The sequence below is a fragment of the Pinus tabuliformis genome, chromosome 1_1 (genome assembly GCF_031772625.1).
Source record: "Pinus tabuliformis cultivar Carrire ecotype Pingquan chromosome 1_1, CPIR1, whole genome shotgun sequence".
Classification (NCBI taxonomy): Eukaryota; Viridiplantae; Streptophyta; class Pinopsida; order Pinales; family Pinaceae; genus Pinus; species Pinus tabuliformis.
The window spans coordinates 384,084,974-384,157,062 of NC_142297.1; the positions used below are offsets into that span (position 1 = coordinate 384,084,974).

At 39.2% G+C, this 72,089-nt stretch overlaps 1 pseudogene; it reads left to right on the forward strand.

Moving 5' to 3' along the window:
• The first annotated feature begins 1,662 nt into the window (after positions 1 to 1,662).
• LOC149213246 (pentatricopeptide repeat-containing protein At1g73710-like) lies at positions 1,663 to 57,624 on the forward strand (annotated as a pseudogene).
• Positions 57,625 to 72,089: the final 14,465 nt, after the last annotated feature.

Genomic DNA, 72,089 nt, shown 5'->3' on the forward strand with positions numbered 1-72,089 from the left:
TTGTGTGGCCATCCCTTGCCTTTCTCCACCATTTTTTCCACCTCATTGTGCTTCTCATTGTGCTTCTACAGGAACTTCCTATAGAAATTGTGGGAAACTAGACATGGATTTCAAAAAGTGGTTTGGCGAACATGGTAGCTTCCTCAAGGGTTCAGAAGTCCTCATGCAATCTTCCAACTCCTCCTCCATCATCTCCATACCTGCATCACAGCCCAAGCTCAGTTTTTCCTTCCATGCAAACATTTGCAAAAAGCCTTGAGGCAAAAATCCATAGAACAAAATTTGTTTTTGCCATAACTTGAAAACCATGCATCCATTTGACAAACCGTTTTATGGGGAATTGTACAAGGGTGATGGCAACATGCTTGAGCAGTTTCAGCCAATTCCAGTGCACGGTTTCCAAGAAATCAGCCTCCATCACCATCAGCCATTTTTGCATTTTCTCCATAACCGTGCATCCGTTTCAAAACTTGTTTCATGGGGATATGCATATGAGTGATGGTAACCTACCCAAGAAGTTTCAGCTGATTCCTATGCACGATTTCCAAGAAATCGATCTCTGAAATCTTCAGTCATTTTCCATTTTTCTCGAAATCCGTGCATCCATTGATCACGATTTTGCTAAGGGAGACGCATCATGATGATAGAAACATGCTCAACAAGTTTCAGATCGATCCGCTTTGCCGTTTGGGAGAAATGGCGAAAACAAGTTCTGGTTCTGTGACAATGCAGCAGCAGCAGCTTGAACGTGCAGATTTGAACGTGGAAACAATTGTCTGAAGCTTGGATCCGTCCAGAGGACACCTGCACAGAAAAAAACAGCCATGAATCATCAATCAAGCCACCATGCAACTACATCAACACATGCATGCAGCAAATGAAGATCAACACATGCATGCAGCAAAGCAACCACGCACGACTTGCAGGTACGTGACTAAACTTGTTCCTCTGTTTGCATGAATCTAATCTAAGCATTGCATGAATGAATGAGATGGTCGGATTAAAAAAATCGGTGGCCAGCTAACTGGCCACCCTCGTCCAGTTCAAACAGCGCTCGGTGGGTGCAATCGACACGCGTGCTTAGCCATCTCAGGAAGGAAATTGAAAACAGGTAGTGATGGACAGTTAAACTTCAGCGTGCTTGATGGATGAGATTACAAGCAGAGAACAAATAGTTAAACACTGCAGTGGAGACCAACAGTTTGCATGGGCCAGCACACGTCTCTGCCACCTCGCCACAAATCACGCCTCAATTAAAGTTGCTCGGATGACTCTCACCATCCGTTGATTAATTTTTCCACGTTCTTGACAACAACCAATGCAATACATACAACCCTGAGACGCTGCAACTCTGATCTTTTTGTTTTGGCTACTTTCTGTGGTGCAGTCATAAACAAGCCTTCCATCATCCAGTCTACTGTCATCATCATATGGAACTGAATATTTGCAAGCTTTGGGATAAGAATTGGTTTTAGTAACAATCTCTTCCACTGTAAACCACCATCTAAAAGGTAATTCAGCTTCTAAAGGTGTCTCTTGTTATCCCAAAAAGACCACCAATTCTCAACTGCTTCAATCCGTGCATGCTGCATTCTCTGTGTGCTTTGACATTTTTTTTTTTACAAGTACCTGTGCAACAAAGTGAAAAATGAACAAGTACTCATGGAACATCCTTTAAGTGATGGCATTTTAAAGCTTGCTGCAAGGTATCAAGGTCATTTGCAAAATTTGAGATCAGTGGTGCCTGAAAATTACAGATGGACTAAAGTAAGTTGTAGACTTCAGTCCAAATTTGCAATGTTGGTACCTATCATTGGCATGTGTTGTGATTGGCATTAGGAAATGTTCAAGATTGCAAGGTGAAGTATGGAGGAGTCATTTTTCATTTTTTTTATCTGAGCCTGTAAGATCTTTTCTCAGTTGAAAATGTTTGCAAGGTCCTGTGCGCTGCAGTGAAAAATGAACAGATGGACTCAAACAAGGTGTAGCTGTCAGTCGAAAAGTATGAAGATTGGTACCTGTCTTTGGTGGCAGATGGCTTGGTCTATCATATTCTAAGGGGACATTATCAAAGAGCTGCCTTACTGATTGAAAGTTAATACGGTTGTCTGTGGTCATGCTATTCAGCCCCAAGCATCAAGTTTTGGTGCCAGGGTAAGGGAAAACAGGAGCTACAATGAGAATGCTTATAAGGGTTGGCTCGAAAATTGGTGGAGAGTCATTTCTGAGGTGGAAGCAACAATAGGGACTGTTGCCATTGCTCCAGTTTCAAGCAAGGGTTTGAACTTTGTTCATCATCTAATTAGCACGAATAACTGGAAAGAGGTTAGGGCTGTCTTTATTCTATTGGCAGTATGTGTCCTTGGTCAGGTCAGCAAGTAAACTGGGAAGAGGTTAGGGCCGTCTTTGTTATTTTGGCAGTTGCAAAGGAGAGGTAGGTGGGCGATATGTGATTCTTTGAGGACTCAAAGCCGTTGATGGAATGGATGAGGGGAGGATATACAATAATCAGAACCTACTGCTTCCGGATGCAATAAGGATGGCTAATGACAGCAGTTCCTCACATATCTACAGAGAAGAAAACACTGAAGCTGACAGTCTTGCAAATAGGGCCGAGGAGTTACAGTATGGGCTGTTGATGGTCTGAAATTGCAGCAGATGAGGTTTTATCGTTCCCCGCTTAACAGATTCTTGAGTAGTTTTGATCGTGTCTGTGTGCTCTCTCCCGAAATGGTTTGTGCTTTACCCCGGGATGGGATGTTACAGGCTTGAGTCTAGGATAGCCACGGCCAAGATGAAAGGAGAAGGCACCCCCAGCCAAGCAAGCAAAATCAGAGAAAATTGGTTCTACAGGAAGTTAGCAGACTGTTTCTACAGGAAGACAAAGGACTGTTTCTACAGGAAGCCAACGAACTGTTTCTACAGGAAGTTTGAAAAGAGGGAAGCCAAAGGAGAAATCGGCTGAGATTTTAGCCAAGGAGGCCACCAGGGCCATCAAAGATGAGGAGAGAGATTGGTTGCTCAGAGGATGAGCAACACTTTCAGTAGGGGGGTGATGATGAGCCCCAAAAATGGACAATTTTTTGGGCTCATTCAACCTCCTACTTTGACTTAATCCACCATTCTCATTAGTTTATTGCATGTTTTGATTATATTTATGTTAATAGAGTGAATTTGGTTGGTCATTATGCCAAAAAGTCTAATGGGTGCTTTGTGTAGCCTTTTTGGTCAATTTGGAGACAAAATTGAAGGTCTTAATGAGCACTTGGCAGCCAAATTCGTGGGAGAACAAGCTAGAGGATTTGTAGGGAGGTGTCCCCTTCATTTATGGGCCCTTACCTCGAATTCTCCACCATCAGCTCGGAGTTCAAGGGCCACCAAATCAATGAGCATAAGGGCAGCCAAGCAAGTCAAGTAGGACTGCTGTTAACTACAAGTCTTGGGCAGCCGAGTCCCTAAAGTTTCGGAGGACTGTTGGGTCCTCAATTTGTATAAATAAGAAGGCTTAGGGCCTCATTTTGGTTAGCCAGTGGATGTTAGCTAGTTAGCCAGTAGATAGTAGCTAGTCATTTCATAGCCTTGTTGTAGTCATTTTGTAATTCGAATTGTAGGCAATAGATTAGTTTTGCTGTCAGCTCATTCTCAAGCTCTCCTTGTGGACAGTTTTGATGTAACTATTCATTCTTGATTAATAAAGATGAATTCAGCATTGCACCAGCTCTAAATCTCTCTTGGGAGGCTGTAGCTCTTGGGGTTGGGCCCATCTCAAGCGCCCAGTACCTCCCCTGTCTATCTTTATGTGTGTTTGCTGCGTTCTTAAAATAAAATCTGCTCTTTAGATCTTGCTTTGTTATTTTGGTTGTTTTTGTTGGTTAAAGTAGCTTTTTATGTTTTGGAATCGATTGGTAGGAGTTTGTCATGCATTTAGATCTTTCAGAATGTTCTTGCTCACGTGATGTACATGGTTCTCTTTCCAAACGAGGCTGCTGTTTATTCATTTCATTGACAGTTAGATTAAGTTAGCTAGGACTTAGTTTGTTTGCAAGAATTCATTGATTCGGTTGAATGTGCATTGTGCAGGGCATCTCTATCACTCACTCACATGGTCAAGCTTCATCAGAGCCATCTGATTCATCCCATATCTAGGCTTCTCGCTTCACACCCATCCTCTTGCCCACGTAACCCTACCTTCTTCTCCATTGTTGTCTCAACTACCTTAAAGCCAAATCAGCCTTCCACATATCATCTCACCACTCCATCCATCAGTTCCTGGGTCACTTCAAACCCCCATCCTACCTCCATAACCATCCATGCATCTTCCATCAATCACCCATCCTCAAAAATCCCATTTCGAAACATCCTGTAGAAGAATTACAGAACATCCTGTAGAAACCCCTGCAGACTTCCTGTAGAAGTTCATAAACACGGTTGCATGGCATCATGACTTTGTGAAACTCTCTGAAAGAATGATAGGGATCCCTTAGACCCTCTCCGAGTCTTCCCAACCTTTTCCAAGCATTTCTCCTCCTTGATCCACCCCTGCACAGTGAAAAGCCAGTTAAAAGCACATGCATGATAATTCTAATAACTAAAACAAAAATACAAAAAGATGTTTTCTTCAGATAGTGATAACTTAGACACATGCATTTTACCTTCTTAGAAGTAATGGCATCTCTTTCGGTAGTTTGCATACTCTCCTTTGCATCAGTAGGACTAGCTGGTAGAATTAGGGTTTGCTAGGGTTTGCGTTCCTTTTTGGCTTTCATTTTCTTTTCGCAATTAGATTAGATTCCTTCGAGTTAGCTTTCATCCATCAATTAAAAAGCTTCTTCTAAGAGCTCATAGAATTTGGCTTAAGCTCCTAGTGGACTTGTGCCAGCTGACCAAGTGATAGCTGCGGCAAGAGCTAGTACTTGTGCATACAGCACCGTCGCTTCCAAGTTTGTTACGAACTACCGGGTTGATAAAATTAAAGAAGGGAGTTCCAGGAGTTGTAGCATTATTGCTACAATACTGGAGCCCACCATCTTTTTATGGTGGGCTCCAGTATTGTAGCAATAATGCTACAACTCCTGGAGCTTCCTTCTCTAATTTTATCAACCCGGTAGTTCGTAACAAACTTGGAAGCGACGGTGCTGTATGCACAAGTACTAGCTCTTGTCGCAGCTGTCACTTGGTCAGCTGGCACAAGTCCGCTAGGGCTCAAGCCAACTTCTATATGTTCTCAGAAGAAGCTTTCTAAATGATGAACGAAGGCTATCTCAAAAGAAATTAACCTACTTTGCAAGAATGAACTGAAAGCCAACCAAACATGGAAACCCTAGTAAACCCTAATCTGACTAGTTTAATCTCTATGATGCAATGGTGGGAGTGCAAACTTCTAGAAATGATGCCATTACTTCTAGTGAGATGAGATGCATGAATTTAAACTACTTTCATGGAAGAGAACACGTTTTTGTATTTTTGCTGAAGTGGGTGGTGTTATTGTGATTGTGCTTCTCACTGGGTCTTGACTGTGCAGGGGTAGTTTGAAGGGAAGAAAGGCTTGGGAACGGTTAGGAGGGCTCTGAGAGGTTCCAGGGGATCCCTCACATCAGTGCACAAAAGTCCACAATGTTCAGGTGCTTGGCAACCGTGTTTGCAGGCTTCTACAGGATGTCTGCAGGGGATCCTACAGGAAACTCGGGATTTCTACAGGATGTCTGCTAACTTCTATAGGATGTCCTATAGTCGGAGTTTTGGGTGATGGAGAAGTGAAGGAGCTGTATGGATGGATGGGTAAGATGAAAGAGGAGCTTGTGATGACCTATGGACAGAGGGATGAGATGGAGAGAGAGTGGATAGAGCTGGTTGGTCGATAGAAGGGCAGAGGCAATGGAAGGTCAAAAAGATTGAGCAACGTGGACAGTAGAAGGGTTGGAAGGCAAATGAACTAAACAGAGGATGAGTAGGTGGCTTAGGCACGGTTCAGAAGGATAAGAACGCGACGAAGTGGTGCTACGCAGTGTAAATGAAACAAATCACATGTATCTTGCATGTAAACGAAAGTTCACCAACCTATTCTAACTGTTTTATTAGGAATCAAAGAACAACAATGTAAGTTGAAGGGAATTCATGCATGATGCTGAACCAAAGAGTCATTACTCAAGATCAAATCACATGGACAATTCTTCAATTGAAAACATTACATCAATACTTGCATGCATATGTTAAAACAGTGTTTTTGCAGTTGGCACGGTCTACACTTCCGGTCCCCAAATAGAGGTGAAAGTGAGCATGCATTCAACCTTTTTGAACTCAACGTAACTTCAATCTCCCTATGCTAATTCTGAACTACTGAAACAACTGCATTCATGAAACTAACCTACATAACCAAACCGAAACAATCAACTCAGCAAACTGTACTTTTCAAGTGCATGTAAAGGAAAGAAATGCAATGATAAAAGAAAGACAAGTAACAATACAAAAAGAAGGAGGTCTATTGCTCTCAGGTTGGGCCCTAACCTGAGAGCTATAGCTCCCCTAAGAACTTAGAATCAAATCCAAATCTGCCTGCCTTTTATTAAAAGATCATAATCATGAGTCTAACAACATGCCAAAATTGGCTTACAAAGAGAAAAAACAGAGCTACAGCTCGTAATCCAAAATCTATAACAAAAGTTCAAGAGCCTCATCGAAGGCTACAGCCTTAATATTTATACATGATGAGGGCCAAGTTGGCCTCCTCAATTAGTGGAGCTTGGCTGCCCAACTGAAAGTAAACTGCTGTTCCTGTAGAATCCGTTGGCTGCCTTCTAGTTCAGTGGTGATAGTTGTTGGAGCTCGGAGTTGGGGTGGAGATCACGAGGAAGGTCATTCAAGGCTGTGGACAACCTCCCTATAAACCTGCAATGCCACCTTGGTTGTCTCCTTGTCTCCATTTGCGTGGTCTTTGCTCCATTTAATGTCAAAAAACCTGAAATCATCATGTATTAGCTACGTAGGCATAATGACTGCCCTTCTTCCTACAAATAACACGAATATACTAAGAAATGATGCATAAGTGATAAAAATGAAGGGTTGAGCGAGGTAAGTAGGCCAAATGAGCCCAAATTGTTACTAAAATTTGGGGCTCATCATCACCCCCCAGCTAAAATATTTGCTCATCCTTGAGCAATTTTTCTCCAACTCCTTGTCCTTGGCCGAGAATTAGGCTCCGGAATACGCTTTTTCTTTCCTACTCTTGGTGGCTCTGCCTATTCTGCCCTTGGTGGTGATGAGGGTGTCGCTCCTTCCCTCTTCTCTGTTTCCTTGACCTTGAGCCGGGCTTTTGAAGCCGATTGGTCTAACCTTCCCTTCCAAGCAGTTGTTTTTGGGCTCCCGCTCTCGTAGGTGACCGATATCTTCGAGGGGGACTTCTCACTGGGTGAAGTAGGGGCATCCCCTGTAGTGATTTGGTTGCTGGACAGAGGCTGTGGCTTGCCCGTCTTTATTCTCACACTTCTTCGAGCTTTAAAGTATAGAGGGGCCTCCCTCTTTCTCTTCTCCTTTGGCTTAGGAGGTGTGCTGAGGCCGGCCAACACAACTGCTGCCTCCCTTTCACGAATGTTAGCTTTCTTCTCCTTGGGTTTCACTTTTTCAGGGCTTCCTGTAGAAGACCCTGTTTTAGTCAATTTCGGGCTTCCTGTAGAAGACCCTTTTTCAATAATTTTCGGGCTTCCTGTAGAAGTCGGTTTCGGCTTTCCTATAGAAGCCGGTTTCGGCTTTCCTGTAGAAACAGGTGTCGCCGCCTTGGTTTGCTTTGCTGCATGGGTTTTGCTTTTTGACTTAGTTGCGGTCGCTGTCGAGGCACTCTTGCTGATGTGGACCTTCTCAGCCTTGTCTACTCTACCTTGCAACCTTTTCTCTCTTTCTGTCAAGATGGGTATGTCATCTTTCTCCTTGTCATCCTTTTTCTCTTGTTTCTTCTCTTGATTTTTCTTCTGCCCTGTGGTTGGGGTCTTTTGGCCTTTTTCTCTCTTTACTGCGGGCACGGACTCTTTCTCCTCACTGCTAGAAGAACCGAGTTCTTCGGTTAGCATCTTTATGTCCCCGTCCTTTGTCAAATTTCTGAAGGCTTCCCATGAGAGAGGAACCTTGTATGTGTGGAGCGCATCCTCCACGAGGAGTTTGATCAGTCCATGGTGGGCTACCTGGTCTGGTATGCCTTCTTTCAGCTTGGTTGTACACTCAATTAGAGACTGTAGTAGAATGTAAGGGAGACTGAGTTTGTTTTCTACAGGTAGATCCATCTGGTGCCGTAATTCAGTGAGTAACCGAAAGTGGTACCCGTACACAATGCTAAAACGGCCTTCGCAGGTGATGTACTTCATAATTTGCAGGCTCACTTCATTCCATGGTGGCAGTAAACTGGTTCTATGAACCCCATTTTTTTCTTCTGAGAATTCCTCCTCTGGTGGAAAGAACTCTTTCTTAGCTTGCTGGCTCAATTTCCTTTCTTCTTTATCCCATGGTAATCCCATTGGGAGCTCCGTAACTTGGCTGATGAATTGTGGGGTGAGTTTGAGGCTCAGACCCCTGAAGGTAACGGTGGCCAACGTTTTAGATTTTGGCCTCAGAGCTTGCGAAAACTCTTCTGCCACCTCGTCGTCATAACCCTGCAATTTGTCACAGAAGGATATCCATTGTGCTCGTGTGAAGAGCTCCACCACCTCAGGATTTTCTCTTAGCTTCGCTGAATTAGCGGGCTCCCTTCTGATGAACCCACCCGGCATGGTGAAAAACTGTTGTGTTAGCTGGAGGAGGAAATTGGGAAAGAAATTCGGTCTACTGGGACAGAGCGTAGGATTACGCCTCTGTCATGCACATAATTCACAAAGCTTACCCCCTGCAAACCTTTAACACAGCTAATTACACTGACATCCTGTAGGACGACAGTTCATGCACGGCAGACAACAATTGCAACAATTTTTCTTCGACCAGACTGTAGACGACGATTCTGCCACCTTCAAAAACCAATTGCATGGAGAGTTCAGGCTTACCTTTTTAATCCGCCACCTTTTGACGTGAGGAACCCGACTTCCTGTAGAAACAACTTTCCTGTAGGAGCAGCGCGCGATTTCCGGGGGAGACTGCAGTGGGTCTGCGCTCTTGCTGTTGCTTCACAGGCGTTCTGATGGCCAAAGACTCGGAGTATCGAACTGCAGAGGGATCCGGATGATCACTCGAGTCGCAAACGGTGAATGATAAATGCATGAGGTTGATAATCTAGCCGATTAGATTTGAATCGGCGGAATCCGTGGCGCGGGGGTGAGCTGTCCCTGCCGGACCGTTGGGCGACGTCACACCATCATTCTTCTGCAAGTTTACTTACTGCCGCATCATTCCCGCAGATCCGCCGCCGCCATTCTCGTTAGAACTCGTTTCTCCCCGAGTGGACGGTTCTCACGTGTCCACTGCCCGTTTTTTCCACGGCCACCATTCACACATCCAGCTCGACCAGCTGACTGGTCGACGTGGCCAATCGATTGACCATACAACCGCTCAACCCATCCATTTCACACTTTGCAAACATTTTCAAAGTAAAATTCATGCAATTCGTCGGAAGAAAGGGTCGAGACACTTACCTGTGCGGCCGCAACACGATTGTTCAGGCTCTTGGACGACGATGAGTGGATTTGGTTGCTGCTGCTTGATCTGCACAGGCCCGGAGGTTCACATTCATAGGCCGCTGACGCTGGATTGGATGCTTCAGCTGCATGCGCCCACGTTTTCATTGTATATGGTGTGCACTCTAGCGGGCTTAACTGTTACGGGACTCCTGCAGGATGTCCTGTAACAGTTTCTTCCTCCTCGGGTGCATGCTGCACGACGAAGGCAATGGCCCCACAATCACGCTCACAGAGCTCATGGACGGCTGGGATGGATATGGTATGACATCTCAGCGTTTTTTTCATCTCAAAAATTGCTTTTCTCTTGATAACTCAATGATCTACTTTGATGGTGCAGGTAACTTCATTGCATGTCGACAGGGATGGTAGAAGGAGGTGACAACAATGTATAAGGGCGACAACAGTAGCTTGCATGCGTCCAAACCGATCCTCAGTCATTAGATCTCCTCATAAAATGAATTCTGGGCCGTCCCGAACTTCTATAGGAAGTTTCTTGTAGAAATACAGAACTTCCTGTAGAAAGGTTGCGTTTCCTGTAGAAAGTCTGCACCTTCCTGTAGAAAGTCTGCATCTTCCTATAGAAAGTCTGCATCTTCCTGTAGAAGACTCAAGCCATGATGAAATTGTGCACATACCTTGGAGGAGATAAGTATTCTTGGAGGAGGTGCTGGTGAGGTCTCCTGACAGCATGATAAGGCTCTTTGGCTTTGCATTAAGAGTCCTCCTCACCTTCATAGAACACCTGCAACTTGCATGCATTTTCACATTATGAACTTGTTGTCCCTATATTTTTGCTTATTGTTTTTCCTTTTTTTTTCTCTTTTTTTTTTTTTTTGAAAGATAACAGGGGCGCCTCAATGAGGTTTTCACCCTTTCCATCTGCCTTAAGCACCTCAGAGAGGTTTTCACTCAAGGATCTTTTTCAAATCTCTTTTTTTTCTTTTTTTTGAAAGACAATAGGGGCGCCTCAATGAGGTTTTCACCCCTACCACCTGCCTTGGGAGCCTCAGAAAGGTTTTCACCCAAGGATCTTTATTATTATTATTATTGTTTTTTTAGATCTTTCAGGGTATGCCCAAAGCAGAGGCAGAACCCTTCTCTATGACCAATACCGATTTCTCCATAGTTTTGATGAACTCTTGTCTTGAGAGAGGCTTCCTGTAGATCTTCAAACGATGCCCATTGACAAGCATGGGGATGGCTTCCTCATCAATGGTTCGAATAAGAACAGATCCATTGTCATGGCATTTTTCCACTGCATATGGCCCTAGCCATCTGGTTCTCAGCTTCCCCTTGAAATCTTTGTATCTGGAGTCATACAACAAGACCCAATCTCCTGGCTGGAATTGCTTGTCATAGAGGTGTTGGTCATGCTACACCTTTCTCTGAAGTTGAACCACTTCTGAGTGAAGGAGGGCCTGCATCCGGTGCTCGTCCAGTCCATTCAGCTGCAATAACCTTTCTTGTTGTGCATGGCTGAGAGCTAGATCCAGCTGAGCTGCCATCCTCAAAGTGTTGTATTCAAACTCAATGGACAGCAAAGCTTTCTTCCGATAGACCAGATCATAAGGTGTGAAGCCGGTGGTGGTCTTCCAGGTGGTGTTGTAAGCCCATGTGGCCTCAACCACGCGATCTGCCCAATCTTTCCTACTGCTGCTCACCACCTTAGTCAAAATCCCTTCCAATGCTCTGTTGGTGACTTCCACTTGCCCATTTGCCTGTGGATGATAGGGGGTGGAAGTCCTATGCTTGATCTTGTGGTGAGCTAGTAGGTCTTCAATCAAGTTGGATGTGAACTGGCTCCCTTGATTGGTGACCAGTTCTCTTGGGTAGCCAAATTTGTAGAAGATGTTTTCTCTTAAGAACTCGGCCACCTTCTCTTCTGTTGCTGCCTTGATTGCTTTAGTCTCTGCCCACTTTGTCAGGTAGTCAGTGCACACAATGATGTAAGACCTTTGCCTCGAAGGAGGGTTGATTGGACCCACAAAATCCATACCCCACTTCTCAAATGGCTCAAGAGTCACTTCAGGTTGGAGAGGCATCTCATCCCTTGGAGTCGGTTTCCCCATTCTTTGGCATCGGTCACATTGGCTGATATATCTTCTGACATCTTGATGAAGTGTGGGCCAATAGTAGCCTGCCTGCAGGATTTTGAAGGCAGTCCTCTTTGCTGCAAAATGTCCTCCACAAGGCCCATCATGATAGGTGAGGAGGATATCAAAGACTTCCTCCTCCCTTACACAACGCCTTAAGATCTGATCAGGGCCAAGCTTGAACAAATTGCCCCCGATCCAAGTAAATGAGGCACTTTTTCTGATGATTCTGCTCTTCTCTCTTGAAGATAGGTGCGGAGGGAACTGTGCTGAAACAAGGTAGTTTGCTATATCAACAAACCATGGAGAGAGTACTGAGATAGCAAACAGATGTTCATCGGGCATCTGGTCATCCACTGTTCCATCCTCATCTGCAGACAAATCCAATCTAGATAGAAAGTCAGCAACAACATTTTCTTTACCTGGTTTGTCAACAATGGTCAAATCAAACTGCTGCAACAAAAGTAACCATCTAATAATACAAGCATTCACATCTGGTTTATTCATTAAATATCTAATTGTAGCATGATCCATATGTACAAAGGTTTGATAGCCGGTAATATAATGTCAGAACTTGTTCAGTGCATGGAACACAGCGAAGAATTCTTTCTCGGTTACAGTGTAACTCAACTCGGCTTTGGACAAGTTTTTGCTAACAAAGTAAATGGCATATGGAAGTTTCTGTTCAACTTGTCCTAAGGCTGCCCCTATGGCTTTGTTTGAGGCATCAGTGTGGATGTGGAAAGGTAGGGCCCAGTTTGGGCCTCTCAAGATTGGGGCTGACACCAACTTGTCCTGTAATTCATTCAAAGCCCTCTGACAATCGTCAGTCCATTTAAACTCCACATCTTTTGCCGACAGACCAAAAAATGGCAAGGCTAACTTGCTGAAGTGTTTAATGAATCTCTGGTAATACCCTGCTAATCCTAAGAAACTCCGGACATCCCTTACCTTTTGGGGAGGTGGAACCTTCTTGATGAGAGCAATTTTGTTAGGATCCACTTGTAACCCTTGGCAAGAAATGGTATGGCCTAGCACAGTCCCTTCAGTCATCAGGAATTCACATTTTTCAGGACTAAGGGACAGGTTCATCTCAATGCATTTGGTTAGGACCTTTCCCAGATTGGACAATGCTTCCTGGAAGTTGGACCCATAAGGAGTGAAGTCATCCATATATATTTCCACCGCATCATGGACCAACTCCGAGAAGATGCTCAAGACAGCTCTCTGGAAGGTAGGAGGAGCATTGCATAACCCAAAGGGAAGAACTCGGTAGGCAAAGGTACCCCAAGGACAAGTGAAGGTGGTCTTATCTTGGTCTTTCAGGCTGATTTGGATTTGGTTGTACCCGCTAAACCCATCCAGGAAAGAGAAGAACTTCTTTCCTGCCAGTCCATCCAACACTTGATCTATGAAAGGTAGAGAGAAATGGCCTTTCTTGGTAGCTTTGTTCAGTTCTCGGTAGTCCACATAGATTCTCCACTTCCCATTTTTCTTGGGAACCAACACCAAAGGGAACACCCATTCACTATCTGAGATGGGGTAAATGAATTCGACATCCAACAGTTTTTGAAATTCTTCCTTGACAATGTCCTTAAGGGCTGGATTCATTCTCCTCTGAGGTTGCTTAACCGGTTTACAACCTTCTTTGATGTATGTGTGATGGGTACAGACCAAGGGATGGACTCCTTTCATCTCCTTATAGCTCCAAGCAAAAGCATCTAGGTGACTGGCCAACAGGCTACACAGCTCCTTTTCCTGGGAAGGAGATAGGGAGGAGCTGATCTTTAACATTCTCTCAGGGCCGAACTCCACATTCTTGACTTTGGGAGTGATAGGGTTGGTGGCACAAAGGTCCACTAAGGTGCTGGCTTGGGCGTCCTCCACCAATTTCTCTAAGGATAGTGCACTGGAATGTGGATTCTGGATCAAAGTCTCAATCAAGTCATCCTCGGTTGGGGGGTCTCTTCTAGTGGTATCTAGGGTGCACAAAGGTGCTGAGTACACCTCATCTTCTTCTCCTTCCTCCAACCACAGTGGTAAGTCATGCTCTAAGGAGGGTTGGGCAGGAGGATATAGGACTAGCTGCTTGGACATAGGACCGTTTTTGATGGTCATGTTTCCTGCACGGCAACTGATGTAAGCATCTGTAGTGGCTAACCAAGGCCTTCCCAAAATGAGAGGATATCCAGTAAGCTTTGCCTTGGGTTACAGAACCAAGAAATCTGCAGGGTATTCCCAAGAGTCGACAGAGACCAAGACATCCTCCACAATCCCTTCGGGAGTCACAGTGGAGTGATCTGCTAGCTGCAGTACTGTCGAGGTCTTCCTCAAGGAACCCTGAAGATTGAGTTTGAGCATGGTATCCCTGGTCATCACATTAATGGCAGCCCCCAGATCAATCAAGGTGTGAGGTATGATGGTGCCATTGATGTGGACATCTACTACAGGACTCCCAGGATCTAGGTACTTTGGGCAGATGACTTGTCCTAACATAAGGTCAGACAGTTGTCCTAAGGCATTGATGGTTGAAGCATCTCTCTTTCGCCTGCCTGGGTGTTTGAAACACTTTTCCTTAACCAGTTTGTTGTATATTGGCACATCCTTGATGGCTTGGAGAAGTGGTATTTTCACACACAACTGCTTGAGCTCTCCCAGAAGCTCATCCTCCTCTGGGTTGGGTTGTGTGGTGGCTGTTAGTCTCTCAGGAAAGGGTGGAATAGCCTTTGGTTCACTTTCCTGTTGGTCCTCCTCGTCCTCTGGGGGAGGAGGTTGGCGATCCGGAAGAGTCTTTCAAGATCGAAGATTGATCTCCTGGATCTCCACAGCATAGGTAGGACATGATGTTTCCCCAGTGTATACCTGCTGGGCCTGTCTATTGTTGGGGTTCGGGTTCGATTGAGCAAGAATTTGAGGTTGCCTTGGAGGAGCAGGAGGTAATGGTTGAGGTTGAACTGGTGGTGGAGGCAAAATGGCGGGAGGAGTGTTGTACTGGGGCCTCCACCCTGACTGAGGTGCTTTCCACTGAGGTTGTGGCTGGACAGGTGAATGATATGAATGAGTAGTGGGCTGAGTAGGGTACTGAGGTGGATAAGACCATGGAGGAGGCATAGACCAGGAAGGATGATCAAGGGGACCCCAGGAAGGCATAGGAGTCGATTGGTTGGGGCTGTAATAAGCTTGGGGTGCCCCTTGCATCCCCTGCTGGTAAGGTCTAGGTCCTTGTGGCCTCCTTTGGTTGAGGAAATAGAGAGGTTCAGTGGGAGCTTCTGTCCCTTGGTACATAGCTTTAAACCCAGGTAAGGTTGGGCATTGATTTGTGGGATGGTCCTCCTCACAAACGAAGCACACTTCAACCGAATGCAATGGGCATTCGTTCTTAGGGTGTCTCCTTGTACATCTAGGGCAGAAGACAGCCAAGGCCCTCTCAGCTTCTTCCTTCTTCTGCTGGATCCTGAATGTGTCCAGTTGCATGGAAATGGTCTGTCTCACCTCACTCTTAAGATCTTCTAATTGATTTGCAAACTCATGTTTGGAGAAAGGAATACCAGCTGAGAGAGGGTTTCCTCTACCTCGTTTCCGGGCTGCCCTAGAGTGGTTTCTAAACACAGCCTTGATGTCCTCATAAGGCAGCTGGTAAATATCTCCCCCAGCTAACATGTGAAGGGTATCTAAAAGGTCTTCCGGGACTCCTCGGAGCAGGACCAACTTGAGGGATTCAGGGTCAAGTGTGCACCTGGCCCGCTTATAGCTAAGTTGGAACCTCTCCTCATAATCCTCTAAGGACTCATCATTTCGCATGGTCATCCGAAAGATTTCTCCCTTGGTTTCCTTGGACCTACAGTAGTCCCGGTACTTGGTATTGAAAGCTTGCTACATCTGAGCCCAAGTGGTGATACTATTCCCAGGTAAGCCCATGAACTAGCGTAATGTTGCATCCTTAAGAGTGGAAGGGAAGAGTTTCAGCTTCTGCTCATCTTCAGTATAGTCATAGGTTCTACAAAGGACAAAAAACTCAAACAGGAAGGTATCAGGATCTTCAGTAGTCAGTCCATGGAAGTGAGGCAGAGCGGAGGGACTAATGTTTTTCATTTTCGTGTCTCCATTGGTTTCTCGGATGGGGAAGGCACCTTCTATTCTCTCATCTTCTCTTCTATTGTCAGCCATAGCTTCAGATGGGATGGTCTCTAATTCTTCTTCTGCTATAGGATCTTCGTATATCTCAGGAGGTTCACCTATAGGTTCTTCTGGATCACTGTCACCGAAGAAGAGAGAAGGGTGACTCAGTGATGTGGTGGGGGTGTTGGGTAGGAATTTGCCTGTTTTATCTCGGTTCCTACGAGGCATGAAATGGAAAGACTTTTTGATTGCTTTTGTTTTTTTCTTTGGTACCTGCAAAACTGAAATAGATTGATCTACAACTAACTATCTTGCTGAAATAGAAATGCAGAATTGAAATGAAAGCAGGAAAGGACTAATCTATTTTGCTCAAATGAAATTGCAGGAATGGAAATGCTAGTCTACGCTTGCAGAATTGAAAGGCTAATCTATGCTTGCAAAATTGAAATTGCGGAATTGAAATGCTAATCTATGAAAGCAGGAAATGTCTATGCTACTTTTGCAGAATGGAAATGAAATAAACTACTTGGCAGAAGGCAAGAGTAAGAAGATAGAAGAAAAGAAACAATTACTAATACTCTGACGCTTCCCCGGCAACGGCGCCAAAAAGATGGTGGGCTCCAGTATTGTAGCAATAATTCTACAACTCCTGGAGCTTCCTTCTCTAATTTTATCAACCCGGTAGTTCGTAACAAACTTGGAAGCGACGGTGCTGTATGCACAAGTACTAGCTCTTGTCGCAGCTGTCACTTGGTCAGCTGGCACAAGTCCGCTAGGGCTCAAGCCAACTTCTATATGTTCTCAGAAGAAGCTTTCTAAATGATGAACGAAGGCTATCTCAAAGGAAATTAACCTACTTTGCAAGAATGAACTAAAAGCCAACCAAACATGGAAACCCTAGTAAACCCTAATCTGACTAGTTTAATCTCTATGATGCAATGGTGGGAGTGCAAACTTCTAGAAATGATGCCATTACTTCTAGTGAGATGAGATGCATGAATTTAAACTACTTTCATGGAAGAGAACACGTTTTTGTATTTTTGCTGAAGTGGGTGGTGTTATTGTGATTGTGTTTCTCACTGGGTCTTGACTGTGCAGGGGTAGTTCGAAGGGAAGAAAGGCTTGGGAACGGTTAGGAGGGCTCTGAGAGGTTCCAGGGGATCCCTCACATCAGTCCACAGAAGTCCACAACGTTCAGGTGCTTGGCAACCGTGTTTACAGGCTTCTACAGGATGTCTGCAGGGGATCCTACAGGAAACTCGAGATTTCTACAAGATGTCTGCTAACTTCTACAGGATGTCCTACAGTCAGAGTTTTGGGTGATGGAGAAGTGAAGGAGCTATATGGATGGATGGGTAAGATGAAAGAGGAGCTTTTGATGACCTATGGACAGAGAGATGAGATGGAGAGAGAGTGGATAGAGCTGGTTGGTCGATAGAAGGGTAGAGGCAATGGAAGGTCAAAAAGATTGAGCAACGTGGACAGTAGAAGGGTTGGAAGGCAAATGAGCTGAACAGAGGATGAGTAGGTGGCTTAGGCACGATTCAGAAGGATAAGAACGCGATGAAGTGGTGCTGCGCAGTGTAAATGAAACAAATCACCTTTATCTTGCATGTAAACGAAAGTTCACCAACCTATTCTAAATGTTTTATTAGGAATCAAAGAACAGCAATGTAAGTTGAAGGGAATTCGTGCATGATGCTGAACCAAAGAGTCATTACTCAAGATCAAATCGCATGGACAATTCTTCAATTGAAAACATTACATCAATACTTGCATGCATATGTTAAAACAATGTTTTTGCAGTTGACACAGTCTACACTTCCGGTCCCCAAACAGAGGTGAAAGTGAGCATGCATTCAACCTTTTTGAACTCAACGTAACTTCAATCTCCCTATGCTAATTCTGAACTACTGAAACAACTGCATTCATGAAACTAACCTACATAACCAAACCGAAACAGTCAACTCAGCAAACTGTACTTTTCAAGTGCATGTAAAGGAAAAAAATGCAATGATAAAAGAAAGACAAGTAACAATACAAAAAGAAGGAGGTCTATTGCTCTCAGGTTGGGCCCTAACCTGAGAGCTATAGCTCCCCTAAGAACTCAGAATCGAATCCAAATCGGCCTGCCTTTTACTAAAAGATCATAATCATGAGTCTAACAACATGCCAAAATTGGCTTACAAAGAGCAAAAACAGAGCTACAGCTCGTAATCCAAAATCTATAACAAAAGTTCAAGAACCTCATCGAAGGCTACAGCCTTAATATTTATACATGATGAGGGCCAAGCTGGCCTCCTCAATTAGTGGAGCTTGGCTGTCCAACTGAAAGTAAACTGTTGTTCCTGTAGAATCCGTTGGCTGCCTTCTAGCTCGGTGGTGATAGCTGTTGGAGCTCGGAGTTGGGGTGGAGATCACGAGGAAGGTCATTCAAGGCTATGGACAACCTCCCTATAAACCCGCAATGCCACCTTGGTTGTTTCCTTGTCTCCATTTGCGTGGTCTTTGCTCCATTTAATGTCAAAAAAACCTGAAATCATCATGTATTAGCTACGTAGGTATAATGACTGCCCTTCTTCCTACAAATAACACGAATATACTAAGAAATGATGCATAAGTGATAAAAATGAAGGGTTGAGCGAGGTAAGTAGGCCAAATGAGCCCAAATTGTTACCAAAATTTGGGGCTCATCAGTTATGTCTAAGTTCAGGGAGTCCTTTAGCTTTTTTGACAATGATGGAGGTGGATGTATCAAAACAAAGGAGCTTGGGATAGTAATCCATTCTTTGGGTCGAACCCCCAATGTATATTGGAAGTGGTACAAATGTTTTATATTCAATAATCTAGTGCCAAATACAATAAACCACAAAAGAGTAGGTCTAATCTGCCTGTAAATGGAACATATTAAATACACCATTCCAAATTGATTTTACTCTAGAGAATCAAAGAAATAGATGATAATAGTCATCCGTCACCTCCATACATAATAAAAAACAACCAGGCCCACTCTATCCTTTACGACACAAATTGTCCCATGCCAAGATGAAGCTGGAAAGATACATTTACTGATTTTCTTAGGCAGAACAAAAATATGAAGCCAATATACAATGATTCTTTGAAGGACTGCTCAAACTAGAGTCAATTTTCCTCCTAGGGAGAGCCTCTTGTGTGCCCATGATAAAACATACAGTGGATTTTCTCTCTAATTCAGCTGCAATCTTTAATTCCATAACAATTAGGTTGGAGCATAAATCTAAGATATTTAAAATATGCATCCAATGCAGTGGAGATAACACCAAAAATATGATAAATCTCCAGTACCAATGCATCATTTGGGTAAGAATAAATCATATGAGATTTAATATTATTCATAAGGAATCTAAAGATTGATCAAAAGAGGTCAATCTACCAAATAGTAACACATCATCGACAAAAATCAAAGGAGTAACTGTGACTTGTCTACATACACACATGTAGCCAAAATTACATTTAATCCATCTACCTCCACACCTGCAACCAAAATTACTGCCCCTGTGAATTTTGTGACTAATTCTTTGAAAATCCAATCTTTTATTCTCAACGTCTTCTTCTTGCAAAATTTGTCATAGATATTTTGAAGTAGGCATATTGTCTACTAACAAATATTCTATAATTTTCCTCCACCATCCTTGTAGAAATTATGGTGTAGAGTTGCAACTGCTCATGAAGTTTTAATCAAAATCAGATGATGCAAGCCTACTCTACTGCTCTCCAGAAGTTAATTCACAATAAACCAAAATTTCATACATGTAATAAGAAATAACACACATGCACACAAAAATTTTCCTAAGAAAAATAATATGCTAAAAACCCCAATGTCTGTTTGCACTTATATGATCAATAGAAATGTATTGCAATTTATTTTTTCAACTAAGCACAACCTACAAGTGAATAACCTGTCTCTCTGCTTACTCAGAAGCTCTAAGCTAGACTTAGTAAATTTCTACCTCTGCTTGAGCCCATATTTCCTTGCGCAATTCCTTGAGAAATTAGGCCCCTATTATTTAGGATTTTTTACAAAATGGATTGCGAAATTCCCAAGGTTGATCATCTGACTGTATGCAACACCTGTACACTCAAGGCTAGTCTACAGTTGATGTTACACTACCTTGGAATCTCCACCACAGCTGGGGAACTCAAATTCTCCATGCATTAGCTATTTTGCGTTGATTGATTAGTTAACTGGATGATCACTGAGTTTGACTGAAGTCCCATTGCACAATTGGCCTTCCACTAGTTCCTTAAGCAGTTGGAACTAGTTTAACTGAAAATAACTTGAGATAACTGGCTTTGATTGCTACAAATTAACAATCATACATGCTTAACTGAACTATAACTCCTCCAACTCGAATTTAGTATGTAAACTAGGGGAAACAAACCATGTCACACAAGTTAACTACATGCAAGCTGTCTATTAATGCGGAAATTCATTTTTTCTCAATTTAATGAAGGAAAAATCAAATTGAGAATTTCTTGCTACATTTTTTAAGACTCCCTCTCTACAAGAAAGGGATTATCGACCACCCCTATCCTGCACCTAAGGAATTTGAACTTCCCTCTTGACAAATATTTTGTCAAAATGTCAACATCTTACTCCTCTATCAGAATGGAGTGTAGCAACATCATCTGCCTCTAGACACAGTCTCGTAAATGGTGATATTGGATATCTATATGCTTGGATTGGTCATGAAATATAAGATTCTTAGAGAGATTGATGCAACTCTTATTATCACAATTGGGTCCATCATCTGACCAAATAGTCCAACAAGTATCTTTCTCATCCATGCCGCCTCACATGTTTCCTCACTTGCAGCCATGCATTATGCTTCTTTCTAGCTGAGCATCATGGATCTTTGCTTCCCTTCGTACCAAGAAAAAACTACAAACCCAACACTAAAAATTACACTTGATTTACTCTTTTTTCTAATGGACTTCATTCCCAACCTGCATCTCTGAAGCCGCACAACTTCACTCCCTCTACTCATCTATACCATAGCCCAAACTAGGTAGTGCCTGTGAGGTACCGTAAAACATGCTTAGTTGCCTTCCAAAATAGTTTAGTTGACCTAACCGTAGCGTGTCTTAGCTCATTGACTACACATCACATATCTGGTCATGTGTTCACAAGATACATGAGGGGACCCACTAGTTGTCAATAAATGGTAGCATCCACTTCACCTGAAGTGGCATCTTCCTTCCTCTAGTTGTTCGTTAGAGGTGTTTCCATGGGTTTAAAACTCTCCATGTAGAATCTCTACAGTATCTCATTTTCATACTTGCCTTGAGAGGCAAATAATTACCCATCACCTTGTCATACTTCCAACCCGAGAATGTAGTGCATGAGACCCATGTCCTTCATTTAGAATTCGCTTGCAAGGTCCTCCTTGCAATATATGATCAACGTCTCATCACTAGTTAAAATAAAATTATCAACATATAAGACAATAATAAGAAATTTACCTTCTATCCATACGTGATGAGGTTTACATCTGGTTCAGTTATGATGAAACCCAAACCAGTGAGACAACTATTGATCTTGGTGTACCAAGCACGAGGTTCTTGCTTGAGATCATACAGTGCTCACTTGAGTTTGCACACATGAGACTCTTGATCAAATGTCTCAAAAACTTTTTTTTACTCTATGTACACCTCCTCCTTAATAACCCCATTCAGAAATGTTGATTTTAGACCCATCTGGTGGATATTCCACCCCATCTGTGTAGCGAGATGAAGAATTGATCTAATGTATGAGTACCTTACTACAAGAGAAAATGTCTCCTCATAGTCAATTCCCTCAACTTGAGAGTACCCCTTTGCCACAAATTTGGCCTTATACTTCCCCATTCTTCAGTTTGTTACATGCTTCACCTTGCAGATCCATCTCAAACTCGCTATTTATTTATATGTTGTTCTTGGGATCTTTTCGCAAACACGATTCTTTGCAATGGATTCATGTTCATCCACCATTACATCAACCCATACATGTTTCTCTATTTCTTCCTCAAAATAGGATGGCTCAATCTCTATAAGCTCAGTCATAAGAGCCATGTCACCAGTGTACCTCTCAGATGACCTCCTTTGCTTACGCAAATTGAAGGATATCCCACATTCTCCCGCACATCCTGAACAAGTCTCTCAACTTCCCTAGTTCTTTTTATGCCTTCGCTGGAGGTTTTGCTTTAGTGAATGCCTCCACTCTCTTCTCCACAATTTGTGGTTGCTCTACAACTTCTTGAGGTTCCTCTTTTTGAGCTAAAATCTCATCTTTTGGTGGCATCTAAAGCTCCTCCTCAAGAGAGCACCACATAGATTTCTCCTCATCAAAATTTACATCCCTTCACATAACTATCATTATGAGTGATGGAAAGTACACATGTTAGTTGTGGGGAGTTTTGTGTAACCCACAAATACCCTGAATTTTGTTGTTGACTAAAGCTTCTTCCTTGATTCTTTGGAGACATGGCAGTAAATAGAGGCTCCAAAAATCCTGAAGTGTGAGATATCCAGATTTCTTCCCGAGAAAGCCTCCTCCGGTGTAATATGATGCCAAGAATTCGATGAGAAATTCAGTTCTGCAAACAAACTATTGTATTGCATGCCTCAACCAACAAATGCAGAGGTAGGCCTTGGTCATGCAACATCACCCTTGTTGCTCCCAAAATGCTATGGATATTTCTCTCAACCACCCCAGTCTAATGTGGGTTGTGGGGTGTTGTCAACTCTCGTCGAACACCTTCTTTTGCACATCAATTTTTAAATTCATTCAACACATACTCACCTCCATTATTGCTCCAGAGAACCTTCACCTTCTTGTTGGTTTCTTTCTCAAATAGTGCCTTGAATTCTATGAACTTGGAGAATGTCCCATATTTCTTTCGCATGAAGAGATCCAACACTTATGTGAGAAGTCATCAATAAAAAGGACAAAATATTTGTGTCGGGAAGTGGAGGCTATAAAGGAAGGTCCACAGACATCAAAGTGGATCCTTTCTTGGACTACATGCACTTTGTTGTCTCAATCATGAAATTCAGATTTTATGTACTCCCCAAGGTACATCCTTTGCATACATCCTGTTGCTCAAGTGCTTCTTTAGGGAGGCTAGTGGATATTTGTTGTATACTATTTGAGGTGCCATGATGCAAATGGCCAAGGCTTATGTGCTAAACTTCACCTACATCATGGCCCTTCACTTTCTCTTCCTTAGTTTTTAATGCAACACAATCTTCCACAACTAACCTATATAGATTCTTCACACAAACCTCGATCTTCTTCACCTGTCTCGTGGCTATGTGTCTCATGAATGTTTTTCCTTTGTTGAAGATCACGTCATAACCACGGTCTTCTAAAACTGCAACAAAGATGAGCTTTTTCTTTAGGCCTACAACAAACATGACATCCTTGAGCCTGAGAGGGGAGCCTGACTCCCTCTGAAAGTTGACTGTACCAATACTGGTCATGTTGTTCCTTTCGTCATCCCCTAGCTTGATGTACATATGGCGATCTTTCTCCTCCAAGTCAATAAAAAGTCTCTAAACCTATCATGTGGAACAATGCACTTGAGTCCTAGTACCACACACTCCTCATCACTATGTTGGACATGCATGCAATAAGGGTAAAGTCAAGGTTGAACTATGAATCCAAGGCTTCACCCACTACTCCTGCTAAGGTCTTCTCACTTGCCTCTTTCTATGGGCACTTCGTGGCATAGCGCTCATATTTGTGACGATGGATGGATTTAATTTTTGACAAATCTTTCTTCTTTCTCCCTTGGATGGATTCTGGTTTGGTTTGAGATTTCTTCCCCTTTTCCCTTCTTTCCCTTTCCAACTAATGAAAATTTTTCTTCATCCTTGCCCTTGGATGAGGTCCCATCTCTAGTATTATGCCTTATTTCCTCTTGTACCAAATCGTACCATAAGTGTTCCCAATTCGGTAGTTTCTTCCTCCCGTTCACTTAATCTTGATAAGTATGCCAACTCTTCGGAAGGCCCAGAAGGGATATTCTTACCAAGTCATCCTTTGAAAGAGTAACACCAACTCCTGCAAGCTCATAATGAACTTGTGTGAACCTCCTCAAATATTGCAAGGTAAAGTCATTCTTCTACATCTTGATATTTCAAAGTTTATCCTTGAGCACCAACTTTTTGTGGTCACTACTATTCTAGAACAGGTTTGTGAGTGCCTACCACATTCCATAAGGATTTTCTTTCCCATGGAGATTGTTGACAATGTGGTCTCATACCCCCTCTAATATTATTATCCATACCTTGGCTACAACTTTCTTCGATTGAGCAAGGTTTTGGGCATCAAATTCTGTTGGTTTTGTAACATCTCTCTTGATGTATTCTAGCAATCCATTGTCATTGAATACCTTCTCCATGCGATCCTTGCAGTCAATGAAATTAGAGTTGCCTTCCAAGGAATACTCTAGCCTCAGCCCATTGAAAGTCATATTTTTAGTTCCTAAGAGATCTTGCTACATTGAGAAACAAATTCGAACCTCCTGAGAAACAAATTTGAAATTCATGCTCTAATGTGAATCCTGCTATGATACTATGTAGAAATTATGGTGTAGATTTGCAACTCATCATGAATTTTTCTCAAAATCATAAGACACAGACCTACTCTACTACTCTACGGAAGTTAATTCACAATTTAGAACAAAAAATTCGGACATGCAATAAGAAATAAAATACATGCACACAATATCTTTCGTGGGGAAAGAAATCTTCTAATAATTCCAATGCCTTCTTGCATCAATATTATGAATATAGATGTATTACAATTGATTTACTCAATTGTGCACAACCCGTAAGTGAATAATCTATCCCTCTGCTCACTAAGAAGCTCAAACCCAAACTTTGTCAATTTCTACCTCTGCTTGAGCCCCTATTTCCTTGTGCAATTCCTTGAGAAATTAGGCCCCTATTATTTAGGTTTTTTCCAAAATGGATTGCACAATTCCTAAGGTTGATCATATAACTGAATGCAACACTTGTACGCTCAATACTAGTCTACAACTAATATTAAACTACCTTGGAATCTCCACCATAGCTAGGGAACTCAAATTGTTTGCATGCACTAGCAATTTTGGGATGATTGGTCACTTAACTAGATGATCATTGCATTTTACTGAAGTCTCACCGCACAACTAGCCTTCTGCAACTTCCTCCAACAGTTAGACCTAGTTTAACTGAAAACAACTTGAGATAACTAACTTTGACTGCTACAAATTAGAAATCACACATGCTTAACTGAACTCTAACTCCTCCAACTCAAATTTATTGAGTAAAATGGGTGACACAAACCATGTCATACAAGCTAATTGCATCCAAGTTGTCTGCTGATGTGGAAATTCAAATTTTCTCAGTTTAATCAAGGCAAAATCAAATTGAGAATTTCTTGCCACATTTTTCAAATATCCTTCAAGTGAATCTAATCCATGTTGCCAATATAGCACAAAAATTTACTAATAACAACAACCAATGTATATAAGTAGCATTCAAAATAAATAAAACGGTAAAAAAACACATATTAAAACATAATTGATGGAGACCCCAAAAAGTACTCCAACTATGTTACGACCCATTAACGTTGTTCGAAAGTGCCTCCATCGCTCCTCTCATGACACACACCTCTGTTTTCAGCCTCCATCGCCCTAAATCCCATTAGTTGTTGTCAACATTGATCACTCTACTTCCCGAAGAAACCATCAATAGCGTAAAGATGAACCTCTAATCCTTTACCTTTTTTACTAGCACATCATATTAAAAATTTTAAGACAAAAGATTTATTTTGTCTTAAAAAATTGTCTTAAAATTCCCCTCCATGTAGTAGTCTAGAATGCAATGACATACTTTAGGAAATTGGTTCACTAAATTATTGCCTAAGGTAAAATAAGGTTTTAATATGTAAAAACCTGTCCTACATGGTGCATTTTGATCAACCTAGTAATACATGACTAGGTGATCATTTTTTGGGTGATAAAAGATTGTTGCCCAACATAAGAGTTTGAGAAGCACAACGTATGACGGAAATATGTTGTAGCTTCACATTCGGAAAACACCGAAGGGAAGTCATAGGGAGAGATAGAGATCACTCAAGTAATAGGAAGGTGTGAAATTGGAGGGGGTGAAACCTCCCTGTGAGATAAAAGTTTCCTTTATTAATGAGTACAAGATATCAATAAGGTAGGGGAGATATACCCATACCTACGAGATAACCAAGTACAAATGATAATGGTGTGCTTAACAATCTAGGTCTGAGGTACATAGTACATGATACATGATATGCTGGCATCAATGGGGCAAAAAATGAGACAATGAGATAATGATCCCCATATACATAGTTTCCTCGAATATAGTGGCCAGGATTGATACAATTAAGTACGTTGATTTGAGGACATGAGACATAATTCCCCCACATTGGTGTGGTCAAAGGGGGGGGGATCACAACCAAAGAATCCCTAAAGAATAGGAGAGGTATTTAAATATCTCAATGGACCATTTTAAATAGAGGTTCAGGTTGTGAGTTATGTAATCGGCAGAAACAAAGTCATTCAAATAAAAATAACTTTTTCTGAGGCTAGATCATAATTTTCTGACATCTAGGTATGTGAGGGGCTACCTGAAGGGACATCCCCTCATGAGGTCTAGAACATCTCACACACACCTCAGAAAATCTAGGAAAATCTTCTAGATCACTAAACCACCAAGTGTATGTTTCTTGATCGTGCGATAACGAGTTGAATTTGAGCATGCAAGAAAAAACCAAGTAAAAGGGAAATAATGATTCACTTTGCTTAATTAGAGGCACCAAGAAAGGATGAAAGATGAAACCAAGGTACACCATCCTCTAGACTACTCTCTTGGAATAAATGTGTTGATGTTAACAAAAGAAGGCCCACCAGAGTTTAGGCAATTATGAATCCTCAACAAAGGTACAAGGATCATAGTATTATGGCTACTAATGACTAACATTGGGGATGATAATTGGAAGATATGGGGACTCGTGGAGTTATGATTTACCTTGTTAGAGCATAACATGCAAGGTTGACCTCATAGTGACTGACACAATTCCATAAGGGATGGTCATTTACTCAAACGAAGGATTTTCAAAGGCACATGAGGATAGATGGAGGTCAAATATAAGAAAAATGGGATGATTTCAACACATAGATGGGTAATATATTATAACAGGACTCAATGGGACTTTGAATAGACTCCATATATGTAGGGGTGACACATCTCTAATGCTTTGAAGAAAGGTGACTATATGATGCTTCCACATGGGAAAGGCTCGCTGCGTGCCATAATAGAATGAGTAAATAGTGATTACTTGTGACAGTGACTCATAATTCTAAAATTTCAAATGAAAAGTGGTAAGAGAGTACATGTGACTCATATTAAGAGATTTTATTTAATGCGCCAAATTGAGACCTCATGGAAAAAATGGCTTTGTGGCGAAGTTTCAAATTACGAGAAACATGGAGACCCATTGTAGAGATCGATGAGAAAATTCCAACAGTGCTGACAGTTTGTCAAACCAAGCTACCATTTACTCCTAATGGCCAAAAAAAATTAGAGTTTTTCCTATAAAAGGGCTTCTTGCCCCCAATTCCAATTCGTTTGTACATTGATTTGTTGGAGAATTTAGAGAAGAGTAAGAGGTACTAAATCTTGGTGATCTCGTAGCAGAGTAATTGGATTTCGAATCTATGACTTAGTAGGTGGCCTTACTTGTCTAGAAATGGCCTTAATGCCTCTTGGAAGGATGGTTTCTCATAAAGAATTAAGGAAATAAGGTTGTCCATTTAATTTATGAAAAAGAGACATTATGTATGGAAAAGATACAAGTGAAAAGATGTTTATTTTTAGAATAGACAATATCTCCTATCTCTTTCTCATCCCAATCCCAAAATCAATAAGGAATATCGTTTAAATTTAATGCCTCGAGCTACATTTTCAAGACATAGTTAGGATTCTTAAGAAAATTACCCAAAAGGTAACACAATTCTTGTTATTGTTAGACCCATGTATTAGGGATTTCTCTAACATCCACTTTAACAAGCATCTTTCCATGTGCTCAATATTCTCAATAAAAATAACATACTTTGTGGTGTTGATGAGTAATTTCTATTAAGTTTCTACTTTTATGGATCTTGGGGAATTCCTAAACATAAACTTCTTAGACTAAATAAGAAGCGATCAATTTGTAATATTCTTTTTTTGTGGATATGGTTAAAGTGGACGGAATCTACCCATGGTATTTACTGTGTTAGTTGCCCATGGCATTGACGCATGGTATTTTCCTTCATTTTTTGAGTGAAAACGATAAAATAAAGTCTTTAGAGATTCAATGAAGCATATAAAAGGGGATAGGAGCCTAACAATGTAATCATCGAGAGTTATTTATCTATTTTTCTTTTGTTGAGAGCTTGTCAAGGCAAGTTCTAGTTGATGCCAAGGACAAAAACCCCATGGGAGTAATTTCTCTGGTGGATCCATCGAGGGTCTAAGATTGTGCTTCAGCATCTTTAATTTCTCTGTTGATGGGAAGCCATACATGCCAAGGCACAAGATTTAGCAGTGCTTCTGTGGGCATGTAATTTTGTTTATATTTATTTACATAAATAAGATGTTGCATTCTCAGATCTTTATTGTGTTCAATGTTTTTACTGCGAGATTTTTTTTAATACACCTACAATGTACCAGAACCTTTTAAAATTTTAATGATTGGGAAATTACAATGGTATTAGAGCTATGTATCCCACTAGCTTGAGGGCTTTATTGGAAAATTCTAAATTATTTGCAGGGTTATTTGGAGGTTTCATGTAGGGAACTTTGGCGGAATTTATTTTCACCCTAGCCAACATTTCCATCATTGATGGAATTTCGTATCAACCTAGTTGGTTCTATTTTTCGGTTAATTGGAAGGATAATTTTGTTGAGATTGCAACAAGATGATGGAGCTTAGTGAAAAGAGTCACCTTCACTAAGTGGGCCCGCAGGCTATTTTTGGCGCAAGTCTATTTTTAGACTATGTCTATTTTTAGACATATGGATCATGTCTATGAATTGCAGGTTGCTGTTTATGGATGATTGATCAAGTTGGGAAAAAATAGATGGACTTCTATTTTTGATGAAAGTGTGAGTGATCACAGTGTGAGTGATCAAAGTCTATTTTTAGACTGGCTGTCAAAAATAGAAAAGTCAAATATTATTATCTCACAATAATATTTGGACTATAAACTTAATCTTATTCTCTTGGAGCACTTCAGTTTGAGCTACAGAGGTGGCACATGCAGCTGTCAGAAGGAAATACACTTTTCTTATGAGTCAGTTGAGTTGTTGCATGCATGACTTCAGTTAGAACTCAATCAGTTGAGTTTGGTGGAGTTGATTGTGGAGTTGATGGAGTTGTGTTCAGTTTAGCTTTGTTAAACTGGTTGTATTTAGTCTAACTGGAAAATAGACTAGAGATGAGTTGGGTGAATTAGTTATTAATTAATTCACAATTTATTAACTCATAATACAACTAATGAATACATCAGTTAACTCAGTTGCATGTCAGTGCATGTTCAGTTCAACAGGGACAGGTGGTAGAGAATCAGATTGCTATCAGTTGTGACTATAGTTGTGCACCAGATCTTGCACAATCAAGGGATTGAGTATGCCAATGAGTTTGCTCACGTATTTTCCCACATTATAGCTTGTGCTCACGTCCAACAAAGAGTGAGTGACTATTTTTCAGGTGAAAAACGAGTTTGGTGAGCCATTCTAATCATTTCTTGAGCAGGTATTGAGCAGTGGAGGCAGGCAAGCAGTGGAATAGATTTGGAGATAAGATCTGAGCTGTATTGTGTGTAACAGAGGTGGAGATACTTGTGAGAAGTATTATGCTGTGTAATGTTACATGACTCAATCATTAATATACAGATAGTTGGGGTTTTTAGCGAGATGCTTTCCCCGGGATACATACTATGTTAATGTGTGAATGCTCTTGATGTTTTATTGTTATTGATGCTGCTATATTGATGATCACCGTAGAGGAGCTTATGTATTGTGTATGTATTCCGCAATAGTACATGATCAGGATAATCTCTGTTGAATATGTGTTAAATTATTCAAAATTTCTACATGGTATCAGAGCTGCTTGATTTGTAGAAGAGATTTTTACAGGATATCAAGCAAGGATTGATCATCAGTTCTACTATTCAGGAAGTGTTTACATTCTATTTCTTCAGGCAGAGTCTGTAATCGGGCCAGGTAGCCTCTGGATTCATCCTTCCTTTGGAAGGTGAAATATCTGGTAAAAGCCCATACAGTCAATCTCTGTACGAGAAATATTTTGTTCTCACGAATTCTAGATCGGAAGCGGTTGAGTTGGTTGCTGGTGGAATTCAAATTTGCAGCAGTGTTGTTGAAATGTCTTTCAACGGATTGCAAATGTTATTCCAAAGCAAGAGCGACCTGGCGCTCAAGGATAAACTCAGAAACAATAAAGGTGAGAATGGATCTTCATCAAAGGTATCTGATGAAGAGAATTGTGCTTTGGCTGCCAAAGCAAAGAAGGGGAAGAACAAGAAAGCTTCTCAGTCTGGTGCGAAAGGCAAGAAGCAGGATATGTCCAAGGTGAAGTGTTTTCACTGTCACCAACACGGACACTATGCCACAAATTGTCCGCAGAAGAAGAAGAACAAGCAAGCTGCTGGATCTGCAGGGGGAGAGGCCTTAGCTTCTCAGTTTGAGCTTGATTTTTCATTGATCGCATGCTTGGTTTCAAGTGTGATGGGATCAATGTGGTTCTTGGACAGTGGTGCGTCTTTTCACATGACGAGAGATAGAGATTTGTTCTCTGATCTGGAGGACAAAGATCTTGGAGTGCACATCGAGATGGGCGATGATGGTAGATACAGTGCGACCGGTATCGGTACCATTTCCTTTGAGAGGGAGTCTGGTAAACCCTTTGTATTGAAGGAAGTCATGCATGTTCTAGGATTGAAGAAGAATCTCATCTCAGTGGTGATGTTAGAAGACAAGGGGTATGATGTTGTTTTCAGCGAGGGAAAGGCCTTCCTACACAGCAAGACAACTGGTGAGACCCGGAAGATAGGGGTTCGAGTGAGGAACCTTTATCAGTTGCATGTAGATGGATGCGCAGCAATGGCAGGCAAGGCAGAAGGATTGGTGAGCCGGGATGATGGCGAGTTGTGGCACAGGAGATTGGGTCACCTTCACCATGGAGCCTTGAAGATACTGCAGCAGATCACTACAGGGCTTCCTAAAGGCACACTTGCGCAGTCAGATCAGTGCAAGGGGTGTACTTTGGGGAAGTTTGTGAAAGCCACCTTTCACGAGAAGGATAGTCGCGCCACGATGATCCTTGAGAGAATTCACACAGACGTGTGTGGACCTTTCTCAGTTGCTTCGACAGTAAAACACAGGTATTATGTGATTTTTGTTGATGATTTCTCTCGTAAGTGCTGGATCTTCTTCGTACAGAAGAAGAGCGAGACATATTCAAAGTTATGTGAATTCAAAGCACTGGTCGAGAAGGAGTCGGGGAAGAAGGTGAAGGCTCTTAGGAGCGATAATGGTGGTGAATACATCTCGGACGAGTTCAAGGATTTCTGCAAGACAGAAGGGATTCGTAGAGAGCTCATAGCTCCCCATAACCCACAACAGAATGGGGTAGCTGAGCGGAAGAACAGAACGATTGTGGGTGCTACACGGGCAATGTTGCAGGATCAGGGCCTACCCCTTCACTTGTGGGTGGAAGCATGCAATACAACAGTTTATGTGTAGAACCGTTGTCCTCATAGGATACTTGGCATGAGTACACCTGAGGAGACTTATTCTGGTAAGAAGCCTGATCTTTCTCATTTGAGGATTTTTGGTGCTAACGTTTACATGCATGTGACGAAGGATGCCAGGAAGAAGTTGGAGCCGACCGCAGAGGTTGGGATATTTGTGGGGTACACTGATACGCCCCACAACTATCGTGTGTATTTGCCAGACAGTGGTAAAACTGTTGTGCGACGGGATATAACATTTCAGGAGGAGAAAGCCATGAAGTGTTTGCTTGAGAGGGAGATACACTTGCATGCAGATGAGAAGCTATTAGTTCCTAAGGATGAGCTTCAGGACATGGATCAGCCACAGGACGAGGTTCATGGAGTGGAAGAGACCACTCATGCAGCGCCAACCATCAGAGGGTGAAAGTGCTTGAAAGAAGCTGAGCAACTGGCTCAAGATGTAGAGAAAGTTGTAGGACCACCTACAGCCCAACGCAGGCAGAGACAGTCACCTGATCGGTACACTGGATACATGGCTCTGATGAGCAATTGTGTTGTGACTGAGCCATCCTCTTTCGAGGAAGCTGTGGAGGATCCCGCATGGGTAGACGCCATGGTGGAAGAGTATGATTCTATTGTCAGAAACAGTGCATGGGAGATTGTTCTTAGACCGGAAGGGAAATCAGTGGTGGGTTCGAGATGGATCTACAAAGTTAAGCAGGCAGTTGATGGGAGTGGGGAGAAGTACAAGGCAAGATTTGTTGCCTGAGGCTTTTCACAGATTGAGGGGATCGATTATGAGGAGACCTTTGCACCTATCGCAAGGTATTCTTCCATACGGACGATTCTTGCTCTCTCAGCGCAGATGGTATGGCACATTCTTCAGATGGATGTGAAGACTGCGTTCCTCAACGGAGTCATTGAGGAGGAGGTGTACATTGAGCAACCCGAAGGCTTTGAAGTCTTCAGCAGCGAGTCGCATGTGTGCAGGCTCAAGAGAGCGCTGTATAGGTTGAAGCAAGCACCACGTGCTTGGTACACATGGATAGATAGCTATTTCACAGGACTTGGATTCTCCAAGAGCGAGGCGGATCCGAACCTATACCAGATTGTGGTGGAGGGTAAGTTGCTTATCATTGTACTGTATGTTGATGATTTGATTCTAACGGGTGATGAGCTGTTGATACTGTCATGCAAGAAGGATCTTGCTATAGAGTTTGAGATGAAGGACTTGGGCCTCCTTCACTATTTCCTGGGATTGGAAATATGGCAGCGTAGTGGTGGACTGTTTGTTTCTCAGGGCAAGTATGCTCGGGAGATACTGGAGAAGTTCAACATGCATGGCTGCAAGCCTGTTGATACTCCTCTTCCTGGAGGTTGGAGGAAGGAGGATGCCACTTCGGGAGAAGAAGTGGATGCCACTGTTTATCGACAGTTGGTGGGGTCGCTGATGTATTTGGTCAATACATGACCTGATATATGCTATACAGTTAACTAGCTTTCACAAGCTATGGTTAAGCCTACCAAGCTCTTCTGGAAGGTGGGCAAGCATGTATTACGCTACTTGAGAGGCACATCGGGATATGGTTTTTGGTACAGACAGGAGGATGAGGTGAAGCTATGTGGCTTCACGGATGCAGATTGGGCAGGGAGCCCAACAGACAGAAAGAGCACATCAGAAGGGGTCTTCAGTATTGGATCGACAACAGTTTCTTGGTACAGCAGGAAATAGAGATCCATGGCACTCAGTTCAGCGGAGGCCGAGTATATGGCAGCACGTTTGGCTGCATGCGAGGCTATATGGATGAGGAAGATCTTGGTTGGTTTTTTCGGTTCTCATTTGGATCCTACTGTGATAACCAGAGTTGCATTAAACTCTCGGCTAATCCTATATTTCATGATAGATCTAAACATATTGACATCAGGTACCATCATATCAGAGATTGTGTGTAGCGGAGGATCATGTTACTTTCGTACATTCCAACGGAGGATCAGGATGCTGATATTCTGACGAAGGCTCTCACCAGGAGCAAATTCGAGTACCACCAAGGCAGGATAGGGGTTCCTGATAATCCATATCTTGTCGAGAGGGAGTGTTGAGATTGCAACAAGATGATGGAGCTTAGTGAAAAGAGTCGCCTTCACTAAGTGGGCCCGCAGGCTATTTTTGGCGCAAGTCTATTTTTAGACTATGTCTATTTTTAGACATATGGATCATGTCTATGAATTGCAGGTTGTTGTTTATGGATGATTGATCAAGTTGGGAAAAAATAGATGGACTTCTATTTTTGATGAAAGTGTGAGTGATCACAGTGTGAGTGATCAAAGTCTATTTTTAGACTGGCTGTCAAAAATAGAAAAGTCAAATATTATTATCTCACAATAATATTTGGACTATAAACTTAATCTTATTCTCTTGGAGCACTTCAGTTTGAGCTACAGAGGTGGCACATGTAGCTGTCAGAAGGAAATACGCTTTTCTTATGAGTCAGTTGAGTTGTTGCATGCATGACTTCAGTTAGAACTCAATCAGTTGAGTTTGGTGGAGTTGATTGTGGAGTTGATGGAGTTATGTTCAGTTTAGCTTTGTTAAACTGGTTGTATTTAGTCTAACTGGCAAATAGACTAGAGATGAGTTGGGTGAATTAGTTATTAATTAATTCACAATTTATTAACTCATAATACAACTAATGAATACATCAGTTAACTCAGTTGCATGTCAGTGCATGTTCAGTTCAACAGGGACAGGTGGTAGAGAATCAGATTGCTATCAGTTGTGACTATAGTTGTGCACCAGATCTTGCACAATCAAGGGATTGAGTATGCCAATGAGTTTGCTCACGTATTTTCCCACATTATAGCTTGTGCTCACGTCCAAAAAAGAGTGAGTGACTATTTTGCAGGTGAAAAACGAGTTTGGTGAGCCATTCTCATCAGTTCTTGAGCAGGTATTGAGCAGTGGAGGCAGGCAAGCAGTGGAATAGATTTGGAGATTAGATCTGAGCTGTATTGTGTGTAACAGAGTTGGAGATACTTGTGAGAAGTATTATGTTGTGTAATGTTACATGACTCAATCATTAATATACAGATAGTTGGGGTTTTTAGCGAGATGCTTTCCCCGGGATACATACTGTGTTAATGTGTGAATGCTCTTGATGTTTTATTGTTATTGATGTTGCTATATTGATGATCAACGTAGAGGAGCTTATGTATTGTGTATGTATTCTGCAATAGTACATGATCAGGGTAATCTCTGTTGAATATGTGTTAAATTATTCAAAATTTCTACAAATTTTCTGCATTATTTTGAGAGTTATTATTTTATTGCAAAGAAAAGAGAAAACATTACTTTGCCAAATTTTTAGATTGGACCTGGGTCTGCTTTACCATATTTATCCATTCAAGTTTACGGGGTCGAGATCGAACCCCTATCAGATTTTAGGTTCTCTTTTCAATTGTATTGCAAGGTTGTGAGATTTTTTGTAGGAAGGACTACCATCTTCACTATAATTTGATTACAGGTCTATAGAAATACAATGGAAGAGTTCATCTCCTTCTAGTGGGTCAAAGGCCAAGGGTTCAAAGGCTAAATTCTGAGCATGAGTATCATATCGGATTATATCTGTTTCATTTCAAGATCAATGGTATGAATATATTTTTGTAATCTAAATTGGAAAGAGGCTAGATCATTTAAATCTAAGGAGGAGACCCTGCCTTTTGATGCCATTTTTAACTTTCTCATAGATCTAAAGTGTCTCCTTGAAATAATTGTGGATTGATTTCATTGGAGGTAAAAGAGGTCAAATTGCAAAGGTTGGAAGATCGAGTTTCTAAACTTGATCCCAAGGAAGAATATAAATTGTTTAATCAAGCTCATCCTAGGATTGAGATTGAACTCATAGCCAAACTTGGAGGCCACATTTCTTTTCCAAAGACTGAGGGTTTCAATGGTCCTTGCTCCATGCATTTTCCATAATTCTTTCTCTTGTAGTGTTTTCTTGTCAAAGATGTACGAAAAGAACCCACTTAAGACCGTGGATGATAAACAGTATCAATAATATAAATGGCTGCTAAAAATTGTAGATCTACAACAGATGATAGAAACAAAACCTACGAAAGACCTAATCTATGCCACAATCATAGTTAAACAACAAAAAAAAACAGTAATAACTCAAATAATCCAATGGAAACTATATATACAAAGAATAGATTTTATTATAACAGCTGTGAAGGGAACAAATAAATGTTAGCTGTCCCCCTCTATGGGATGGGTTCTTGTCTATCCTCAAACATCTTCATCTTCTTTAGAGTCTCTCTCCTCTATAATGTAAAAACCCAACAAATAAAATGTTTGAGCTTAATGGGAACTCAAATGGCAGAGAATGGAGTGCATCAATGAAAATAATTAGAGTTATAGTAGTGAGTGCAACAATAAAAATAGTCAAAAGTGAATAATGAATGGAAAACAATTCTATTTATAACAAAATATTGAGTTATCGTCGAATAATGAGCAATAATAAAATATTATTAACCCCATTCTTGGAATAACCACTTGGAATATTTTATTGTATTTGGTTAGGAGGGAAAAATATTTAAACTTTTATTTATAAATAATAAATAAATAAATGATTTATTTATCATCTCAACAAATTGGTTAAGGAATAATAAAGAAATAATGATTTATGTAATTATTCCCAAGGAATTTTTCAAATTTGACAAGGAATAATAATTAATTATTCCTAGAGAAAAATAAGATAATTAATAATTTATCTGTTGATTTTTCATAATTGGGTCAAATCTGACATAGAATAATAATTGAATAATGGTTTAATTAATTATATCTAGAAGGAAATCAAATAAATAGTGATTTATTTAATTATTCAGCATGAGTTTAATTATAAATTACTTAACAAAGGTGGTTTATTACGTAATTTTTCACAGTGAAAGAAATTTTACTATTGTAAAATTCACTTTACATGGTGTCGTTCGATCTATCTAGTAAATTAGGCTAGATGATCAATATTTTGGTGATAACAGATTTCCCCCCAATGTATGAGTGTTAGGAGGAAAACATATGACAGAACTATGTTGTAAAGACACAATCACTACACAAAAAAGTGGAGTGAGAGAGAGAGATAAAGAGAGAGACCAATACAACTGAAGCAGGAGGATAGGGACCGAGGGGGCAAGACCAATGCAAGTCACCTTTTATGTTGTGGTACTAGACCTCAATGAGGCGGGGCAAGCATACATATACCCGTCGAGATGACTTAGTACAAAAATAATGGTGTGTTGAGAAACATCAAACTGTGAAATGAAGTACATGTTGAATGGTACATGACATGTTGGCATAACTGAGTTAGAAAATAATACAATGTGTCCCATATATATAATGCACCTAAAAAAGTATCAGCTGGGATTGAATATAATATGAACTAATTACATTAGATATAATGGCCTTTCCCTCAAAAAATGTGTTGGAGGGAGGGTAGAACAACCAAAGAAGCCCTGTTGAACAAGGAAGGGATCTGCAAAACTAAATGGATCATCTGAAGGAGATGTGCATGCTATGAACACTGTGATTGGTAGGAACCAAACCCATTATATTTGTGAAACTACATCTAAGGTTGTAGCATAATAGGAATGCATCCGAGCATGTGGGGGGCTGCCTGAAGGGCCACCCGCTCATGAGGTCTCAAACATCTCAGGCACACCTAGGAACCACTGGTACAATCTGCTGCATCACTCGACCATCGAGTGTATGGATCACGAACATGAAACAACCAAGTCAAAGGGAAATAATGAGTTCCTCTACTTGATCCAAAGTACCAAACAAGAATGGAAGGTGGAACCAAGATACACCGCCCTCTAGGTCGTTCTTATGGAATAACTGAGCTGATGTCGACAGAATAGGGCCCACGATAGGTGAGGCAATGAGGATCCTCAACTAAGGTATGAGGGAAAATAGTAATGTGACTGATGGACTAACACCAGGTATAATGGAAAATGAGGGATTGGGGGACAAATAGATGACTTCCCTTGTCAGAGCATAAAGTGCATGGTTGACTTGGCAACAACTGACTCAACTCCGGATGGGATGTGAACAGTATGACTGGAGGCTAAAATGGGCAAGACGAGATGAATGGTATCAAAATATGGATGGAATACTATGATATGATATAATGTGATACTAAACAAACTCCATGGATGCACAGGTGACTCATCGTGGATGCTTTGAACAAGGGTGACTCGATGACACTGCCACATAGAATAGGCCTGGTGGGGACCATGAAAAAATGAGTAAATTATGGTTACAGATGATGAAAATTGACAGGTGAGATGACAAGTTCTAGGGAAGGTGGTCCCCAAGTTACAAGCGTGGCATATGAAGAAATCTGATTTTGGGAGCCGACGAAGTGACCCTTCTTGGAAAAATGGCTTCCTAGTGAAGTTTCAAATCATCCAAAACTGAGAAAGACTCATTATAGTACTCGATGAGAGACTTCCAATGATGTTGATTGTTCATCAAGTTGAGCTACTATTTGGTCAAAGCGGGCAACAGAAAAATTGTGGATTTTTCTATGAAAGGACATTTTCCCTCCAATTGGAATTCATTTCTTATCTGAGTTGTGGTAAATTTGGAGAGGAGGAAAAGGCCCTAAATCTTATGGAGATCATAGCGAACAAACCAACCATTAGAATCAGGATCTGTGAGTTTTAGGTAGTGGCCTTACTCATCTCTTCAATTTTAGTTATTTATTTCATGATTTTTGGCTCCTGGTAGCTCCCTGGGAGACCCTTGCTCCTGTTCACAGTCTAATCACACTTTTTGTGCCAAGAAGTGCAATTTGGATCACAGGAAACATGTGAAAACCTGCTAGCTCACACTTTTTGGGCATAAAACTGTGATTTGGGGTTGAAAAGAGGGGTGGTTTTCTCGCTTGGTGGGGGTTGTAGGTTGATTAGTGTAGACCAATGTTTTCTTCTCTCAACTGACAAGACATGTGGTGTTCTGCAAGCGCTATAGAGATAAAAATCAACTGGTGTGAGTGAGACTTGGATACCCTCTGATTTGATATTTAGATGGATCAGGGGGTTCAAAGGGCATTGGCTCACTATCGGGTTCTCAAGTTGGTAGAGAACCCATTGATGAGGGTAGGTGAGCCCATGCTATTGAGAATAGTGAGCTATTTGGATCCAGACCATGAGGTATTTGTCGTGCAATGGCACAATATTGAGCTCAGATTACAGGATATTTATTTCTTCACCAGACTCCCTACCCTCAGAGTGGTGGGGGATATACATCTGGTGTTTCCTTGTGGGAGGAACATTATAAACTTTGTGGAACACCATTATCCATAGGATGCGCATGTGAAGGGCATGACTATCCCTATTGGTGATTTAGACTGGCTAGAGACATAGGTTGTTTCTATAGCTATGCTATGGGTCTTGGGTAGCCATGTGTTCCACCACATCACTGGTGGGCAGATGATGCTGGTTGAGAGTGTTTTGGCTAGGACCTACTATGGGTGGGCTAAGATGATGTTGTCGCCAGTGAAATGATAGTCAAGTCTATGTAGGTGAGCCATGACTATGTTTTTGGTAGAGTACTATGAGCATTCTCCTTTGAGAAGATACCCACCATCCTTCCTCATGTATAGATCCAATATGGGGGCCCATAGGGGCCCAAGATGTGCCACTGGGGGTAGCTAGTGTAGAGAGGAGGACGAGGAGTCGGACGGGTGTTCCAACCCGCATTTTTTTCACATTGGGATCAGATGCTCCTCTAGATTGACGATTATCCTTATAGCAGGATGAACTATCAGGGAGATCCTGACTTGCCACTTTCGCTCAGGCAAGCATAGGGACTAAACGATAATTGTTAAGTTGCTATTTTTATGGTGCATTTCATATTTTTATCACATTTATATGGTACTAAGTGCAAAATATGTGGTATGTAGACATAGCACCAGTAAAACTAGCAAGAAATGTAGGACGAGCCACAGCGCTTGTGGCTGTACACTGGGGAACATCGTCATCTTGTCAGGGTCCAAAGGATAGTGTGCTACTCGTTTATCTACATTGTAGATGTGGGTTACTATTGACTAGAGTTTCTGAGTGTGGATGGCATGAGCTAGACGATCGATAGATATATGAGTGTAACACCCTTCCCTTAAAGTGTCGAGGTATCATGCGGTGCATGGGGATGGATGGTCATGTAGTACGTGATCTATGTGAAGGTGGGGCAGAGCCTTTGGTGCATGATCCTTCCAATAGTTACTAGATATGGGGACATGTGGGTCCCTTTAATTTTTATTTTTTTAACATGTTATGGGCATGTCAGATGTATTTAGAGATATGGGCTCCGAACACTTATATGATACATAATATGATTATGCATTTTTATATGACGATGATGGTTCACCCTGTGTTTTGTTTATGGTTGTCTACTATGGTATACATGTGATAAATGCCAATCTAGAATCTTATTTGCAATGGTATCTACATATTTATTTTGGGCTCTAGGAACTTCACTAAAAGTAATGGTTTCAAATTCACGTACCAACAGCTTAACACGTAGATATTTTCTAAATATGACTTGGTTATGCACATGATACACACCATTTAATTTCATGACAAGTAGCAAGGAATATAAATGAACATGAAGATGAAGGATGCAATGAGAAAGGGAATCGACTAACAAACCTATCACTACATCATATTCGGCCTGGTTATTGGAGGCAGATCCTATGCACACGTTGTTCGAAAGCACTAATGTATGCAAGGGGGTAAAAATGGCCCAGGTTGTTGAGGCTATATTCCTGGAGAAGCGACTTGCACCATCAACATGACCAATATATAGTGTGGATGATGGATCCATCTGAAAGGTACAAAAGACGACAAATTAGATGATGCATCCTACCTAACTTCATGATAGAAATAAAGACATGCAAATCAAAGAGATAAGCTATGAGAAAAAATTATTTAGGTAGATTGCATTGGGATTATTAGGATGGAAATGGCCTTTAGAATCCTCCAAAAAATATTCCCCCTTGCCTAAGTGCAAGGGTAATTAGGGGTAGACAAAGCTTCCATGATGTCCTCATCAAAATGGAAGATGAGCGAACGAGATGAATATTGACTACATCATGTGGCGCAGTACCTAGTGCATCAACCTAAGAAAGAAGGTTCACATATGCATCATATGGAATGGTAGATGATGAGATAGTAGATGAAGGATCTATGTATGTTGAGACCTGGGATTCTATCGAAAGAGGTTGGATAGAAGCATGCTCAGAAACCTTAGAAAGGATTGCCTACGAGGAACTCAGGGATGATGACAGGTAAAGGATATGGCCCGTGGTGTCCGTCATCTCGACATCGGGAGAAGGGATCACGATGGTGGGATCAGATTCCCCCTATTCTGGTTTACTATTGGTACAAAAATCCATAGGAAGAGGAGAAGGTGATCCATTATGAGTGGTCTCGTATTCACGAAGTGCCTTAAGGAAATCACAAAAATTGTTGAGATGAGGGCACCAATGGAAGTAGTCACCATGATGATCACAGAGGGCACAAGGGTGATTTTTTCATAACGTTCTGAGCTACTTGGGTGGACCCAGTAAGTTAAAATGGACTGTAGGGATATTTGTCTCAGGGAACATTTCATGAACCAAAGGTTTGAGATGAGGAAGCTTAGGACAATTATTGGTCGCGTGCCCCACAACTTTACACAAAGCACATAGAGGTGATGACTTTGGGGCCTTGGGGACTAGAGGAGGTTGAGGAGCCTTGTCCTTAGGTTCTTTCCTCTTAGATTTCCCCCCCTGTCCAGATGCTTTCACAACAGGAGTGGGTTTCTATTGAGTTTGTGATGGAACTAAAGTAGTGGTAGGGGCTATAGGGACCAGTTGAACCAGGGTTAGAGCACGATAACGTCTTAGCTGAGCAAGAAGAATACTTGCAGGGGGATCAATGTACCATACAAGGATCCCCAAAGTCATGTTAGGAAGGACCAACGAAGCCATGACAGGGACATAAAATATTGCGGGAGGGGGGAATAAGAAAGGTATCTGGCTTGCAAGGTAATGTCCCGGCGAAACAACTCCTGGATGGTTGAGACCTGGAGGAACAATTCCTGGGGGAAGATAGGAGAGGCACCCACAAATGGAGGAGGTCCTGGGGGGTGGATCTGGATGGCTCGGCTGGGATGGTAACCGCATGGTGCAGAGGAGCTTGTTGTGGATTGAATGTACCAGACTACTTGAGGACAACCCATGACACTGAAAGATTTAGGCTCTAAGATGAGAGGGGGAGGACCAGGGAAAGAACCCAACAATGAGGAATCTTTATAGAGTCTGGGTGAAACATCAGTGGGAGGAGTTTAAGAATTCTTATCTAAAACTAATGAGATAAAGGGCTCGAGGGACGTCACAAATGTCGGCTCATGGTATGTCAACTGATCTATGGTAACAATCATGCAGAAAACTGTAGATGCAACAACTGACATGGCATATGTGTAACTACGACCCAAGAGAATGTTGTAATCTAAAGTGGCATCAATAACCTCAATATCTACATGGAGAGTCTTTCCCGTAAGGGTCATTGGATAGTTGCAGTACATGCTAAGAGGCTAGAAAGAGTGTTTACCCCAAGCATACAAAGTGACGTGGAGGGGGACAACTCATGTGACTAAAGTTTTTTCCAAACGGTAGCATACATCACATAGGTGGGTGCACCATCATCAGTAATGCATCGGGAGATGATGACATTACAGACTCGGACTAGTACCTAAAAAGCAACAGAGCAAGGCAATGGGGGATGTTCTGATGTATGAATTGGGAAGACAATGAAACGATCACCAAAAGGATCTATTGTGCCCAAAGAAGTTATTAGAGCTTTCTTTTGAGATGGGCATGACTGGAGTACATCCAACATCGACATGGCGGCAGGTGATTGCGCTAAGTCATATACTATACTGTATGTATGGGAAACTCGGTTAGAAGTTGTGTTATGGTGTAATGGTCCCTTTGGGATCTTAGGAATTGCCTCAACTTTAGGTTGAGGGATCTGTAAAGGAACATTTGATGTCGTAAAAGGCTCAATAGAAACTTTGGCTTTGGAATCAGTGGCGGACGAAGTTGATGGCTTATCATATTGACGTGATTGAGTTTGTAAGTTGATATCAGAGGGATTAACCTCATCAGAGATCATCATGAGGATCTGGTAGTCACCAGGAACAGAAGGTTGGGGAGGGTGGGCTGCTTGACCTGGGTGAGGTTGAGAAGAAACAAATCCTTGTTGAGGGAAAGGATTTGTAAGCAATGTTGGTTGAGATGGTGTAAGATTCTGAGGAAATTGTTGGCCTCTAGAATCTGCTTGAGCTTCCCACATTTGGCGCATCTGGGGTAAGATAGCACACTCATGTGTATAATGGCCATGTACACCAAAACATGCACAAGGCTTGTTCATACAAATAGCCTTGTTTTTCTTGGGTTGGCTTCCCTATTGCTGGTTATTGGTGTTAGGATGGTTCCCCTAGGATTCACTAGATTGATTACCTTGATTACCCTAGTTACCCTTGTTACCATTGTTACCCTTCCCCTTATTATTTTTCTTCAAATTTTGGGGATTGGTTGCACTTTGCTGTTCAAATGCCTGACCCTAAGGGGACAGTAGCTGCAGGGGCTGAGGATGCATGGGAGGCTGCGGTGTTAATGCTTGAGGGGCTGGAGTGCTCAATTGTTCATAAGGAGGAGAAATGGTTTGGTAGATAGGTTGGGGCCCTAAAAACATGTTGCTAGCAGGAGGGGCATAAGTGTTGGAGGAGCCGGTGCCCCCCTGTGGATGGCCATAACTTTTTGAGTATATGGGGAAGGATGTGAAAGGGTTCCAATGATACCGTCGGCAACGTGAGATTCCCCCGGTGCATTGGAATATCCAAGAAGGGAAAGTTTTGGAATGACAGTTTAGACAGAACCAGATTGCACATAAATCAAGTCATATCTCAGAGTGGGTTGGAGAGCTTCTTCCTCAGTTCGAGGAAAATGGGATGCGGCATATTTTCCAATGGGTGCTAAAAGGTTCTTGAGAAGCCAATCTAGATAGACATGGTATTCGAAGTGTGGGTCACAACATGTGCTCCTCCTTCTATGCCACTCTTCAACATGGTCAGAAAGGTGAGTGGTAGAGGACTGATGAAATGAGGTCAATATATTTTTACCAGTGTCATATCAGAGAGGTAGCTAGAAATATGAGAGGAACAATTTAGCAAGTGTCACAAAAATGGAATGAAATGTGGTAGGCTAGTTTACATACCATTTTGTAGCGTCTCTAGTGAGTGTGCATTGGAACAACCGAAAACAAATGAAGTCATCGGTAATGGAGTTGGATGAACACCACATGTGGAAGGAGTGAACATGATCGGTAGGATCCTCTCCAGAATTACCCTCAAACTTTGGGATATTTGAGGGAAGCTTGGTTGGTGTAGCATGCCAACCAACATCATGGCGTATTGGGTCGTTTATCAACTGGCTAAAATCCAAGAGACTTAAGCCAGCCATAAAAGGGAGTATGGGAGTTTTCTGAATGGTTCATGAGATTGCTCCTCTAGATGTGATCACTAGGGTAGAACTGGAGCCAACAAGCCCTGAGGGGATAAATTCCACTTTGATGAGTAAATCAGAGTAGATCAAGGCCTAAGTAGGATGAGACAGAGGTCAAACAACCCAACACACAACTCTTGACAAAACCTAGAAACAGATCTGATAAAAACCCGGAAATCGTAAAATCGTAAGTACTAACCTATTTTGAGGGGGGATTGCAGTTTTTGGGGTGAAATATGCACTCTAGACTCCAGATCGCACTTTTTGGGCTAAAAAGTGTGATTTCTGATCCTTGATTCCGGGTCGAAAAATCTCAGAGAAACTACCGTCTCTGTCGCAGCTCATTCCTGTGACCTGCAGAAAGGACCAGAAAACTTGCAGAAGTTAGAAATTTGACATATCTAGGGTTAGAAAGCTAGTAAATAACATTAAGAGTCTGAACAAATAAGAAACCCTAACTTGAAAGCTGAAGGTCACCCAAGTTTCTGGATCTAAAGTAAAAAACCAATGGAGTTGCCAATTTTGTTGTAGTGTTTTCGTCTCAAAGATGTACGAAAAAAACCCACTTAAGACTGCAGATGACAAACAGTCTGAACAATATAAATGGCTACTAAACATTGTATATTTGCAGCAAATGATAGAAACAAAACCTAGCAAAGTCTTGACCTATGACACAATCATAGTTAAACAACAAAAAGAAACAGTAATAACTCCAATCATCCAATGGAAACCAGATATACAAAGAATATATTTTATATAACACCTGTGAAGGGAACAAATAAATTTTACTAGTCACCCTCTATGGGATGGGTTCTTGTCTATCCTAAAACGTTTTCAGCTTGTGTAGAGTCTGTCTCCTCTATAATGTGAAAGCCCAACAAATAAAATGTTTGAGCTTAATGGGAACTCAAATGTCAGAGAAATGGTGTGCGACAATGAAAATAATAAGAGTTACAGCGATGAGTGCAACAACGAAAATAATCGAAAGTGAATAATGAATGGAAAACCCCTCTATTTATAAAAAAATATTGAGTTATCCTTGAATAATGAGCAATAATAAAATATTATTAACCCCATTCTTGGAATAACCACTTGGAATATTTTATTATATTTGGTTAGGAGGGGAAACGTATTTAAACTTTTATTTAGAAATAATAAATAAATAAATGATTTATTTATCATCTCAAGAAATTGGTTAAGGAATAATAAATAAATAATGATTTATTTAATTATTCCTAAGGGATTTAGTCAAATTTGACAAGGAATAATAATTAATTAGTGATTAATTAATTATTCCTAGAGAAAAATAAGATAATTAATAATTTATCTTTTGATTTTACATAATTGGGTCAAATATGACAAGGAATAATAATTGAACAATGGTTTAATTAATTATTCCTAGAAGAAATAAAATAAATAGTGATTTATTTAATTATTCTTCATGGGTTTAATTATAAATTACTTAACAAAGGTGGTTTATTAAGTAACTTCTCACAATGAAAGCAATTTTACCATGGTAAAATTGTACTTTGATCCATCTAGGAAATTAGGCTAGATGATCATTTTTTGGTGATAACACTTTCATCAAAGGGGACCGAGTTAAACAGGGAGAGAGGGTGGAATATTTTTTCTTTAGCAAGTGAATCTAAGGGCCATTGAGGATAGAACCAATAGCCATAGGCATAGATTGTATAAAAACACTCTACCGACATTGCTGAGCCATGGATCAGGTCAAGAATGGTCTGATCCACCATTTCACCTTCCAGGAGGCACCTCATCATGAAAGGGAGTATTCAAATCAGTAGAGCAAGGAGGTCGGCCAAAAATCGTGCAGACCCATTGAATCAATCGCATGGGACTATACCACTGACAAAAGGGAATTCAAGGCACTGATAACCAAACAGTCACATTACTGATCTGAAGGGTGATGTTTCTCAGTAGCAGTCGAGGTCGCGAGGATGGTAATTTTGTGTGTTAAAATGAACACCGAGCCATCTAATGAGTAGAGGTGTTAGATTGGTTTTAGCCTTTGATTCATTTCAATGGAAGGAAAAATGGAGTATGAGCGTTGCATGCTGATTAGTTGATATAGTCTGAGCATCGGTCGCATTACCAAAACACTATGACAACAATTGTCTGAGCAGAGAAAGGAGTTGAGCGTCCCCATATTTGTTCTAGGTGAAAGGAAGTGGACATAGCCTGGGTGTTACACTGTCACCACAACCCTCTAAGCACAGGAAGGAGCCGAGCAAGTTTCATAGGCTTTGGTTCTGGCATTGACCATTGATTCATTATGAGAGCCAAAGTTGTCATCACTCTTAATAGCAGAGACAAGATTATTTTTACCGTAGTGTCGGTTAAGGAGCCAACCATGGTCCTCTTCAGGTGCACGCCAAAGTATTTGTTTTATTACATTAGATAAATTGATCTCACTACATCAAGATCACTCACACATTAGTCATAGAGGCAAAGACACTATGTTTTTGTGGAATTGAGTAAATTATATTTCATCAAAAGATTTCATGGTGGGTCACCATAATTAAATAAGGTAATGCTATATCTTTTTTCGTTATATAGTATGTTGCATTATGTGGTTGGATTGGTGTAGAGGTTTATCATTGTCGAATATAGTCTTATGCCTATACATTTGAAACCTCTAACATCAAATTTAATGTCAGACATGATCCATTGATCACTCGCAATTGTATAATTATTGGGTTCACAGACTCTTGATTAGCGTATGGAGATCTAAGTCTTTACCTGAAAACTGATTCTCTTTCCATCTAGACAGATTTTCCGCTCAAAAATCTCAATGTGGAAGCATGAAAGATGGAGGGTTATGGACTAAACCATGTTTATAGTTTTGAAAATTTTGATTGGTTTTAGCATTTGACAAGGGGTTTGTCAAATTTCGGAGTTTGACGATAGAAAGGAGATTTTGTGTTAAAAAAAAAGGGAATAAGAAAGGAAGGAGGTGGTACAATCATCTTACTATTACCAATGAAGTTTGTATTTAGCTTATCTTGGGGTGAAATCCATTGAAGAATTAGTGTATTCATGCTTTGGTATGAGGGGAGATGGGAGTTTCCCTAGAAAACACTCATAAAATTTTGGACAAAATTCTAAATAAAATAAAAGAAGCATGGGGCCTTTTCATAGAAATACCACTTTATAATAGAATAGCAAGTCTTTCTCAAAAATGGTCTATGGGATTATGAAACAAAAATGCACATGGGAAGTGAAGGAAGGACAAGGAAGAGGAGCTAAGTTCTTCACACTTGGATCTTAATTGCAACAAACAAAGTCAACCATAGATCTTCAGAAATTGGAGGAATTAGACACATGGCTCTTAGAGGTGGGGCAACTAGAATGGAGGAAACTCAATTGGAATCTCAAGCCATCTATGCTTGCATTAATACAACCCAAACTCTCGGAGCATCGTTGTGAAGAGGTCAAGCTCACAATTGCTTCTTGTCTTAGCAAGATCATAGCTTTAACATCTTGAGTATTGTCTTACAATAATGATCTTATGAGGGAGATATTGTAGTTGATAGTGGAAGGCCTTAAAGGGTTGAATAACATCATGCTTCCTACCTTTTAGAACCGATGTAGAAATTTTAACAGTCATGGAAGAATTCAACTTTGGCACATTCATACTAAATTTGGAATGTGATGACTTGATCTTTTAGTTGCTCCATAACTTTTACACCAGTGTTACATCAGCTCATTCAAACCATGTAAAAACAAACATGAAAAAGATTGTGTCTCTATTATTAGAAGGCTATGCTCACATATGCAAGATACTAAGATGTAAATTGTTGACCATTTGGAGAAAGGACCACAGGGATCCTATGATCTAGTCGAGGAGTTTGTCAAGAAAAACATAAAATTACTCAAAAGGGTGCTCACTATGAAGGAGTTGATAAAGATTGATGGAGGAAGCAAGAACAAAATATGCATCAATAATGAACTAAGGATGAGAGGACTATGCTTTATCTACAAGAGACCTTGGGCCCTTAACCATTCATGTCCAGGTGATAAGAGGAAACAAGGGCAGATCATGAAGATTCATCCATAGTTGGTTTCACTGATTTTTAGAAGAGAACCTATGAAGGATCCAAGCAGTCAATTACAAATGGTGAGCAACAACACCATGTTTTTCAGAGAAACTTATAGGACAGGTCGATGATAATCAATCAACTTGACAAAGTCAATTAGGAAAGGAAGGAGGAATTCCTCCTGATGATGAGGTAGTTGAGTCTATAGATATCTAGGAGAACATCCATAAAGAGTATGGACAATCAGGTATAGATAACAGTCCACCAATACATCTGTGTTTGACAATCAAAGAGGGTGGACAACTTATCCCCACATGTGAAAAATGTCAGGAAGAAGACATTCTAGGAGAACCAAATGAGGAGCCAATCATAATAAACCGACATGATGAGCATGATCATGCAGGGTATCATGAAAAATATAGTATGTAGGATAAGCCATTTCTGGAGGGTCAAACAAAGGCTCAAGTTAAAGTTGTGGTCATGGGGCATCCGGTGCAGTCAAATATAGAGACATTCTGCAGGAAACAAGAATTTCTAGTAGAGGACTTTTGGGAAAGGATCATGCATTTCAAGACAGATCTTACGATGTTGAAGTGTAGGGTTGGGGTAGCCTAAGACACTGTCTTACAGGAGAATAGAAAATTTTAGAACCTCGTAGGGGTATGTGTTGAATAAATGACCCAGTTGTCTAGTGTTGAGGAACAACTCAAGTCCCTCACAAGGCAGGAAGAGGAGTACATTTGGGAGTTGCAAGGAAGCCCTCTACAATAGTACATAGATAAGGCTTGCAGCTCTACCAACCTGCCATTATACATTGGGCATAACAAGGAAGAGTTATACAAATGGATCATAATGGGTGATCGGGTGGAGGAACATGAGTTGAGCATGTGCAGGGATTCATGCATTATATACTTCCCACGAGATGGATTTACGAGAGATTATGAGTTGGAACTCTTTTGACAGGATACTCTTAACCAAGGGCATATTACAACTTGGGCTTTCAAGCACAAGCAATGATGAAGGGCTAAAGTGGTGTCATAACCAACATGTCCTAGGACTTAGGTGGCATTAGGATCTAGGAGAATCCATTGGGGGTAGGATTGACCAAAGGATTGTTTTGGATTCAGGTATCGAAGGATCCATTCATGATCATTTAGAATGGAGGCAAGGAATAACACATTGGGTTGTATGGGATCTTGGTATCAATATACAAATGCTTCTTTTGTGGATAGAAGTGGATTACCTGAGGGCAAACAATCTTTGGGCAGGAGGATTTGTAATATATATATATATATATATATATATATATATATATATATATATATATATATATACATACATACATACATACATATATATATATATATATAGCTATATCTATATATATATATATGTATGTATATATATATATAAATATGCATACACACACACACACACACACATATATATATATATATATTTGGATATGGTTAAAGTGGATGGAAACTTCCCATGGTATTTAATGTGGCAGTTGTCCATGGCATTGACCCATTGTATTTGCTTTGTTTTTCGAGGGAAAACAATAAAATAAAGTCTCTAAAGAGTCAATCAAGCCTCTAAAGGGGATAGGAGAGTTATTTATCTATTTGGCTTTTGTTGTGAACTTGGCAAGGCTATTTCTAGTTGATCCTAGGTATGAAAACCCATGGGAGTAATTTGTTTAGTGGATCCATCTAGGATCTATGATTGTGCTTCAATATATTTAATTTCTTTGTTGATGGGCAGCCATACATGCCAATGCACGGGCTTTAGTAGGTCTTGTGTGGGCATGTAATTTTGTTTCTATTTATTTGCATAAAGAAGAGGTTGCATTCTTAGATCTTTATTGTGTTAGGTGTTTTTAGTGCAAGAATATCATTAAAACACCTAGAGTGTACCATATCTCATTAAAATTTTGATGTTGGAATATTACAGGATTCAATCATGCAATATTTGCATGTTAGTGGAGCCCTATATGCCAAGTAGACTTTCTTCATGGCTTTTCTAATATTTTGACAAAATTATCACCATTCAACAATATATTTGGTATCCATATATATATTTGGTATCCATATATTTGGTTCTCCAAAGGTTGGTATCCATATATTTGAAAAGACGAAATAATAGAAAAATTCGAAGGCAGACATTGAGTCGGTTCCAAAGGCAAGACCCTAACAATTTATACAATGCATTTCCGTGCGCGTTAAAAGGGAAAACTATATTAAGAAAGAAACCGAAAATGTAATTTACAGATACATTTCAAAGAAAATGTGAATACAATGGTAATTGGAAGAACCTTAGTTATTCTTTGATGATATTACAGTGTGTTCCAAGATCTCAATGCCTTCATTTTCGCCAAATTGAAGAAGAAAGCGCTGGCAGGTCACTTTCTCTTTTAGTGCAGGGAATGATTCCACTTTATTTGTAAACATCAACTCCATGAAACAATCATTCCTATTTCAATCTTGGAATTAAAATTCTTCCTTGTGACATGCTATGCTGAAAAAAAACGAAACTGCGGCGTCTTGTCTTTGTGTCACATTTATCACTAGATGAAAATTACAAAAAAAGAGAGGTTTTCCTCTGCTGTAAACTCCATGAAGAATGCAAATAGAGCGATGTTCTCCTTTGATGTATAAACATCACTGGGCTTACTCGCTTCTGGTTTTTGCAATAACCTTGTACAAAGATTATGGCTTTGCGCATTTTATAGTATTCTCTAGAATTTAAATCCCTTGAAGAATATGGAAAAAATACCTTAAAAAATTCTAAGAAACTTCCAAAACGAATACATTATCGCTGTACAATTTTACACGGAAACTTTGATGGCCGGAGATCCTATTTCCAATTCAAACGACACACTTGACATGGATTTACAAGCTGCCGAGCATGGATATTAATCGACCACAAAAATCTACCATTCCTTAATGTTAAGGAGTCTACTGATTTTTATGTTTGCTGCAAGAATTAATAAGGGTTAGAATCGGCGACTTCCTAAAACATGATTTAAATAAGAGTTCATGCCCAGTGAGGTGTGTCCAACTTCTCAGAACTTAATGACACGTAATCCCTAAAAATTCCACCTCCACTGCGGCCTCTAATTCCACGGAACGACACCATTCCAAACACACCGCCCCACTCCTTACTCGTCCCTTTTCCCAGAATTCCACAGCTAGATCCTCGTTATAATTTCCATGTCTCGCTGAGAAATCTTGGGTCGTAACTCGGGGCTGGAAGCATCAAGGAGCCAAGGCTTGCTCTGTCAACATGCTTCTGCTGGTGGAGGGAATAGACAGATTTGCGTTATAGAACCTGTGGCCTTCATCACTACTCTTCTTCTTGCGTTTGATGAACCGTAGGTTAGCCACTACCCTGAACCAACAGCAAATGGCGGACATTTAATTTCAAAATTTTCGAAAATTTTGGGTAGGGCTCGTAGTTTGAAATGCTGGGAGGGACCATTTGCATTAATTAGGGTGGGACTATGACATTTGGAGTGAGAGCCACGGAGTCAGAAAATCGAGATGTCGGAAAATATTTGATCACAATACCATACGCTATGGTGGTATGGGCATGCCATTCATACAACTGTCCTTTACGTCAAATCAGGATATGAAGTATGCATGTAACCAGCCACCATAGAGGCATTTAATGCCCTATGGCAGGCTGGTTAGATCTTGCTGTTATTTTTACACGCGCAATGTGATAGAGGAGTTCTTCTTGGATTTCTTCAAGCACAAAGGGGTAGAGTTACTTTGCTTGGGTGGAAAAAAAAAATTGAAATCTTTGTTATTATTAGAGTGAAAAATTTAAATATTTTTAAAAACAATCTTTGTTCTCATTAAAGTGAAAAATGTAAATAGTTTTAGTTTTTAAAGATAACGTAGATTTTTAACTTTTTGTGATTATTGTTTAGAAAATTATGACTCGGATCATTCAGAGAAAATTATGACTCGGATTATTGTAAATATTGTGACGAGGGATTTCATTGTTTTTAAGTACTTTTAAAAAGCATTGACATCTTGAAAATAAAAAAAGAGATGTAGTTAAAGTAAAAATAATTGGGAAACAATCATGAGACGTCATGGCTTATTGAGGAGGACATTATAGCTTTCTTAGAAAGATTTTTGAGTTTAGCACATTGATAAATAAACTCTAAAAAATGGTATTTTGGACAATAGCTTGGCAAGGCCACAATCAGTGGTGTCTACGAGGAGTTATGGCCACAATGCGTGGGTGTCTAAGAAGAATAACTCCTTTGAAATAGTACAGTGAGTAGTTGTCTTTTTAAAAGTCTATGTACATTATTTTTAATAAGAGGACAATAGTTTGGCAAGGCCACAATAAGTGGGTGTCTAAGAGGAGTTATGGCCACAATGCATGGGTGTCTAAGAAGAATAACTCCGCTGAAATAGTACATTGACTAGTTGTCTCTTTAAAAGTCTATGTACATTAATTTTAATGTGAGGACAATAGCTTGGCAAGGCTACAATAAGTGGGTGCCTAAGAAGAATAACTCCTCTGAAATAGTATAGTGACTAGTTGTCTCTTTAAAAGTCTATGTACATTATTTTTAATGCGAGGACAATAGGTTGGGAAGGTCACAACAAGTATGAATCCTATATAAAGGATAAAGACTCCCCATTAAGATATATCGAGTCTTATTTTGTAATCGAGTATGCTCTGTTGGAGGTTGCCCCCTCGAATAGGCAAGTGAACACTGCTTTCATCTCTTAATAATAAAATACTTGTTGTTTTTCTCATGTTCTGGGTTGTATTTCTTTGCATATTTGGTATTCTGGAATTTCTTGTAGGTCAAGAGCATAACAATTTATGAGTGGTACATGGAGGCTTTTCCAATGGCTTTTAAAACTACCATTCTCCTTCAACATACCATGTGTGGTGAAACAAGTGCAAGGTTATCTTATGATTGTGACACCTTGTTAATCTTTGAAATAACTTGAAACCTTTTCTTTGCAAAGTATACATGAATCTGATCATCCCATCACATTTGTCTTTCTATAATTCTTGGATTTACTTCCAACATGTGAATAGATTTTATTGAGACTTCTATATTGAAGATGCCAACTATTGACATGATTTTAATGGTGTCTTGTGCTAATAATTACAAATCATGGATAAGCTTACATAACACAATGCCTTAATTTGTGGATAAGATCATCAAGGCTACCTTTATTCATAAAATGAATATAATACTCTCGATCCGAGTCATAATTTTCTAAACAATAATCACAAAAAGTTAAAAATGTACCTTATTTTAAAAAACTAAAAATATTTATGCCGTAAGGCATTCCCCTCTGAAATCAACTTTTCTTTGAGGTTACGTGTCCATTCGTGAGCGCTTGATTTAGTTGTTAGATGATTAAAATTGTTTGAGCCATCGGATTGTTTAGCAACAATTCAGCAACAGTTCATAGAAGACAGTTCAACTATCGGGATTCTGTAATGTCCATCAAAGCTGCGGCTTCGCCACAACATCAACTGCTTCCTTCCCCAGCACTTGCTCGAATGTATCGGTCCCAATCTTGCTCAAGTCCTCGTCTGTGTTTCACGGCAAACACAGAGGTTTCAGGTTCAATTCTCTGCAATGTCAATCCTTGCAATCCACGAATGTTTCGAAGGACCTTTCGACGCACGCGGGGAACAGATTCCTAAAGCCGAATGCTGTTGAGTGCAATGTAGTTCGTCTGGGGTTGCCGAGCAAGGGTCGAATGGCCACCGATACACTTGATCTACTCAAGGTATTTACATATTTGTTTTCTTTTCCTGTTCTTTGTAGAGATGGTCGATAAATTAGGGCCTTTTGATTACATTTTTAGATTGATGTATTAACAGTTTTTGCAAAATCCAGGTAATAAGAAATAGTTTATTGCCAGGAACGCAACTTTATGCTGAATATTGTCCATTCATTTGTTTTGTCCCAACAGCGTATATACACATTTCTCTATGTTTTCCAGCTTACACGAGGGATCCTTGTTCAGCTTTCTAGTATATATATTTTCTTCACCATTAATCCATTCAAATTATATAGATATTTGTATGCAGCGTTTTAATTTCAAATTATATGGATGTGTATGTACTGTTTTAATTTAGAGCCCTACATGCTGCCAATCAACTTCATTGCACTACAACATCATCTCGCCAGGATATGATTCAGGCTGCGCAGGAGGTTTCCTTGTTACGAGTCTCCGTAATCTGTTATTATTTCATTCATGTTTTGCCTTTGCCTATCAAACAGAAGAAATGCTAGCGCAGTCATTAATAGATATCCCTTCTTCTTCGGCCCTAAACACAGGATATGTTTATCTTTATCCTTATTGCAATGCACATCCCAGGAGGGCTAAGAGGAAACAGAAATACAAGTAACATTTTCAATATGTTCATGTTTCTCCAGGAACGAAAGGCCATCGTTATCCACCAAAAGAGTCTCACAAGAGCACACTAGTAAAGTCAAGTTCCGGGTGCAGAAATGTAACAAAGAAAATGGAAACTAAAAGAAATCCCAACCATTTTGCAAGCTTTGGATTCTACAGAGAACATTGACGAAGCGCTTGAACCTTGGGAAGCAAACCTCAGTGCAAAAGAACAAAGCATTATCCTAAAGGAGCAGTGGGACTGGGAAAGAGCAGTTCAAAATTTTAAGTGGTTTCAGAAGAAAGAGTGCTATGAAGTTAATGTTATTCACTATAATATCCTGCTTAGAATTCTAGGAAGAGCACAGAAATGGGATCAACTGAAAAAGTTTTGGGAAGAAATGGTTAAAGACAAGGTCTTGCCTACCACCACTACCTATGGTACTCTTATAGATGTGTATGGGAAAGCTGGTCTCAAAGAAGAGGCTCTTCTCTGGCTGGATCGCATGATATCACAAGGTCTCTGGCCAGATGAGGTCATCGTGAACACGGTAGTCCATATTTTGAAGAAGGCAAGGGAATCTGAGAAAGCTGAACAGTCCTTCAGGGACTGGTCTTCTGGGAAAATCTTTCTAGGAAATAATACAAATGTTTGTTCATCTAAATCAGAGCCTGATTGACAACGACAGAAGGATTTCTTCTATATTAGTCGTCATTGTGAAGAAAAAAATCATTTTGAGGACCCAGTGGGTAAAAGGGACTGCTCTCCAAATAATTTTCCTGAAGGAGTGCTCATTAAAGGGTTATTAGATGATAAGTGCATGGATTCTTGCAGAGAGAATGATCAAGTTCAGAGGCCAGGCAATTCTTACATGTATAATACATTAATTGATACATATGGGAAGGCAGGCCACCTAAAAGAAGCTTCCAAGTTATTTTCTGAGATGTTAAAAGAAGGAATAAGCCCAAATGTTGTAACATTCAATACCATGATTCACATCTGTGGATCTTATGGATATCTTGACGAAGCAGATGCCCTTATGGTGAAAATGGAAGAGCTTCATTGCTTGCCTGACACAAGGACGTATAACACTCTTATAGCATTGCATGCTCAAAATGACAATATTGATAAAGCATTTTGTTACTTCACAAAGATGAAGGAAGCGGGGCTCGTTCCTGATACTGTGGGTTGTCGAACTATTTTATATGCATTTTGTATTAGACACATGGTCAGTGAAGTAGAAGCTGTTGTCAGGGAGATGGATGGATTGGGCGTTCATGTGGATGAGTACTCTGAATCAGCTATTATTAGGATGTATATAGATCTAGGGATGCTTGAGAAAGCATGGGCATGGTTTGAAAGGTTCCATCTTGCTGGAGGAGTGAGCTGTGAATGCTATGCTGCCAATATTGATGCATATGGGGAACAGGGTTATGGGTTAGAAGCTGAAAAAGGTGTTTAAGTGCAGTCAAGAAAGAGGCGAGGGTAAAACTGTATTAGAATTTAATGTCATGATCAAGGCCTATGGGATTGCAAAAGTCCATGACAAGGTTCTGAAGTTGTTTGAAAGAATGGAAGTTCAAGGGGTTTTGCCTGACAGATGTACATATGCTTCTGTCATTCAGACATTTGCAAGTTCAGGACTTCTAGATGAATCAAAACACTTTATTACCAAAAAGCAGGAAGCAGGGTTTGTGCCTAACTGTTCATCATTTTGTGCTGTTATTGCCGCCTATGGAAGATTGGGTCGAGCTGCAGAGGCAGAGAAGATGTTTGAAAAGATGGTTAACGCAGGTGTGGAGCCAGATGTTTTTGTTTACGGTGCCTTGATAAATGCATTTGCTGAAGCTGGATGTGTGGAAGAAGATGTACGTTACTTTCAAATAATGCAAAATGCTGGTTTTGCAGGGAACTCTGTGGTGTATAGTTCTTTTATTAAGGTTTATAGTAAACGTGGTTTTTTGAAGGAAGCACAAGAAACGTACAAATGCATACAGAAATTGGGTGTTGAGCCAGATGCCTTTTTATCAGGCTGTATGCTTGACCTTTATGCTCGCACTGATATGGTGACTGAAGCACAAGAAGTATTCAAAGTCTTGAAGGAAAAGCAGCAGGCAAATGAATTTTCTTTTTCCATGATGTTGTCCTTATACAAAAAGAATGGAAGGCTTAATGAAGCCACTGAAATTGCAAAGGAAATGTTAGAATCGGGATTTCTTACTAACGTTCTTTCTTTTAATAGAGTCATTAGCCTGTTCATTGCAGATGGAAGATTGAGAGAGGCTGCTGAAGTTTTTCATCAAATGTTAAAACTAAAGGCTTCACCCAATGAGAATACATACAAAACACTGGGCATTCTTCTGAAGAGAGGAGGCATTCCAAGGGAGGCAGTAGAGCAGCTCGATGTTGCACGTAAAAGTGGGCTTCCACATGGTATTCAGGCCTTGAGAATGACAATCTTTTCTGCAGTGGGGATGCATGCTGAAGCTTTGGAAGCTTGTGATGAACTGAGAGCTTCTGGGTTGGATTTTGATGTGTCTTCTTACAATGCTATTATATATGCACTTGGTAGTGCTGGGAGGATTAATGAAGCTTACAACATGTTCATGATCATGCAAGCCAAAGGTCTTGAACCAGATACAATTACTTATGCAAGTATGACAATTAACTATGGGAAGCTAGGGTTGGTAGACGGTGTTAGGAGAATGTTTTACAAAATGAAACAGAAGGGTTTTCAGCCAAACGAATTCACGTTCAAGGCAGTTATAGATGCCTATAAAAGTGCTGGGAAGTTTGTTTTAGCCAGATTTGTTACCCAGGAGAGGGAGTTCATGCATCAGTTGCAAGATCATGGTCACATTATATAAGATTATGCAAATCTAGTTTCGAGCTCCATTTCATGTGCAAAGCTTTTAAAAGGAAGCTGGCATATCCTGTATTCATGCTGTTGTGTCTTTTAACATTTTGTAAAATTGTAACAGGTTATTTTTTTTTGGGAAATTTAAATCTATGCTCCTTGTATAGAGAAATTGTGGATAAAAGGGTACTAGTAGTTCTTTTAGTGTATAACAAAAATGCAAATAAAAAGACATTGGTCATTCCCTCCTCCAATATAAATTAAGGCTTTGAAAACAGAGGAACATTTGCACATCTTATCTTGATATAGATAGTGTTCCAGTGTTAAATATCTGCTAACTGATCTGATTGCAGGTTGCAAGATTAAGGATCAAGATATAGTGTGTCATGTCAAAAACAGTGCAACTCTTGTTGGTCCATTGTTTAGAATGCATGCCACTCAAGTTCATATTGATCTTCCGAAACTGAGTGATACAGATAAGCACCTAAGTAATTGCAAGCATGGATATTACTGTGTTAGTTTCCAATATAGTTATAATCTTTTTAGACAGAGGGTCCATGGTCATGACTGACTGGAATTGTTTTAATGCTGCAATTTCATTTTTAGCACATAGAACTACAATTGGGTAATGTCGAATGGTTTAGTTTTTTGTTGCAGTTGATGGGTCAAAATTCACTGTTTTTTCTAGGTTTTCAAGTCAGATATTAATGAATACTGGCCAGGGAAGAGTCATCAATGAAGATTTCGGAAATGTAAGAGTTACCTAAATATGGGTTGAGAAAAATGGTCTATGTGAAGCCCAATTGGTGTAGAATTTATGCCAATATTAAGCACGTACAAATCTTGTAGGTTGCATGGGCATAGATTCTCACTGATTTCAGAGATTATTCTTTTCCCTTTGGCATTATTTTCCATTCACACAGTTTGCTTTGCTTTGTTTAGTTGTGTGTTGTTCATGAAATTGTGTTTTGCAGTCAGCAAAAGTCTTGAAAGTTGTCTATCAACTGGAAAAAATATCAGAAGCAAACTGTGACAGCATTCACAGAAATAAATAGCGAACAGATCATATATCCGACATTAACTTATCAAGAAATAAGATTCAGAACATATACAGTTTCCACAGAAATGGCAGTACTCTTCTATTACTTTGCTTCAAGGATAGGGAATTGTTCAGAGAATATCCCTAATGAAATCCATTGAATTAATATATGAATTTAGGGTATCATGGTTCAGAACAACATAATGTTCAAATGCGAAGCCAATGAAATTATATAAGATTGCCCTGCTCCTTTCTTGCTAATTTTCCACCATTGCTTCAAATTTTTCAGTGGCATGTTTATTTCCCAAGTTAATGAAGCTGCCATATTACTCTGCAAATTGTTTTAGCAGATATGGATAATTTAGGCCTTATGATTTGTAAGTCAAAGTTATTTTCACATAAAAAAATCATTGTTAATATGGCACTGGTTGTCTTCCTTCCCTTTTGTTCTAATGTCTTCTCTCTCAATTTGACAGTCTTCCTTGATTGAAAGAGTTGTGGGTACATCTGATCCCTGACAATCATTCAGTTCAATATTTGATGGCCTTGAAGCTCCTAAACCCCATTTCATGTTGTTCTTGCCTGTACAATAAAAATGGTCCCATACCAGTCACTATTTCTTTGACAACGGCAGTGTAAACACAAGAAGTAGCATAGAGAAAATGACTTAAATTCAAGATATTAAAAGGAATGAATGCAAGGTTTTAGAGACAATTCAGATCGATCCAAAGAAAGATGCAGGAAAATGTAATATTTTATGTTGTTGGAAAAATGACTCTTGAGTTTTCATAGAAATTGGATTGATCAGACACTGATGTCTAATCCTCAAGTAGACCAGTTTCATCTCTGGCTCACGGTGAGACATGTGAAAATTAATATTATGAAGTTACCACCTACTATACAATTTCTAATTATTTTGGCCTCCTAGGTTTACATATATTCCCTCTATATATTTGTTTCAGTTCAATATTTGATGGCCTTGAAGCTCCTAAACCCAATTTCATGTTGTTCTTGCCTGTACAATAAAAATGGTCCCATACCAGTCACTATTTCTTTGACAACGACAGTGTAAACACATGAAGGAGCATAGAGAAAATGTCTTAAATTCAAGATATTAAAAGGAATGAATGCAAGGTTTTAGAGACAATTCAGATCGATCCAAAGAAAGATGCAGGAAAATGTAATATTTTCAAAGGAAAATGGATCATGGCCCAAAAGGGCCTCTATACAGAGACAAGACCTATCATATATTCAATGGATAGCTGCTCTGACATGGAATACTTGTAACAGAGATGGAAACCAAATGGTTGCACCCTGCCTTGTTTCAATTTTAACATCATTCTTAGAATTCATAAGAAGCTGTGCACTTTTGTGCACAATTCTGCAGCACAACAATTATTTGATAGAATGCCTGAAAGAGATGTGGTGTCATGGACTAATCTTGTAAAGGGATATGGTCAGACTGAGTTGGAAAAGGTTATAAGATATTTTACAATCTTAAGCCCAATGCATGCCTTCTCATATAACAATCACATTGTCTAAGATAAATCAGTTTGTCAGATAAATTTTGTATCTTTTGGGTGAATTATGTTAGGGCAGATAGAATCTACCATGCATAGCTTCTCTTGAAATCTTCTACACGCAGCCTTAAATAACTATGCTCTTCTGACATTGTTTTTGTGAATATCCTAGCAAAGGAACATTTGCACATCTTATCTTGATATAGATAGAGTTCCAGTGTTAAATATCTGCTAATTGATCTGATTGCAGGTTGCAGAGATTAAGGATCAAGATATAGTGTGTTGTGTCAAAAACAATGCAACTCTTGTTGGTCCATTGTTTAGAATGCATGCCACTCAAGTTCATATTGATCTTCCGACACTGAGTGATACAGATAAGCACGTAAGTAATTGCAAGCATGGATATTACTGTGTTAGTTGCCAATATAGTTATAATTCTTTTAGACAGAGGGTCCATGGTCATGACTGACTGGAATTGTTTTAATGCTGCAATTTCATTTTTAGCACATAGAACTGTAATTGGGTAATGTCGAATGGTTTAGTTTTTTGTTGCAGTTGATGGGTCAAAATTCACTGTTTTTTTCTAGGTTTTCAAGTCAGATATTAATGAATACTGGCCAGGGAAGAGTCATCAATGAAGATTTCGGAAATGTAAGAGTTACCTAAATATGGGTTGAGAAAAATGGTCTATGTGAAGCCCAATTGGTGTAGAATTTATGCCAATATTAAGCACGTACAAATCTTGTAGGTTGCATGGGCATAGATTCTCACTGATTTCAGAGATTATTCTTTTCCCTTTGGCATTATTTGCCATTCACACAGTTTGCTTTGCTTTGTTTGGTTGTGTGTTGTTCATGAAATTGTGTTTTGCAGTCAGCAAAAGTCTTGAAAGTTGTCTATCAACTGGAAAAAATATCAGAAGCAAACTGTGACAACATTTACAGAAATAAATAGCCAACAGATCATATATCCGACATTAACTTATCAAGAAAGAAGGTTCAGAACATATACTGTTTCCACAGAAATGGCAGTACTCTTCTATTACTTTGCTTCAAGGATAGGGCATTGTTTCAAAGAATATCCCTAATGAAATCCATTGAATTAATATATGAATTTAGGGTATCATGGTTCAGAACAACATAATGTTCAAATGTGAAGCCAATGAAATTATATAAGATTACCCTGCTCCTTTCTTCCTTATTTTCCACCGTTCTTTTAATTTTTCAGTGGCATGTTTATTTCCCAAGTTAATGAAGCTGCCATATTACTCTGCAAATTGTTTTAGCAGATATGGATAATTTAGGCCTTATGATTTGTAAGTCAAAGTTATTTTCACATAAAAAAATCGTTGTGGATATGGCACTGGTTATCTTCCTTCCCTTTTGTTCTAATGTCTTCTCTCTCAATTTGACAGTCTTCCTTGATTGAAAGAGTTGTGGGTACATCTGATCCCTGAAAATCATTCAGTTCAATATTTGATGGCCTTGAAGCTCCTAAACCCAATTTCATGTTGTTCTTGCCTGTACAATAAAAATGGTCCCATACCAGTCACTATTTCTTTGACAACGGCAGTGTAAACACAAGAAGTAGCATAGAGAAAATGACTTAAATTCAAGATATTAAAAGGAATGAATGCAAGGTTTTAGAGACAATTCAGATCGATCCAAAGAAAGATGCAGGAAAATGTAATATTTTATGTTGTTGGAAAAATGACTCTTGAGTTTTCTTAGAAATTGGATCAATCAGACACTGATGTCTAATCCTCAAGTATACCAGTTTCGTCTCTAGCTCACGGTGAGACATGTGAAAATTAATATTATGAAGCTACCACCTACTATACAATTTCTAATGATTTTGGCCTCCTAGGTTTACATATATTCCCTCTATATATTTGTGTTACCCAAATTGGGTAGCCCTGCACAAATTTTCTTCTCCTGCAATTTTACCCATGTTCGAGAGATCTTTCAATCTTTGTTGCAACCCTTATGTAACTTTAAGACTCTTGTAGATCATCTGTGTACTTGCTTGAACTCTGTACTTTTGAACAATGACTTTTGTATGATTTTGTAGAAAGTTAAGATCCTGATGAACACTTGGATATGTTATTTTCTCTTATTGATAAAGGAAAGTGTTTGATGAAAATGGGGGTTTCATGCTAAGTCAGTCCCTCTATCTTCAGGTAGACAGAGTATTTGCTCAATAATGTGTAAAGCTTCCCTTGTTTCAAAATCAGAAGTCAACATGAAGGCATTGTCCATTCCTTTAATTTTTCAGTGGCATGTTTATTTCCCAAGTTAATGAAGCTGCCATATTACTCTGCAAATTGTTTTAGCAGATATGGATAATTTAGGCCTTATGATTTGTAAGTCAAAGTTATTTTCACATAAAGAAATCGTTGTTGATATGGCACTGGTTGTCTTCCTTCCCTTTTGTTCTAATGTCTTCTCTCTCAATTTGACAGTCTTCCTTGATTGAAAGAGTTGTGGGTACATATGATCCCTGACGATCATTCAGTTCAATATTTGATGGCCTTGAAGCTCCTAAACCCAATTTCATGTTGTTCTTGCCTGTACAATAAAAATGGTCCCATACCAGTCACTATTTCTTTGACAACGGCAGTGTAAACACAAGAAGTAGCATAGAGAAAATGTCTTAAATTCAAGATATTAAAAGGAATGAATGCAAGGTTTTAGAGACAATTCAGATCGATCCAAAGAAATATGCAGGAAAATGTAATATTTTCAAAGGAAAATGGATCATGGCCCAAAAGGGCCTCTATACAGAGGCAAGACCTATCATATATTCAATGGATAGTTGCTCTGACATGGAATAATTGTAAAAGAGATGGAAACCAAATGGTTGCACCCTGCCTTGTTTCAATTTTAACATCATTCTTAGAATCCGTAAGAATTTGTGCACTTTTGTGCACAATTCTGCAGCACAACAATTATTCGATAGAATGCCTGAAAGAGATGTGGTGTCATGGACTAATCTTGTAAAGGGATATGGTCATACTGAGTTGGAAAAGGTTATAAGATATTTTACAATATTAAGCCCAATGCATGCCTTCTCATATAACAATCACATTGTCTAAGATAATTCAGTTTGTCAGATAAATTTTGTATCTTTTGGATGAATTATGTTAGGGCAGGTAGAATCTGCCATGCATAGCTTCTCTTGAAATCTTATACAAGCAGCCTTAAATAACTATGCTCTTCTGACACTGTTTTTGTGAATATCCTAGCAGAGGAACATTTGCACATCTTATCTTGATATAGATAGAGTTCCAGTGTTAAATATCTGCTAACTGATCTGATTGCAGGTTGCAGAGATTAAGGATCAAGATATAGTGTGTCGTGTCAAAAACAGTGCAACTCTTGTTGGTCCATTGTGTAGAATGCGTGCCACTCAAGTTCATGTTGATCTTCTGACACTGAGTGATACAGATAAGCACATAAGTAATTGCAAGCATGGATATTACTGTGTTAGTTGCCAATATAGTTATAATTTTTTTAGACAGAGGGTCCATGGTCATGACTGACTGGAATTGTTTTAATGCTGCAATTTCATTTTTAGCACATAGAACTACAATTGGGTAATGTCGAATGGTTTAGTTTTTTGTTGCAATTGATGGGTCAAAATTCACTGTTTTTTCTAGGTTTTCAAGTCAGATATTAATGAATACTGGCCAGGGAAGAGTCATCAATGAAGATTTCGGAAATGTAAGAGTTACCTAAATATGGGTTGAGAAAAATGTCTGTGTGAAGCCCAATTGGTGTAGAATTTATGCCAATATTAAGCACGTACAAATTTTGTAGGTTGCATGGGCATAGATTCTCACTGATTTTAGAGATTATTCTTTTCCCTTCGGCATTATTTGCCTTTCACACAGTTTGCTTTGCTTTGTTTAGTTGTGTGTTGGTCATGAAATTGTGTTTTGCAGTCAGCAAAAGTCTTGAAAGTTGTCTATCAACTGGAAAAAATATCAGAAGCAAACTGTGACAGCATTCACAGAAATAAATAGCCATCAGATCATATATCTGACATTAACTTATCAAGAAAGAAGGTTCAGAACATATACAGTTTCCACAGAAATGGCAGTACTCTTCTATTACTTTGCTTCAAGGATAGGGCATTGTTTAATGAAATCCATTGAATTAATATATGAATTTAGGGTATCATGGTTCAGAACAACATAATGTTCAAATGTGAAGCCAATGAAATTATATAAGATTACCCTGCTCCTTTCTTACTAATTTTCTCTTTATAAACTAGCCATTTGGAACTTTGATGTTACACATTCAAATTCTAGTATCATCCACCTGTTTAATTCTCACCTTGGGGCATCTGCAATATTTGACGACATAATGCCTTTAGAAGCACATAGTTTGTTTGACTACCTGTCCACTAGTTAGTTTGTCTATGCTCATTATGGTAAATTCGATCTTACACCTTGAACAGGCTTTACTTGTAGTTTACTAAATCCAATGGCTGATTTTTTGGGTATCCGACACTTGATTAATTCTCACCTCGGGCAATCTTTGACAACATATTGCCCTCTAGAAGCTTATAGAATCCAATTTTTAACATATTTTCACTCTTTTTATCACTAGGAGTGCTTAATTCAAAATTTCAAACAATGGTGAGACCATTTGGATGTTAGAAACCTAATGCTAATTTTCTATTTGTCCCCAACCTAATGAATATTAATATTGGTGATAGCATATCTTTAAAATGAACATATTGAGTTAATTTCCCTTATATAAAGGTCTTCCTTATTTATTCATAATCTTTGAATTTCAATTACATCATTGTTCTCATCCTTTGTCAAATGTTCATCAAGCAATGTCAGAAGACAGTATTGGCATCCATCAAGGACCTTAGGATAAACCTTATAAACTGAAAGCATGCAGTCTGTAACTAACATGAAATCAAAGTGTCAAATAAATTAGTTTGTGCATTTGCTAATTGTGGAAACCCCCGCTCTTCAAATATTAGATAGTTCAAGCTTTGATCTAATGAAATAGATGTAACCTTACAAATTGCAGGGCACTAGTCTATTTTTGTGCTAAAGTTTATTGTGCATCATGTGATTTGATTATGACAAGGTTTGCAATTTGATTTATTTCTGTTGTTTGTACTTTGAAGGTTATTGCATCTTGGGGAGTTCGCAACAACATTGAGTTTCTTTCTTTGTCTTATACACGACATGCTGAAGACATTATACAAGTAAGAAATATGACATAAAATCTACATTCTTGCTCATGTTCTGAGCTTGTGATGTTACTTCTAGCAACTATGATGGATCTCACATAAAATTTTCTGTCAAGTTGTTTTTCTAGAAACAAGTTATAGCAACACCGTCCATGCTTTTCAACAGATTGTGCGCCAAGAGGGCATCCATGCCCTCTTTAGAGGAGTAACAACTAATATTATGTTAAGAGTAGTAAGGGCTGGAATTCTTTCTCTATATGATCAGCTTTAGTGACTAGTTCTCAGTAAGTCGAACAAGTCAATATTGATATGTAGCGGATGCATGGACAATGTTTGACAAAATGCCTGAACGAGATGTGGTGTCATGGAATACTATGATTGTTGGATATACTAAAAATGGGTATTGTCAGGAGGCATTAAGGCTTTATGGCTGGATGCAATGGACAGCTATAGAGGCGGATCATGTTACCTTTTCCAGTGTACTTGGTGCGTGTGCTGGCCCAGAAGCTCCGCAGCAAGGAAACGAGGTGCATGGCCATGTAATTAGAAATGGGTTTGACCTAGAGGACCCCATAGGGAATGCTCTTCTTACTATGTTATGAATGTCCTAGCTTCTACGCATGTTTATCATTCCCTACATTAGTGTTCCTTGGCCTTGATTTATAGTATATTGGAAAAGGTTATGAGATATTTTACAATCTTAAGCCCAATGCACGCCTTCTCATGTAACAATCACATTGTCCAAGATAAATCAGTTTGTCAGATAAATTTTGTATCTTTTGGGTGAATTATGTTAGGGCAGTTAGAACCTACCATGCATATCTTCTCTTGAAATCTTCTACACGTAACCTTAAATAATTATGCTCGAAATACCATCTATATCAATGAAATATGATCACATGACGTGTCACCATTGGCATACCACCCAACAACACTGCATTATGCAAATTTCTAGCAATACTATACTCAATGTAACCCCTATTCGACATTTTTTTGTAAAATTATGGCCGATATGAAGAAATGAATCAGGTAGAAATTCAATCTGTCTTATGAAAATGTCACTAACTATCCAGGTATGTTTTTGCTATGTATGCACCCTAGATTACACCGATGCTATGTATGCACCCTAGATTAGACATCAAATATTTTACTAATCCCCTCTGCTTTTGCATTTTTCCATTTTTCTCTATCAAACATATGCTTGTCACAAAAGGAAAGTAATTGCTTATGCTTGCAGTCACACTATTTTGTATGAGATGATTTTCAATTAGCATTACAATAATCAGTGCAAGAACAGAGTCCATTCGAGAAACAATGGAAACAATTTGCATCTCTCACAACAATTCCCTTCCCGGTGATCATCAGAATGAGCTTTGTGGCATTGTGGCAACGCCCTCAAACGCAAAGGTTCTTGGTAATATGAATAGATGATCTAGCCATTTGTTGATGATAAAAAATAAACACCAGTAAAGAAACAAAATTGCATAAAAATTTGACTTCTTTCTTCTATGTTGTTGTTTCTTATGTCATTTGCATAAAATTTTGACTTCTTTCTTCTATGCTATTGTTTTTTATATCATTGCCTTACGGCGTTTCCTTTGCAACATGTGGGGCAAATGCTAGTTACATTTTTCACTTTAATCAGAACAAAGATTGTTTTTAAAAATAGGAGTTGTCTATAATGCGAATTTTTGGAGATTCCGGTGACAGAATTCGGCAGAAGAAATTGAGGTTAAATCTTGATTTGTTGCAGTTAAAATGGTTTTTTAACTGCATATTTGGATTCATCACCAGGACGCTTTGATTGTGAAGAAACTAGCTATCAAACTTGCGATTCCAATAAATTGATGCCGGATTTTGACCAAAAAAACCCACCGGAAAGGCTTCCAAAAAATCTCATTATAGACAAATGCTTAAAAATATTTACATTTTTCACTCTAATAATAACAAAGATTTCAAATTTTTTTTCTGCCCCAAGCAAAATATCTCTGCCCCTTTTCTCGGGAAGAAATCCAAGAAGAAGAACGCCTCTGTCGCATTGCGTGTGAATAATCCCAAGGTCTTGTTTTGGGTGGTATAACTTGTTTTGGGGCAGCGTAATATGACATGGTGGAGGACGTTTCATTATTTTATTTTTAATTTCATAAATTTAATTAATTAATTTTATCTTTTAAAATTCAGATTTCACGTACTATATAATTGTTGTTCTGCATTATTTAAACTAGAAATTAAATAATAATAATATGTATATTTTTTAAATTTTATATTAAAAGAAAATGATTATTTATTAAATGATTAATAAATTTTAAGATTGTGTTTTGTATATTTTATTTAAATTATTTTAGGAATTTAATTTAGTAAAATACAATTTTGTATTTTAAATTAATTAATATTAATATAGTGTAAAATATTAATATTAAGATAATATAATTTAAGTTTTTAAAGTAATTTTCATAAAATTATTTATTAACTTATATTATATGAATTGAAATTCTATATATATATATATATATATATATATATATATATATATATATATATATATATATATATCTATATATATATATATATATATATATATTAAGTTTGGAAATGGTGAGGCTATATTAATAGATATTTAAAAAAAATACAAGTTAGTAGTTATAATTTATCAACATATTTTAGAATTTTTAATGGAGTCGTCTAACGAGGCGAGGAATTGCCAAAAGAAATTCAAAAAATCTTGTAGAGGCAGTGTTTGAATCGTGTTTTTGATGGTGGAAATGGATTCAGCACCATCAAAAACGTCTAGGACACCTAAAATTTTGAAGTTTAACAATTATAATTTGGATTTACAAAAATCATTGCCGATTTTCTCTAAATATAATCAAAATTTCCATAACTTTCTAGCAACTCCTCCACCTTGTTAGACTACACGACTTTTAATATTAGAAATTTATATACTTCAATTTGAAAATTTATATAGAATGATAATTATTGCAATTTCATCTTTAACATTGATATTAAAATAAATTATCAATATATAAATTTCTATCCTTTTATTTTAGTTTTAGAGTATATTTTATTAATATAAACACTAATTCGGTACATAAGATAGTTGAGACTATATTTAAATAATTAATATATAATTTAATGTTATTTTTTAAATATTTTTGTCATGAAATTTTGGGGTGGCGGGGGTGGTGGCCCACCACCTCATTTATGATTTTTTTTTTTTAATATTTATATTGAGGGGGTTGTTTTTAAATTTTTAGAAAATAAGGGTCATTGGGAAAATTAACGAGGCCGCAATTTCGACCGATTCCGGGAGCTACATTTATGCCTCAAGGTTAGTCAAATTGTAGGACACTTAAACCTGGCCCACACCCCAACTTTGACTAAAACTTTGACTGGCCCGTTCTCCCTCATACGAGCTCGGATTGATGAACCATTCACACCTTCGCGATCAGGACGATGAGATCTATGCTCTGGTCCTGGGTTGAAGTCATTCTGAGCACTTTGAATTTCGAGCATTCATAAGCCCTCTTTGTCTTGTGTGTCTCTCTGGAGCCACTTGGATCACTCCTTGATGTTGTTGAGGTCATTTTTTTCTATCAACATTTTTGGGTTCTTAGGGTGTTGCAAGCCCTTATGCAATTTAGTAAGCTTTTAAAAATTTGGACAATATTGCAATTCAGAAGATAGTTTTAGCAGCTTGGATCAAAATATCCAAGTTACTTATGGTTCTTTTCTTTATCATGGAAATGGACCACGTTGGATTCTTCATTAACATCTTTGTCTTTAAACCCTTGTTTTATTGTTTGAGTACTTTATTTGTCTTCTTTAGCCTAGAGTTTTTGTGATACCAATAGTACATTCACTTTAGTATCTTATCATTGTTTTTTTTTAGATTCTCATTTTCCCCTTTCACATGTTTCTCTAGGATTTCTAATTGAGTTATTTCTTCTTTTAATTTTATAATATTATCTTCATCCCTAGAAAAAGTTAAATCGTTATTATGTATAGGATTGTGAATGGTAGGTGTTGGAATATCACTGTTGACAGTACAAGAGTAGTAGAGGGATCCTTCACTTTTTATTTTTGTGCTTTTTGATCCAAATAATAATAAAAAAATAGATATGTTTCTAAATTCCATTGACTATTAGACTTTAGGAGAGGGATCCTTTACCTGTTCTTTTTGTGCTTCTTGATCCAGACTATCAAAATAATAATAGATATGTTGCTAAGTTTCATAGACCTTTGAAGCTTTTCTTTCAGGATTTGTCACTAACCTTTCCGATTCTTTTAACTCTGCAACTTTCAAATTCTCAAATGAAACAACATTGTCTACTTTTTTCATGCTTCATGTGATGCTTCTACATTTGTTTTGTCTTCTGGGGTCTTCATTCCTTACAGAATCTTCCTTTTAATGCTCTTTTACTTCAGTTCAGATATCACAATGGGTTTTTTTGTAGTTTCCCGTGGATTCTTCGTAATTGCTTTTGTCACCTTTATTTTTGGTCCTAGCATGATCCTTTTTATTCTTCTTCCTTTCATATCTTATTTTCAACAATTATCCTTCTGAAGTAGCATTGATTTTATGGTATCTTCTATTGCAGTAGCATCTTCGTCTTCCAATATCATCAGACTCTAGTCTTAAAATTTCTTTTGTCTCTATGATTTCAGTGTCCTCTCTACTAGAGTTTATTTGGCTTCTTTATTTTCTTCTTGAGGGTAAGGATTTGAAAAAACCCTACCTCTTCTTTCTTTTCTCTTTGGACAAATATTTTTTTCTTCTAATGCCTTAATAAAATAATTTATTACTAAACAAGGTTCCCAATTGTCACTTCTTAGTTTTTTTTTTCCTCAACAAGAATTTTGATTAACCCAAACTAATATAAGGCTTTGTCAAGATTCCTAGAATTCTACTAGATATTAAATGCCATTATTTTAGGGCTACTGATCAACTAGTAGGCTAAAATTATCTCCTTCCCCTTTAGAAAATGCATTAAAATCCTAATATGGTAGAAAAAAATAGTTTCATAACTACCTTCATAACTAATAAATTTGTAGAGAAGGAACAATCACTCCTTTGACATTGTTACACTATATAGAAAGTATCCTCTAATTCTATCTTGGAATTTGTGAACACCATTAAATGAATTAGAGCTTACAAAGGAGAAAACTATGCAACACAAAATCAATGAACTTTTTTACATAATGTGATTCACTGGACGATATCAGTAGCCTTAATATGTCAGTATGGCTCCCATTGCTTACGAATTAATCCTTTATCTAATCATAAATTGGAATAAGCCTATGTGAACTATTTGGAATATTTGATTTATTTAATTCTCTATGTAAATGGATTTACTTCGAGTTTGTGCACATTAAATAGGACTTATATCCATTATCAATTTTACAGGCATATCAGGAAGCCCATTAGAGGAGTAATATAGTCTACCTACTCTATTAACGATGATATATGCATCAATAAAACATCGAGCCATCATCCTTTATTCCATTGCATGAAATATATAATATTGTGACCTTATTATCACTCTGAAATCATTTCCTGACGTAAATATGGCATTCATAGGTTTTAGTTGAGGTTCCAGTTTTAGTTGGGTGACCGATTTGGTGAAATTCACTTATTATGGCTTCAATGCTAGAAACGGTTACTAAGACATTCAAGTGCCATTTTTAATAGTTCTTATAGTGGTTTTGTTAATTACCAAAGGCTTGAGGACAAGGCATAAGGCCTAAATCACGAACTCAATGTTAAGCACCTGTAATACTTTATTAGGCCCAAAGGCCCCAATACTGTTAACCTTAGAAGCCTTCACAAAACCAGGCCCTTAGTGCACTTGTTGTAAATTGACAAAAAGAGTTTATCTACAGGGATGTTTGTTTCGCATGGTCCATTTATTAGCCATACCTATCATAGAACATTGCATACTTATTTATAGTTTTACATTAGGCTCAACTCAAACAAACGACCTACTTTTACCATGGGCAATTCCTAATGTTATGGGTAAAAATCCCAGAAAAACTATCCTAAAGTATTTCATGTTTAGGGGTTACTCTTTAGTTGACATTAAGGTGCCCGATATCCATTTAAGCCTAGTCCTCAAGATAGAAATTGTGGAAATCGTGGGTTCATGTCCTTTCTCCAACAAAGATTGCTAGAAATATTATTTTAATTAATGTTAAAGATATGGGAAGACTATAGATGTTGAAGATAAAGATCTTAAAATGAAGATTGTTGGAAATATTGTTGTTGGGCTTTCGATGCCTAGATTGGATATCTTATCTTTGAATTCATTTTTACTCTAAATACCTAGTTTAAATGGGAGCATAGGATATATGGTTCAAATGATTATTCTTGGACATTTCCAACGGTATATGTTGATATATGTTGCTCGTGCTAACTCCAACACAATGAGGACATATGAAATAAGATTATGTCAAGTTGACTAAGCCATGTAGTATGAGTTAGCTCACCCAATTTTACAAGTAGGGGTGACTTGAGTATAATTGAAAAACATCTAAGCTCAAAGAGATTCAAAGTGTGCAAAAGAACCTAGGGAATACTATTGACATTTTAAAAGTGGAGCAAAATTTTGGTTTAGGAAGTGAATGTGTCATTTTTCCATTTTGTGATGTTTTAGACAGTGAAAATTAGAGGAGATAAAAGTAAGATATTCATGTTACATGAGGTAA